A 69716-nucleotide genomic window follows, 5' to 3' on the forward strand; every position below is an offset into this window, starting at 1 on the left:
GCTTCAGTTCAGTTCAGTCGCTCAGTCGTGTCTGCCTCTTTGCAACCCCATGAACTGCAGCATGCCAGGCCTCCTTGTCCATCACCAACTCCCAGAGTTTACTCAAACTCATGTCCACTGAGCCGGTGATGCCATCCAACCATCTCATCCTCTGTTGTCCCCTTCTCCTCCCACCTTCAATCTTTCCCAGCATCAGGGTCTTTTCAAATGAGTCAGTTCTTCACATCAGGTGGCCAAAGTATTGGAGTTTCAGCTTCAGCATCAGTCCTTCCAATGAATATTCAGGACTGATTTCCTTTGGGATGGACTGGTTGGATCTCCTTGCAGTCCAATGGACTCTCAAGAGTCTTCTCCAACACCACAGTTCAAAAGCATCAATTCTTCGGTGCTCAGCTTTCTTTATAGTCCAACTCTCACATCCATACATGACTACTGGAAAAACATAGCTTTGACTAGTCGGACCTGACGGACCTTTGTTGGCAAAGGCCATTCCAGCTTAGCTCCTGAATTATTTCTAACCTGGATGTTCCCACCCCCCACCCCACCCTTTTATGTGGCAAATACCTGACAAAGAGAAGTGACAGAGAGGTTCCTGATCTGTTACCATGCTGGGGACAGCTCAAAATAATCCGTGCATTCCTGTTCCCAAGGATAGGCCTGAAAAGGGGGAGCTGAGCTCTTAGCCACTGTGCTTTAGATTGGCCTCATTCCTCTGTGCTCGAAACTGGGACCAAGTATCTACTCCATCCATTAATGAGGAATAAGAATGAAACTGACCAAAATATTTCTAGGAAGATGAAAACTGAAACAGGATAAAAGGGGAACAGACTGGGAGTCGTGGTTTTAAGCACAGGCTATGGAGCCCTGTGCTGTGCTCAGTCGTGTCTGACTCGTTGTGACCCCTTGTACTGTACCAGGCTCCTCTGTCCATGGGATTTCCCAGGCAAGGATACCGGAGCAGGTGACCATTTCCTGCTCCATGGGATCTTCCCCCAGGGATTTAGAACTCATGTCTCTTGGGTCTCCTTCACTGCAGACGGATTCTTTACTGCTGAGCCACCCTGGCTTTAAATTCTTGCTCCATCACATAGTTGGACAAGTCTCTTCACCTTTCTATGTCTCAGTTTCTGTACCTGTAAAATGGATGTGAAAATGGCATTTCCTCACAGGATTATTTCGAGGATTAAAAGAGTTAATACATGCAAAGCACTTAGAACAGTGACAGGCACATAATAAGCTCTATGGAAGATTAGAGCGTACTTCCTATAATTTTAGAAATTTGTGGAAGAAAGCAGTTGCCTCTGTTTCTCAGGAGCGATTACAATCTAAACAGCTAATGTTTACTGAGCATCTCCAGAGTGCCTGAGCCCTGCACTTAGCATTTTTTATGAATTATCTCACAGGAGGTAGGGATTAATTATTCCTACCTAATAGGCAAAGAAAGCAAGGATCAGAGAAATTGTTTACACAGCTGGCTAGACACCAGAGCTAGGTTTACAACCCAAGAGGGCCTGGTTCCCAGGCCTGTGCTCCTAACTACTGCACTTGTTGCTGGCCACAAACTAGTTTCCTTGCTTGTAAAATAATGGGAAAGTTGCCTGCTGTACTTATTTCCCAGGATGGTTTGGATATCTCAGTACAATAGGAGAGGCAGAACTTCATATATTTGTACAGAGTGCTGGTCCCCTGACAGAGAAGCCTGAATGGGTCACAACTCTTCACAAACCCCACCACCCCCACTGCCCCGCTTCTGCCTCCTATATGCCCTTCCCCCTCTTCTCCGCCTGTTGAACTCATTTAAGACTCAGCTCAGATACCAGCACCTGCATTTCTAACAGTTCTAACAAAGGAGGGATTTAAGCTTAGATATCAGCACCGGGATTTCATTCTAACAAAGGGTGGCACAGCAGACCTGTGTGTTTCTTAAACATTTATTTATTTTAAACTGAAGGATAATTGCTTTACAATATTGTGTTGGTTTCCGTCAAACACTTTAACATGATCAGCCATAGGTATACATGTATCCCCTCCCGCTTGACTACCCGCCCTCTTCCCTCCCCATTCCACCCCTCTCAGACCTGCGTGTTGAAATGACCATGTGGGTCATAGGTTAGCGCTCTGGACTCTATAGTGATGACTGACTGGTGTGGGGGATGGAGCGTAGCAGGACCAGAGTACCAGAAAACCAGAGAGAATGGAGCCTAGCGAGGGTCGGTGGTGGAAACGGAGACGAACGGTGGATTGCAAAGATTATTTGGGAGAGAGAATCGACAGTTAATGGAGATGTATTTTAATGTGGGCAGCGAAGGACAGGGAGAAGGCAGGGATGATTCCTAGTTTCTGGTCTGCTCGTGGATGTTTGTTGAATGAAGGATCGAGTAACCCCACGGCAGAAGCATCTCTGACCGACGCCCTCCCCCGCCCCGAACAGGGAGGTTTCTGGATCTACATGCGGGCGCCGGGTGGAAGGGAGTGGGAGAATGAGAATGAACACAGAGCCTCAGTCCAGGAGGAGCTTCTGGCCCTGGTGTGAGCCACGAGGCACCGCGAGAGGGGCAAGCCTCTCCCTTCTGGGCCCACGGTTTCCGCCTCACTCCTCCACCCTCGCCGGGCTGGACGCGCAGCGCCCCTCTCGGCACTCTGGAGGACTTGGCTCCCCGCTGGCGTCTGGGGGCGCGGCGCAGCGGCCCACCCCTCCACCCCCGACCCGCCCTGTCCCGGCGCCCACCCCGCCCAGTGCTCTGGAAAGCTGGGCGGCGGCTCTGATCGTCCCGGAGCCAGGAACCGTGGGCTGCAGGGGTGAGTCCCAGGGGCAGGGAGCTCCCGCCGCTGTGCACCTGCCTTGATGCGCGGCCGCGGGTCCCCAGACCCTCTTCCCGCGCGAGCGCCTTCTCGAGGAGTGCGCGCCTCAAAGTGCGGAGCGTGGCCGAGGGTGCCGGGGAGTCAGTCCGGGTGCCGGCGCGCGGAGGTTGCGTCGGGGACTCCCGGGGGAGTCGGGGAGCAGGGGGGTGTGGGGGGCCGTGTCCCCGCGGGCCGGCGGGTGCAGCAAGCGTCCGGGATCGCGCGGAGTCGGGCGGAGCATCCAGGGGGTCCGGCGGGTGGCGGGGCGGCGGGACGCGTGCAGGGAACTTTTTGTCCGCGCTGGAACTACGAGCGCCCGCGCCCGCGGGGGTTCCCGGCGGCCGCCCGGCGCCCAGCAAGGAGCGCGTGTGCCCGCCGCCGCCCTTCCCCCACTTCCGCCCGCCGGCGCTTCCTCGTTCCCGGCTCCCGGGGCTCGTCCGTCCCGGGAGAGACCCGGCGGCGCAGCCCCACCCCGGCCGGCGCGGCCCGCTCCCACGCCCCCGCCGCCGCGCCGGAGCGGACAGCCTGAGTCAGCGGGGGCGCCGGGCGCAGCAGGTAGGGGCTCCGCGGGGCTGGCGCAGGTGCCGCGAGAGGCCAGGGGGCCGGGTAGGGGGAGGCGAGCGCGAGTGCAACCCCCGGGGCCCCCCTCCGTCTTCCCCGCTTGCTCCAGGGTCGCGGCGTGTCCCCTTTTAGGGAATTCTTTCGCTCGCACTGACTCCACTGCGGGTGGGGCAGGACCGAGAGGGAGCTCTCTGCACCACGGGCCGGGCCCCTGGCCGCCTCCGACCCCCGCCCCCCCCCCCGCCCCCCCCCCCCCCCCCCGCCCAAACCTTTTCAGCTCCCTCCACCCCTCTTCCCTGCACCTTCAGTTACATAAACAACCCCCTTCCCTTCTCCGGCGCTTAGCTCAGCTGCGCCCCGGGCGGGCAGCCCCTGCCAGTCTCCGGAGATTGAGGGGGCTAGGGGGAAACAGAGGGGGCGTCCCGGAGCCTGTGGTCCCCTCCAGCTCCCCAACCCTCTTGCTCGCCCTTCCCCGCCCCCGCCGCCCCCCACCCCCCACCTCCCACCTCGCCGGAGCAGACAGCCCCAGGGGCCCTGGGTATTTTTAGCGTTGTGACCTGGGCGGCAGCACTAAGAGCCTTTCCCAGGAATCAGCGTCAGCGTCTCCCTCCTCCGCTGCCAGCTCTGGCCACAAGGTCTCCCCACACTTCCTTGGCCCTGCCTGGCCCCTCTGGGGATTAGGATCGCTAGTGGCCCACCCTCAGCGCCCGGTGGACTGGCCAGGGCCTCGGATATGCCGAGTCCAGATGAGGCGGGGAAGGCAATCTGCGGAGGATGACGATCTGGTCCTCCAGCTAGATACTGCCTTGCCTCCGGTGATGGGCTCAGGAAGGGATGCGGAGCGAATCGGAGTGAAGGGGGTTCTGGAAAGCTCTCAGCACGGGGGGCCAGAGGGCCTGGGCTGAATCGCACCCTTCCAGTTGCTACTTGCTGACTAGTGGGGAGATCGGCCAGTGATATGTGTCAGAGGAGAGGAGCTCAAATAAAGAGCTGTGGGAGGCAGAGAAGAGATGATGTCCTCTAAATAGCTCGGGGACCGCAGCCTTCCTTTTTTACAGAACACCCTCAGGAGCTGTGCCTTGTGTTTAGAGGCAGGTAGGAGGACGATGCCATTTTCAGATGCGGAGACTGAGGCTAGAAAGATGTCTTCCTTAGGGACAGAGCCAAGTCTAGAAGTCAAGTCTGTGACTTAAGAGCAGGGTTTGGAGGGGATACCGGTGATAGTGTGTGTGTGTATAGAGAGAGAGTAGGAGAGGGGTGCTTTAGCTTTTGTCTGGGTTTTAAAGGATGGCGGGTGTGTGGGGGGGGGGCGGGCACCGGAGTTGCAGCAGTGGAGGAAGGGACCTTCCTCTCTGAGATCTCTATTCTGTCCTCTTCCCCCGCCTTTGGAGGAGAGGCTGGGTCCATTAAGTAGAAAAAATACCTCCCCCATTTGAGCTGAGCCAGTCCCTCCAGCCCCTCTCCGAAGGGCATGATCCTGAGACGTGGCCATTGGCTGTGTTCCCTGAATACAGAGGAGCCTCTTTTGCTGTGCCTGGAACTAACATCCCCTTTGTGGAGCTAGGGTCAGCCTTGCCTCTGCGTGAGACTTGAACTTTGTGGTAGTGGGACTTTGTTTCAGGGAAGGGAAAGAGGGAGTCGAGTCCAGGAGTGTCGAGGCTGCAGCCAGAGGCCCCACTGCTGGGATCCTGGCTGCAGGGGGGCTCCCCAAGCCCAGGTCCCCAACGGAGTCCCCTCTCCAATTCACAGCTCTCCTTGCTCTTCCAGGAGCTGACATGGACCCAAATCCTCGGGCAGCTTTGGAGCGCCAGCAGCTCCGGCTTCGGGAGCGGCAGAAATTCTTCGAGGACATTTTACAGCCTGAGACGGAGTTTGTCTTCCCCCTGTCCCACCTGCATCTTGAGTCGCACAGACGTGAGTTCTGAGTCCTGGGAAGAGGCACTGGGGTAGGGCAGGGAGGAAGTCCCATAGTCCTGGACCTTGGTCCCTCCCCGCTGGTTTTCTTGGCCCTTTAAACATCTATCTCCGTACCTGACAGATGTCTCTGACCATCCAATCAGTGTTGGCCTGGCTCCTCCCAACTTGCCCCCTTCTTGATATGCAGCCCCCATAGGTAGTATCTCATCCATGGAGGTGAATGTGGACACACTTGAGCAAGTGGAGCTTATTGACCTGGGGGATCAAGATGGAGCGGATGTGTTCTTGCCTTGTGAAGACCCTCCACCAACTCCCCAGACGTCTGGTATGCCCCTCTGCTTTGGGCCCATGGGCACTGGTCGGTCAGAGCTGAATGTCAAAGCTGGGCTGGGGAAGTCTGCATGGAGGGGCTGGGCATGAGCTTTTCCACCCACGAAGCACCTGCTTGTTCTGATTTTAGGGAAGTTGACCTTGGGGAAAGCTGGGCTACAGATTCCTAATCCAAATCTCTCAGAAGGCCCAACTGCCTTAGTCTTCAATTTTTTATTTTTGAAATCAATGTAATTAGTTAACATAATAAATAATGTAAAAATATGATCTTTAGATTAGACAACTGAAGCAGTTTTAGTCATTTAATATTTATTTAGCACTTTATTAGGTTTCTAATACCATGCTTAAGAAATCTACATGTATTATCTCAATCCTTACTATGTCCTATTAGGGCAGTTGGGGTTATTCCCATCTTATAAAGAAAGACATTAGAGGGACTTCCCCTGGTGATCCAGTGGTTAAGATTCTGTGTGTTCCACTGCAGGGGGAATGGGTTCGAACCCTGGTTGGGGAACTAAGATCTCGTATGTCATGCTATATATATATATATATATATATATATATATATATATATATATATATATAAATAGTCACAAAGCTGAAAAGTGGAAAAGCTGGATTCAAACCATGGCTGTCTTGACTCCAAAGCCCACATGCTTAACCTATCAGATATTAATGGATACTGCTGCTGCTAAGTCGCTTCAGTCGTGTCCGACTCTGTGCGACCCCATAGATGACAGCCCACCAGGCTCCCCGTCCCTGGGATTCTCCAGGCAAGAACACTGGAGTGGGTTGCCATTTCCTTCTCCAATGCATGAAAGTGAGAAGTGAAAGTGAAGTCGCTCAGTCGTGTCCGACTCCTAGCGACCCCATGGACTGCAGCCCACCAGGCTCCTCCGTCCATGGGATTTTCCAGGCAAGAGGACTAGAGTGGGGTGCCATTGCCTTCTCCGATGAATGGATACTATCTTACTTTAAAAGTGCTGCTATTATTGATGGCATATTATGTGCCAGACATTTTATAAACATTCTCAGATTTTGTCTTGAGAACCCCTCTGGAATGTCAGTACCCCCTTTTTACAGAAGAGGAGCAGAGTCCTTGAGAGGGGAAGTGACTTGCCCAAAGCTCCTCAGTAGCAAGGAAGTGAAGTGATGTAGCTAGAACTTGGCAACTTGATTGATTCGACTCTAGAGCTTAGTGAAGTGAGGGGTACTGGGAGCCAGGAGACTGGCAGGGTGACTGGCCAAGTCCCTGGGCCTCAGTGTCTCCCAGCCACATCCTCTCCAAGAGTCCTCTGAACCCCTGTTTGTGGCCATGACTGGCTCTTCTCTCTGGGCAGGGGTGGATGACCGTCCCGAGGAGCCGAGCCTGCCAGTGCCCACGCCAGACAGAACGACATCTCGTACTTCCTCCTCGTCCTCCGACTCCTCCACCAACCCACACAGCGCCGATGCCAGTGACGGCGGAGCAGACACGCCCCTGGCACAGTCTGACGAGGAGGAGGATGGAGGCCATGACGGCGGGGCAGAGCCCGGAGCCTGCAGCTAGCAGTGGGCCCCCACCTACAGACTGTGTGAGCTGCGTCGTCTCCACTGGAGACCCCAGGCCTGGCCAGAGCCCTTCGGAGAAGACCAGACTCTTTAGTGCAGTAGGCACCAGGGGGAGGAAAGGAGGATGGGATGGTGTGCCTTCCTGGGAATTAACCCGCTCCTGCTTTACTGCTAACCTTCCCCTGCTGCATCCTTCTGCTATTCGTTAGAATATTTGGAATTAGCTGGGCATTTGGAATATAGTTTTGAACAAGATAGGCGCCCTGCTTTCAAGGGGGAGAAAAAATCAAGAAAATACCATGGTTTTGGCTTACTGCTGAAGTAGGGCCCACAAGTGAGGAGATGGAAGATGAGCTAGGACGAGACGCCACTGCTTTTCTTAGTGCTCTTCCCTCCTCCAGACTTCCTGAGTCTCCTAAACCAGTGTCTCTAGGCGGCCGTGAACTCCTTAACCCTCCCAGGGAGATGGCCCTGCAGCCATCCTGCTTCCTTCCGTCCTTTCTGGAACAGGGCACGGCGTGAATAATAAACAGATAACAACATACCAACCATTCCCATTCATCTTTCACATCGGACAGATACCAAACCAATATATTTCTTTAGCTCTCTGGTAGTGGTGTAGTCGCTAAGTCTTGTCTGACTCTTTGCGACCCCATGGACTGTAGCCCAGCAGGCTCCCCTGTCCATGGGACTTTCCAGGCCAGAATACAGGAGCGGGTTGCCATTCCCTTCTCCAGCGGACCTTCCCGACCCAGGGATTGAACCAGGTCCCCTGCACTGGCAGGCAGATTCTTTACAGACTGAGCCACCAGGGAAGCCCATATTCCCATCATTCACTTGCTTTGTTTATTCCAGAAGGAGTTATTTGAAATTAGCTGGACATTTGGAATAGTTTCGAACATGATAGGCTTCCTGCCTTCAGGGAGGAGAAAATCAAGAAAATACCACAGTTCTGAGCGTAATGAGTAGCATGATGAGGAGCTCTTCTGTTACCAGAAAAGAGGGGCATCTTTGTCTAGCTCATGTGGTCACTGGAGAGCTGGTTTTCAGGCTGGGATCCAAAGGATAAGAAGAAGTTAGCTGGAGGGGGTGTGTGTGGTGCAGGGGGCGCTGTACTCCAGGCAGAAAGAGCAGCTTGGAAGAACTTTAAATGGAGAGAAATAGTCTTGAGGAACTGAAAACCATTCAGCATAGCTGAATTGTTGAATTTGAGCAGGAGATTAGGGAGGATTAAGATCGACAAAGGTCAGATGAGGAAATACTTTAAAGCCTGTATCAAGCTTCAGTTTAATTGCTAGTAAAATATCAGTGACTTAAGATATAAATTTTGTTTCCTCACATAAAAGAAGTCCAAAGTTTTATAGTTATTGGACACCAAGGTCCTTTTTGGCTCTTTTTACTCAGCCATCTAAGGCACATGGCTGGAATTCTCATTGATACCTCATGTCTAGAATGGCTGTTGAGTCTCCGGTCCTTGAAACTGGTGGAGAGCAGGAGAAGGAATTAGGGATGGGCAAAAGAGGCACGGGTCGCTGTCTGTTCCCACTTTGAGAACCTTTTTTGGAAGTTCTAACCAGTAGCGTCCATTTTCATCTCATTGGCAGAACTTGGTAACATGAGTAATATTTCATTTACAGGTATTTTATAGGGACACAGCATTAGAAGAAAGGAAATCCTGGCCTTCAGAAAGATAATAACCCTTCAAGTTTTAATTACCAACGTGTCTGATTTCTGTACTTCCTGTCAAACCTCTCAGAAGCCCCCTTTAGTAAGGCCCCCTGCTGTCTTGATAAAATCAGGGTTATGTTACTAAGAAACAAGAGGACTGTAGTCATTGGGTAGATAACTAGTAGTTTACACGTTACAAATTTGAACTTTACTGGGAGTAATGAAGGATTACAAGTGATTGACATTTCTTGTTAAAAAGATAATTCTGGCTGCAGTGTAGAAAACAAACTGGAAGAGGGCGTGCTCCAGACAGACAGACAGACAGACATAACACAATAATCCATGCAAGCGATAACAGTGGCCCAAAAGATAGCGGTGATGATTAGTTTAACTGGGTTGAGGCTGAGTATAAACAAATGACATTCATTCAATAAGTATTAAATGTCTGCATTTAACATGTGTAAGACACAGAGTTTGGTCTTGGGGGTGTGGTAGTACCACACACAGACACACACACAAAAGACCCAGTCTTGCCCTTAGGGAGTTCAGGCTCTCCTGGGGCCCAAAGGTTAGACTGCAACTAGGACTTGAGGAAGGAGTTAATATCCTGTTAAGAAAGGTCACGAGGTATTTGCCTGGAGGAAGTGGTTCTGAGCTGAGATCTGAAGGCGGAGTAGGAATAGTTTAGGGGAAGAATGGCTGGAAGGACTCCTTGTAGAGATGTACTGATTGGAGGGGACCGGAGTGGATGTCTGGAAACCAGGAGATGGTTGCAACTATCCAGATAAAAATGGGATAGGGTGGAGGTGCGGGATGTAGAAAAGTGGAAGGAATAAAGAGATGTTGGGGAGGCAAAATTCAAAATATTTATAGATAGGTGGGTGTGAGAGAAGACTGGTGCAGCAGGATGATTCAGAGGGTTCTTCATCCACATGGAGAATTTAGGAGAGGGCCAGATTTGGGAAGTCGGTCATAAATTGGGTTTTGGACATGCTGAGTTTGAGGTGCTTTGGAGACCAAGAGGACATTTTGAGTAAGCATTTGGACCTGTGAGTGTGGGATTTAGAAGAAACGATTAGATTGGAAGATCAATACATGAATTATCAGTGTGTAGGTGATGAGCGTGCCATGGGTGCCAGTGAACTTACCCAGGGAAAGATGGAATGAAAGGAGGGTTATAGGACCTAGCCTTAAGGAACATTAGGTCATTTTTCATATTAGGAAAAATAATTCATCCCACCTCCCTTCATACATCAAACCATCCATGGGATCAGTGACCTTCAGCCTAAATCTCAAAGCTCTCTGTGCAGTTCAGGCTGAGTGACAGGGCTGCAGGCTTCCCAATAGCTCCATTTTGCTTCCATCCCTGCAGGGGGCTGTTGTAAGTGACAGTTCTTAAGTGCTTTTCCTAGCACTGCTGAAAAACTGGTGGGAGTTCTGTGCCTCTTTTGTCTAAAAGTCTGTGTCCCAGTTGAGATCATCCACTAAGCTGGGCCAGGGCCCAGCCTCATGTTAAATTTTGTGGCTTTTCTGTATTGCCAATGACTTCACTGTACACAGAAGACACGGTCTTCTCAACCTCCTGACTTCAGCGGCTGAGCCTTCTCCTGGGCTGTACCGCATGGTATCTGCAGCTCAGCTCTGCAGGGTTTCTCAGTTCCTGGGATCCCCCCACTCCCCATCCAGGGTGAATGGTGGGAAGCTAGCCTGGCCTGTTTGCTGTCAACATGTCAACAACCCTGGGCATACAGTGCTAATGGGGGCAGGGAGCCTGGCTGGGGAGAGAGATCTACAGAACTCTGGAGAGGTGGAATTGTTCATGAGCCTACGGGGAGCCTTCAGTTCAGCTGCTATGAGCCCCAGCCCGCCTGGGAAAATCTAGGGTCAGCTGAGACCCCAGGACCACTTCCTGTTTGGACAATGATCTCTTCTTCTGCCAAACCACAGGGCCTTGGCTGGCCCTCAGAGCCAGCATCTCCAGCCGACTGTTTTTTTGTGGCCACAGAGGGCCCTTAGAGATGGGGGTGATGACTTGGTGCCAACTCCGAGGCAAGCAACCCAGCTTTCAGCCTCTAAACCACAGTGTGGCATCTTCTGTCTGTGGCACAGGCTTGTCATAGACCCTGAAGCAGAGGGAAGAAGACAGCCTCCTCCTATAGAATCCTGTGCTGTGGAGGGGCCACATCTCAGTGGAAGATTCCCTGGACGGCTCACACTGCAGCTGTCCCCAGGAGTGCACAAGACTTGATACTGTGAATAGCACAGCAATATGGGGACAACGTGGAATGATGTTATGATGTTGTCAAGTTTGTTTGTTCATCTGGACATTACTGAGCCCCCACTCTGTGCTAGCTTCCTTGCTTAGGCAACAGAAATACTAATGTGGCCAAGAGTTCTTCCAGGAAGGGACAATGTCACAGATAATGGAAATATAAAGTGGGCTGTAGCACCAGAGGGAGAAGGTAAGTCTTCTCTGGGGGTGGCTGGATCTTGAGTGATGGGGACAGACAATTTCAAAAGAAAACAAAGCATAGAAGTACAAAGTAATCATCATAATTGCAACTACCTTAACATTTTCTTTGAAGTTGGTGGTGTGGACTCGAGTTCTGACTCATTGTGATCTTAGGCAGTTATCTCGGTTTATGTACCTCAGTTTACTCATCTGTAAAATGGAGATAATAGTACCTTCTTCATAGAGTGGGCTTCCTCGGTAGCTCAGGGGTAGAGAATCTGCCTACAATGCAGGAACTGCAGGAGATGCAGGTTCAGTCCCTGGGTCAGGAAGATCCCCTGGAGGAGGGCATGGCAACCCACTCCAGTGTTTTTGCCTGGAGAATCCCATGGACAGAGGAGCCTGGCAGGTTATAGTCCATAGCATTGCAAAGAGTCAGACATGACTGAAGTGACTTAGCACGCATGCAGAGGTATGCACCTCATAGAGTTATTTTGAGTAAAGCTTTGCAGGAGTAACTAAGCACTTACTCCATTCCAGATTCTACATGCACCTAATTTCTGATCCTTACAATAACCCTGAAAGTAGGTTCATCCATTTATAGAGCAGGAAGTGTGGCGCTCAGATTGCTCATGCTCATATGGACTAAAGGCTGGGGGTGGGGATTTGAACCCACGTCTGTCTCACGTCTAAGCTCAAAGCCTTCCTTCTGTTCCATGTCTAGTGGGTCAGGAACACTTGATGTAGGTAGAATGAGGGTATACTGAGATGAAGACATCTTTTTGACTCTTCCTCTCTGGTTGCTCAAGGGTATATCTAGACCTGGTGGACACCAAATTTGGCTCTTCAGAGCCAAAATGGTTGTGAGTTTTACCAAGAGACTACAAAGCCCATCATGAATGTGTACCTGATTAGGCAGGTGGAAAAACCAAAGCAAGAATTGTTTGGAACTCCTCCAACTCAAGCCAGCACAGAAGGGGAGAGGTAGAAAAAGATTTTAACAGATCCTTTGCAAAAGAAAATATACGAATGACCAACAAATACATGAAAAGATGTTCAACATCACTAGGTACTAAGGAAATGCAAATTAAAACCACAGTGAGATACCACTACATACACACCTACGTGGTAAAAACTAAAAAGACCCCCAAATTAAATGTTCACCAGGATATGGAGCAATAGGAATTCTCATACATTGTTGATACAAGTATGAAATGATAACTTCTGGAGAAAGATCTAGCAGTTTCTTATAAAATTAAACATATGTTCTCTTTCACCATTAGTAAATATTTATCCAAAAGAAATGTTAAGCTTATTCCTACAAAGTAACGTGTATAGCAGCCTAGCTCATAAGAACTAAAAACTTGAAAGAGCTCAGGTGTACATGGACAGAACAGATAAACTATGGTATATTCAGACAATGTATGAATGCTATACAGTAATGAAAGAAACAAACTGCTGATACATGCAAGAATATGAATGATTCAACAGAACATTATTCCCATGAAAGAAGTCTTTTACAAAAGACTGTACATAGTATATGATGATTTCATTTATTCGGAGCTCTAGAACAGATTAATCCATTTTGTGGAGAAAAATCACAACAGTGGTTGCACCTGGAAGGCAGTGGGCACAGGGGTTGACTAGCAAGGGGCATTAGCCAACTTTCAGGGGTTTAAAGAACATATCTTGATAGAATATGCGTATCCATTTGTTGGATTCAATGGACGTGCACTTCGCAGTTGAACATTCCTGTTTGTAAATTTTACACCAAAAGAAAAATGTTAACAGGTATTGAACTCTAGTTAATGATGTGCATGCTAAACTATTTAAAGAGAAGTGTCCTTATGTCTGAAATCTCTTTGAAATGCATCAAAACATAAGATGAATTGTGGGAGTTAGACTGATAATAAGAGAAGTATAGTAAAATGATAACGGTGTAATCTAGGTGATGGGGAAACAGGTGTTCATTGTAACAGGAGTTCATCCTTTCATCTTTGTTGTATGTTTGAAATTTTTCATAATAAACAGGAGGGTTATTTGAGGGTTTTGCGGGGAAGTTTTGCACCATAAGAGCTGGCTAGGCTTAGGACAGAGCAAATAGAGACAAGAAGCTACTGGAGGCAGGGGCCCGGCTGTGGGACCTTGCAGAAGAAATAACCATTTTCAGTCTGCTTCTTCAACTCTCACGGAGGCACAATAGCAGTCATGGCTAAGCACTTTATCGTAGGGAAAGGGGTCCACAATCCAGACCCCAATCGGTTGTGCCCCGTCAGCTCCCCTTAACACACACACCGTCTTGAAGGGCCTATCCAGGCTGTCGTTCCGATAGCCGCACCCCGACTTCCGGGATAGCACCGGAAGTCACTTATCTTCCGCTCTTCCTATTGGAGGCTGGCCTTTCGCAGGGGTGGGGCCACTGGGAGGTGGAAGCAGCCGTAGGCATGGAGGCGGCCGTAAGGATTTTCCTGCTGGTGCTGCTGCTTCTGGGACCTGGCGGCTGGGGCCAGGCGGAGCCCCCACGCGACAGCCTGCGAGAGGAGCTAGTCATCACCCCACTGCCTTCGGGGGACGTAGCCGCCACATTCCAGTTCCGCACGCGCTGGGATTCGGAGCTGCAGCGGGAAGGAGGTGAGGAGAGGAGACTGACGGTAGAACCCTGTGGCACCTGCTGGGAGTGGGGTGGAGGACAGCCTTGGGGGCACCACTGACCCCACGGTGAGGTTCTGATCCCGGGGCTTGGGTCCTTGGCGGAAGGGTGGGGCAGTTTTTGAGGAATCACATTGTACCAGTGAAGAAACTGGGGCCCCGGGAGGGCTGACTTCTAGCGCGGTGGTCTCTCCGCAGCGCCATGCTACCACTGGTAAACCTTTAGTTAGCACCTTCCGTGGACAGCATTGATAAGGATGCTGTTGACGATTACCGTCTATCCTGGGTGCTGGGCATCGTGCTGAGTTGAGTGAACGGTTACAGGGAAGAAATTGGAGACAGAGAGAGATAAAGGCACCGGTCCAAGATCACATTGCTTAGTCAGTGACTGACTGGTCAGGAATTTAGATTCCTCTGACCCCAGAGTTGGGGTGTTTTTATTGTTTCTTTGGGGTGGCTGAGAGCCCTCCCTCCAGGATCATCAGTCACCTGCTGTCTCTTCTCCAGTGTCTCACTATAGGCTCTTCCCCAAAGCCTTGGGGCAGTTGATCTCCAAGTATTCTCTCCGGGAACTGCACCTGTCCTTAACCCAAGGCTTCTGGAGGACTCGATACTGGGGGACACCCTTCTTGCAGGCCCCATCGGGGGCAGAGCTGTGGGCCTGGTTCCAAGACACCGTCACCGAGTGAGTGCCCACCTTGAGGCCTGTGGCAGGCCATGGCGGGAACGTGGCATGGCAAATGTTGTCATCCTACCACTGCTCTTTGGGGGAAGCAGTTCCATGGGGGTAAAGCTGCACTGGAAGTAAGAAGTATTATGGCCTAGTGGCATTCTTGACTTTGCTTAATGTTTCCTTCCCTTGATACATCCAGACCTGTGGTTGCATGTATCTACGGAGATAGATAGCAGTTATCTGAAGCCTACTTGGATGTAAAGCACTAGAAAGCTGTGGCAAACCAGACAACCTTTTAAAGACATTCATTCACACAATAATAAAATGCCACAAAGGCCAAATAAAATATATGTGGGCTAGAATTGGCCTGCAAGACAGCATATCTCTGTATTCGAGAAATTACTGCTTTTTAGGAGAAGGCAATGGCACCCCACTCCAGTACTCTTGCCTGAAAAATCCCATGGACAGAGGAGCCTGGTAGACTGCAGTCCCTGGGGTCGTGAAGAGTCGGACACGACTGAGCGACTTCAGTTTCACTTCACTTTCATGCATTGGAGAAGGAAATGGCACCCCACTCCAGTGTTCTTGCCTGGAGAATCCCAGGGACGGGGGAGCCTGGTGGGGCTGCCATCTATGGGGTTGCACAGAGTCGGACATGACTGAAGCGACTTAGCAGCAGCAGCAGCAGCAGCAGGGGATGGACGGGTTAGGTACTGTGACTGGACCAGGTGCCTGTGCGCTGAGTCACTCAGTTGTATCGGACTCTGCAACCCCATGGACTGTAGCCTGCCAGGCTCCTCTGCCCATGGTGTTTTCCAGGCAAGAATACTGGAATGGGTTGTCGTTTCCTACTCCAGGAGATCTTCCTGACCCAGGGATGGAACCTGCATGTCTTGCATCTCCTGAATTGGCAGGTGGATTCTTTACCATTGCCCCACCTGGGAAGCCCAAATTCTCTTAATCTGACTATGGGAAATCAGCACGTATGTATAATTAAAAAAAATTTAGGGGGACTTCCCTGGTGGTCCAGTGGGTAAGACTTCATCTTCCAATGCAAGGGGTACGGGTTCCATCCCTAGTCGGGGAGCTAAGAACCCACATGCTTCATGGCTAAAAAAAAACACACATAAAACAGAAGCAATACTGTAACAAATTCAATAAAGGCTTTAAAAGTGGTCCATATTAAAAAAAAACAAAAAACCTTTAAAGAAGATTTAGGGCCTTACTTGGGAGTGGTGGGGACTGTGGCAGGCTGGAGAGCTTGGGAGGACAGCTGCCACTCAGCCTCGATGGATTGTTGTCATGTGGGAACAGAGACTTACTGTTGTCAAATACTCTAATTTTTTCCAGAAATCTGGATTTTAATGTGAAAATTGGTAAGCTTAAGTATCAGCAAGTGACTTAAAAATTTAAGAAATGCCTGTGGGTTAATGTTGTGTACAGCAAATGGAACATGGCTATGGTTTGCATAGCGTTTTCAGGCTTCCAGTTTGCAGTCTTTATTTGAGGCATAAGGATTGGAGCAGTTGGAAAGCTCTGAACCCAGGACTGTTGAAAAACCCCAGGCTAGCTCTACGGTGGTATCAAATGAAGAGCAGGCCCCTGCACTGGCCAGGGCTTTCTCTCTTGCCTGAACTTAGGCTTCCTTGCCTTTTATCCCAACTGCTCTGCTGCCACTGTCTCCCCTCATAATTGCCTGTAGTGTGGAGGTGATGTTCAGAAATCTACTTTTATTCTATTATTTCTATAAAGAGCAAATCTGTTCTGCTGTTTCTCTAAAGAAAAAAAAAACACCTAATTTAATTCGATGTTTCTCTGGGGTCCTAGGATGCTTATTTTCCCTTGTTCCATGAGCCTTTGTAGCTGTAAGACTTCCCATCCTGAGGGTAGAACCAGGACTCACCAGGGTGTTCACAGGGAAGTAGGTTGTTTTGCCCAGCGGAGCACAACTCAGGGTGGATCAGTGAGCTGATCTCGGCTCCTGGGGTGTGGGGCGCTTTGTATAGCGTGGGGTGTACGTGGGTGACCCAACCTTGCTCCCTGTCCTCTGGTTGCTCTCAGCCTGGTCGAGGAGAAAAGATGCTTACGACAAGGTACTATTGCCACCCAACCATTTCCCAGAAGGGCCCTGGTGAGAGGCAGGGACGGTCAGAATGGCAACAGTGCGGCAGGAAGCTGTGGTTGAGGAGGGCAGGAACGCTGCCTGGAGGAGGGAACACCCTGGAAGGGGAGCATAAGGCACTACGAGGTGCGAAGAGGAGCCACCTAAGCAGAGGCCGGCGGGGATGCAGGGATGTTCAGAGGAGAGGGAGGAGGAAGGGGCTGATAGGGGAGACCCAGGCTGCAGGCCCAGCGGGGGCAGTTGCGGCTCCAGCAGCTGGCCGGCCTCACGGCTTGGCAGCCAGCTGCAGGCTCTGAGCGAGGGGGCAGGCGCAGCCCCGGGACAGTGAGCGGGTTTGTGTCTCCATCCAGCGTGGATGAATCCTGGAAGGAGCTCAGTAACGTCCTCTCGGGGATCTTCTGCGCCTCTCTCAACTTCATCGACTCCACCAACACGGTCACGCCCACCGCCTCCTTCAAACCCCTGGGGCTGGCCAATGGTGAGACTGCCCCACGCCCCGTCCTTCTTCCTGTGCTGTCTCACTCTGGCCTTTGCCTCCTTTCCCCTCTGCTTCCTCCTCCCTCTGCGGGGCCAGGTCATAAATCCCCAGGGTGGGCAGGCCCTCCCCCCACCCCCCGCCCCCAGGAAGACGTCTCTGCGTTGCTTTCTCCTGAAGGGACGAAGGGACGAGGCTGTTCCACACTCCTCCCCCAGCCTAGACTGTGAGAGCGGTGGTGCTGGAGAGTGTGCGGGTCCTGAGGAGCAGGGCCCCAAGGCGCCCCCCCCCCCCCCCCCCCCCCAGCCAGGCTCCTGTCTCCCTCAGGCACGGACCACTCCTTCCTGCGCTACGCGGTGCTGCCGCGAGAGGTCGTCTGCACCGAGAACCTCACCCCATGGAAAAAGCTCTTGCCCTGCAGCTCCAAGGTGAGGCCCAAGGGGCCTGAATGTGGGTGGGAGCCCCAGAGAGTGGATGGTGTGGGCTGATGCCCCCTCCCTGCCTGACAGATAACCTCGGCCCCATGCCCAGGCGCATCACCGTGCAGGACACTGACCTTTCCTCTCACACCACCTCCTCCAGGCAGGCCTCTCGGTGCTGCTGAAGGCTGATCGCCTGTTCCACACCAGCTACCACTCCCAGGCAGTGCATATCCGCCCTGTTTGCAGAGTAAGTCTTGGGGAACGGGAGACAGGGGCCATCCCGGGGCTGTGAGAGAAGGTGCAGGTAAAGCACATCGCCCATTGTCTGTCGAGGGCTGAGCCAGTGGTCAGTGGGAGACGTGATGATGACGATCCAGGGATTTGGTCAGTCACCAAGGAAACCTAGTGGTTGCCTGTCAGGCCGTCACTTAATCTTTGTCGTGGAGCCTGGTGGTTATGAGCCGTAGCTGTGTGGGTACATCTGCTAGCTCAGCCACTTTCTGGCTGACTTGACCCTGAGTGGGTCACTTTATCTCCCTGGTTTTCTCATCCATTAAATGAGAATAATTGTAGTATCAGTTCATCCAGTTGTTGGCAACGGTGCATCCCACTGATGCGCAGGATGCTGCCGGCACGGCGTCAAGTGCTCAGTACGGAGTGGTAGCAGATTGATGGACGGGGAGATGCGGAAGAGAGGAGGGATTGCGTCCAGGTTGCAGTCCCTGGGGCTGTGAGGTTGGGGGGAGGTAGGTCGTCACTGCTGCTGTCTGGCCCTTGTAGAATGCACGCTGTACCAGCGTCTCCTGGGAGCTGAGGCAGACCCTTTCTGTTGTATTTGATGCCTTCGTCACTGGACAGGGGAAGAAGGGTAAGCTCCCTTGCTCTGGCATCTCCACCCACCCATCGCCAGCCCCGCCCCATCTGTGTGGAGCAGGCCTAGTCCTGCCCCAGCTCATCCCCGCCCTCTGCTCCCCAGACTGGTCCCTCTTCCGGATGTTCTCCCGAACTCTCACCGAGCCCTGCCCCTTGGCTTCGGAGAGCCGAGTCTATGTGGACATCACCAGCTACGGCCAGGTACTGAGGTCTCCAGCCACACATGTCAGCCCCTTCCCTCCAAGGCCAGCCTGCCCCTCTGCTCGCTTCTCAGCCCTGTCCTTGTGTCCCCAGGACAACGAGACATTGGAGGTGTACCCGCCCCCGCTTACCACATACCAAGACGTCATCCTGGGCGCCCGGAAGACCTATGCCGTCTACGACCTCCTGGATGCAGCTGTGGTCAGCAACTCGCGCAGCCTCAACATCCAGCTGAAGTGGAAGAGGCCCCCAGAGAATGGTGGGTGGAGGGTGGGCCGCCATGGCCACCATGGGCTACAGCAGTTTCATCTTGTGGGGAAGACTCACAGCCCCATCTCTTCAGGAGACAACAGGCTTGTGTTTAGATCCAGATAACTGGAGTCAGACATCCTGGTTCTAACACCACCTCTTCTAAGCTGTATGACCTTGAACGTTCCTAACTTCACTGTCTCATGCTGAAAACAGGGACAGTAATACCTAACAGGTTAGATGAGATAATTAACAGAAAACATGGAAGTCATTCATGCATTTGTTCATTTAATTAACAAAAATTTTTTTTGAAGACACAAATACCCCGATTTCGAGAAACATTAACATATAATAGTTGAAGCAGGCCTCAAACAATTAGTTAACAATCATGTTCAGTGTTACCAAGGAAAAGCGTGAAATATTGTGAGAGCACTTGGTTTGGGTTGCAACTGGCAGAAAGCTCAGGCCTTGTTAGTACTCACTAAATAACAGTAATTGTGTTGTCATTGCTGTGAGTTGGGGAAGACAGGGATGGTTCCAGAATGCAGGTTTCCCAGTTCTGGCAAAGCATCTCCCCGTCCCCTTCTGGCTTTGAGAGACTGAATCTGGCCCAGGGAGTGGATTTGGGGAGTGACCCCCCCTCCCTTTTTGTTTTTCTTTAAAGGAGTGGTTAACTGTTGCCTTTTCTCTGAGCAGAGGCCCCCCCGGTGCCCTTCCTGTACGCCCAGCGGTATGTGAGCGGCTATGGGCTGCAGAGCGGGGAGCTGAGCACGCTGCTGTATAACACCCACCCGTACCGGGCCTTCCCTGTGCTGCTGCTGGACACCGTGCCCTGGTACCTGCGGCTGTACGTGCACACACTCACCATCACATCCAAGGGCAAGGAGAACAAACCAAGTGAGCGCCGAGTCCCCAGCCAGCCCCTCACCCCATCCCCTCCCCCTCTCCCTCCACATCCCCCAACACCTCAGTTCTCAGGATAATTCCAGAAGTACCTCGCAGTCTGCACAGGCATCAGGGGTAGTTTGAGACATAGAGTGACCTCACCAATGCCAGATCTGCAAGTGTTCATAAAGTCAAAGTAGTTAAACCACATAGTCCTGGTGACTCTTCCTAGGACGTGATCAAGGCAGGAGTTTCCTTATCTTTTTCACTTGCTTCCTCCTCTTTCCTGGAGCTCTATTTTGTTTTGGATGATTCCTAGAGTCTTTCAGGTGGAGAAAGGGCTAGTCGGAAAAACAGTATTGGATACAAAGAGGGTGCTGGAGTAGGTGGTTTTTGCTTCCTTGGCTGGGGTAAAGAGGTGCAATTTTAAAAATTTGTTTGTTTTTTCTATTATTTTTCTAAGGAGGAGTTAATATTTACTGAGTGCTTTCTATGAGATGCCAGGCATAGCACAAAAGCACTTGTTTTCCTTCGGAGTGGAGGGAGACTAAGGAACACAGGAGACTCCTTCAGAAGACGTTACAGCACAACCCCAACAGTTAGACTTAAAATCTTTTCTAAACCTCTTTGTGGTTTCCCATATTTTCTAGCCCATGGTTACTAGTTTTACTCATTTTCAGCTCCACTATCTGTACCCTTTAAAAATCTCTTATTTCAAACCTCCCACCTGTATATTTCGTGGTGTTTTTATTTGTTTTTTATTTATTTTTATTTTTGGCTGCACTGAGTCATCGTTCCTGAGCACAGGCTTTCTTTAGTTGTGGTGAACGGGGGCTCATCTTGAGGTGCTCGGGCTTCGTGTTGCGGCTTCCCTGGCGCAGAGCACAAGCCCTAGGCGCGAGGGCTCAGTGGTTGCAGCGTGTGGGCTTCAGCAGCTGTGGGGCATGGGCTCTCGAGCGCTCAGGCTAAGTAGTTCTGGCGCACGGGCTTAGTTGTTCTGTAGCATGTGGAAGCTTCCCAGGCCAGATTGAACCTGTGTCCCCTATATTGCCAGGTGGATTCTTGACCACTGGACCACCAGGGAAGTTCCTGTTTTGTTTTGTCTTTGCTCTGGCAGATTTGAAATACATACCCAAATGGAACAGAGTAATGAACTCCCATGTATGCATTACCCAGCCTCAGCAGTCTCCAGCTTCATATTCCGTTTTTTGTTTGTTGTTGATTTTTTTTCTAGTTTCATTGAGATATGATTGACATATAGCACAAGATAAGTTCAAGGTGTTCAGCATGCTCATTCGACTTATATCTATCATGAAATGACTGCAGTAAGTTTAATGAACATCCATCATCTCATACAGATACAAAATTAAAGAAATAGTAAAAAGTTTTTTCCCTTGTGATGAGAACTCTAAGGATTTGCTCTCTTAACAGCTTTCATGTGTAATGTACAACATTAACATATTTATCATGTTCTACATCACATTTCCAAATCTTGTCTTAGAACTGGAAGATTGTACCTTTTGACCGCCTTCATCCAATTCCCTTTCCCCTACCCCTTACTTCTAGTAACAACAAATGTGATCTCTTTTTCTAAGAGTTTGTTTATTTTTGAAGTATAATTGACCTGTAACACTATGCTAGTTCCTGGTAATAGCAAAGTAAGTCAGTGTTTCTGTACTTTTCAAATGATCATCATGATAAGTCTAGTTACCATCTGTCACCATGCAAATATAAGACATAGCTGTTGACTGTATTCCCCACACTGTACCTTTTGTACCTGTGACTCATTTATTTTGCAACTGAAAGTTTGTTCCTCTTGCCCTCCCTCATCTATTTCTCTCTTCCTTCCATCCCTCTCTCCTCGGGCAGTCACCTGCTTATTCTTTGTGTCTATGACTACTTCTGTTTGGTTATGTTTATTCCTTTTTTTTTTTGATTCCCAGTATAAGTGATATCATACAGTATTTGTCTTTGACTTATCTCACTTAGCCTAATATTTTCTAGCTCATCCATGTTGTTGCAGATGTCAAAATTTCCTTCTTTTTTGTAGCTGAGTGATATTCCACGTCTTCTTTATCTGCTCATCCATCGATGGGCGCTTAGGTTGTTTTCTTAGCTGTTGTAAACAATGCTTCAGTGAACACTGGGGTGCCAATATCTTTTCAAATTAATGTTTTTGTTTTCTTTGAATAAATACCCAGGAGTGGAATTGCTGGATTGAATGGTAGTTCTGTTTGTAAATTCTGAGGAATCTTCCTGCAGGTGTTGATAGTGGCTGTGCCAATTTTCATCCCCAATGCAGTGCACAAAGGCGCCCTTCTCTCCGCGTGCTCACCAGCACTTGTTATTTGTTGTCTTTTTGATGATCCCGAGAGGTGTGAGGTGATATCTTATTGTGGTTTTGATTTGCCTTTCTGTGACGATTAGTGATGTTGAACTATTTTTTCATCTGCCAATCTGTATGTCTTCTCTAGAAAAATGTCTATTCAGATCCTCTGCCCGTTTTTTTAAACAATTCTTTCTTTTTTGACACTGAGTTGTATAAATACTTTTTATATTTTGCATATTAACCCCTTATCGCTATCATTTGCAAATACCTTCTCCCTTTCAATAGTCTGTCTTTTCATTTTTCTGGTCATTTCTTTCACTGTGCAAAAGCTTTTTAGTTTGATGTAACCCCATTTGTTTATTTTTACTTTTGTTTTTCTTGCCTGAGGAGACATATCCAACAAAACATTGCTAGGTCCAAAGGCATACTGCCTGTATGTTCTTCTGGAAGTTTCATCATTTCAGGTTTTACATTTAAGTCTTTAATCCGTTTTGAGTTTATTTTTGTATTTGGCATAAGAAAGTAATCCAATTTGATTCTTTTGCATATAGCTGTCTTGTTTTTCCAACACCATTTATTGAAAGGGCTCTCTTTTCCTCATTGTGTATTCTTGTCTCCTTTGACGTAGATTAATTGCCCATATAAGTGTGGGTTCATTTCTAGGCTCTGTTCTATTCCATAGCTTCCCATCATTTTTGTTTCATCTTTCCCTTTATTTATTTGATTTGGTTACTTTTTTTGCTGGAGTATCTTAAAACAAATCTTACATATCATATCGATTCACCTTTAAACATCTCTAATAGGTAAGGGGCTTAAAAATATGTATAACCTATTGTTATCACTCCTATTTCCCCCAGTGGTCTTGAAAATAACTTTATAATTGATTTGAATTGGGTAAAAATAAGGTGCTCACATTATATTTGCTTGATATGCTCTTAAGTTTCTCTCTCTCTCTTTTTAGATTAATAGACTTACTTTTTAAAGAGCAGTTTTAAGTTTACAGAAAAGTTGAACAGAAAGTACGGGGTTCCCATATACACTTCCCTTCACTCCCATTTCCCCTGTTATTCCTGCCTTGATTGGTGTGGTCCTCTTACATCTCTTTTAATCTGTAAAACAGTTCCCAGTGGTTTTTTTAAAATTGACTTGTTGGCAAAACTGGGTCATTTGTTGGATAGGATGTTCTACATTCTGGTTGGCCCATGTTTAACATGTTCCTCAATCCTCTGTGTATTCTTGAGTATCAGTGGTTAGTTTTAGAAACTTGATTAGATTCAGGTCTCATATTTTTGGCAAGAAATCTTCCCAGGTGGTTCTCTGGACTCCCTGTTGCATCACAGGAGACACTGGACGTCTGGTGGCCCAGTTTTCATGATGTGAAGATGGAAGAGGTTGAGCATATCCTGGAACAGCTGCCCTGGAAACACCTTTTCCCTTCCCTGCCCTCTTCCTCCCCCTCCGGGGGCCTGCCTGACTTCGTGATCCAGATTCCTCCTCCTCGGCTCCCCAGTCCCAGCCCCAAGGCCTGGACAGGTAGGGACAAGCGGTGCAGGTGGGCTGAGCCCTGGAAAGAGCTCTGGGTGCCCTGTCGGTCCCCAGGTTACATCCACTACCAGCCTGCCCAGGACCGGATGCAGCCCCACCTCCTGGAGATGCTGATTCAGCTGCCGGCCAACTCCATTACCAAGGTCTCCATCCAGTTTGAGCGGGCGCTGCTTAAGTGGACCGAGTACACCCCGGACCCCAACCATGGCTTCTATGTCAGGTGGGCTCCCCTCACCTGCCGCCCCCGCCCTCCTGGCCCACCCTCTCCACCATTCTCCCTGGTGAAGGAGTGTGAGGAACACAGCTCACGGAGTATCTGTCTGCTTCTCTGCAGCCCATCTGTCCTCAGCGCCCTCGTGCCCAGTGTGGTGGCAGCCAAACCCGGGGACTGGGAAGAGAGCCCCCTTTTCAACAGCCTGTAAGTGTGAGCCCGGCCGCTGCCGTCTGGGTGGCACCTGCACAGTGGATCAGGCTCCTGCGGGCTGGCCTGGGGCTAGAGGTTGTGTTTGCAAAGTAATGAGTAGATTGGCCCTGCCCTCATTCAAACCCCAGTGGTCTGTACTGTTAGTATAGTCTTTATGAAATGATCCTAGGGAGCTGCAGAAGGTGAGAAGGGCAGGACGTTTACTCATCGGTTCTCTTACAAATATGGAACTGAGCACTTATCAGATGCTGGGTACTTCAGAGAGCTCCACGTGGACAGCAATGGACAAAATGGACTTGCCCCTCCCTGCTCGTGGGCACAGTCTAGAGAGGAACTGCTGGGGAGTAATCTGTTGGGTAATCCAGGAAGGCTGCTTGGGGGAGATGACCTGTAGGCCGAGACCAGACGGCTCAGGAAGAGGCAGCCCAGTGAAGGCAGGGTCCCTTTCCTCTCCCTCAGTGTAGCTCTCCTTTGATCAGATAATCTGTATTGAGCTTTAAAAGGCTATGAGGCTAAGAAAGCTTTGAAAATGCTTCCCACTGACGTTGGCCCATGTGGCCAGAGAGAGGGGATGGGTTGGGTGGGGTGAGACGTGGGGAAGCAGCCAGTCCCGCCTCACCGCCCGCTCCCGACCCCCAGCTTCCCAGTCTCTGACAGCTCCAGCTACTTCGTGCGGCTCTACACGGAGCCGCTGCTGGTGAGCCTGCCCACGCCGGACTTCAGCATGCCCTACAACGTCGTTTGCCTCACGTGCACCGTGGTGGCCGTGTGCTACGGCTCGTTCTACAACCTCCTCACCCGCACCTTCCAGATCGAGGAGCCCAGGAAGGGCGGCCTGGTGAAGCGGCTGGCCAACCTCATCCGGCGTGCCCGCGGTGTCCCCCCACTCTGAGGCGAGTCCTGCTCACAGTTGGGTTGCAATTTCTTTTGAGAGGGGTGTGGTGGCTGACCCCCCCCCACCCCACGCCCCCAAGGCCCTTCCTGCCACTTGCCCTCCCCCGAGGAGGCTTTTGAACCAAACTGTCTCTTGGATTGGGCCAGGGCCTAGAGCTGCAGTGTTCAGGACAGTAGCCATGAGTCAAATGTGGCTTTTGAATTTAATTTAAATTGAAAATGCATTTCCTTATCCATACTGAGTGCATTTCAAGTGCTCAGTAACCAGAGGTGATTAGTGGCTGCTGTACCGGGCATGATGGGGACAAATGTTCCCGCCACTGCAGAAAGTTCTGTTGGACGGTGCCCGCCTGGATAATAGGATGTGCTCAAATATTCGTACCACTGTGTGGTAGGTGGAGATTACTGGTAGTGGAATATAAAGTATCTAATTCCTTGGTTGGTTGTCTCCTGTCCTTGAGGCCTGGGGAGAGCTGGGGTCAGGGAGTGTTTGGCAGGTACCGGAACTGGATCTCCTGTCTGATACCCTCCCCAGCCAAAAAAACAACCAACCAACCAACCAAAGGCCCCTGCCTCCTCCCACCCCTGCCAGAAATTCCTTCTCATCTCCTGCTTCCCTCCGCCCCCGGCATCCTCTTCTGACTGGTTCCCAGAACTCCCTGGGTTTGACGGGGAGTGTTTATGTCAACATCTCCATGGCCATGAAAGTGAATCATCCTGTACCTTTTAGGAGCCCTGAGAGCCAGCCCCCTACCACCAGGGGTCGCGCTGGAGAGCCCCTGGAGACACCCAAGAGCTTTGGGTGACCATTTTCCAACCATACTGTGCATTGCAGCCTTTTGGGGCTCTTGTGAAATAATGCAGGTTCCTGGGATCCAGACCCGTGAATTCAGTCAGTTTGGGTGGAGCCCAGCTTTTCAGTTTTTATCTGGCTCCTCAGGAGTTTGTGTTCTGGGTGGTCCTCAGACCACCCACAGGCTTTGAAGCCCTTGGGTTGAAGCCTGCGCCTGCCACGTCCTGGCTGTGTAACCCCAGATTCCTGTGAAACAAGTCCTCTGGCAAGTGTCTGCCCTGCCCCCACTTTCGTTCTCTTCCTCTGACGCATTTGTCAAGTGTATACATTACTGGTCTGCCCCTCCCTCTCCCAGTTCTCCCATCTGTCTTTTGGTCGATTGCCCGTCAAACAGAATACCCTGCTCTGCTAACCACTGTGTCCCCCTCAATTGCCAGGTTCACTCTGACAAAACCAGGTGAGATGTTGTTTCCTCCAGGAAGTCTTCCCTGACACACTGAGCTGCTGTGGGTGCCCTCCCTGGACAGCTTTCATATTCCTTATCTCCCTGGTTGTTACTGTCCTTTAACTTCCAGTAGACTAGGAACTTGGAGGCACAAGGCTGTCCTCCACTTGAATGCGTCTGCACTCAGGACAAGCTATCAGTGCTCAGTCAACAAACGTGATTGTATGAATGGGCTGGGCTACTGTGGCTTGGGGTCTGGAGGCTAGAGGTAGGGATGGGTAAGGTGAGGGGCTCTCTAGAAACCCCAGCAGTGTGAGTGCAGGGTCTTTAATACAGTACATGTGTCGGGTGTACAGCTAACAGAGACGGGGCTGTTCAGGTTCCCTCTGAAGGTTTTCCCAGAGCTTCTAGAATGTACAGGCAATGTGTGTGCATGTGTAGGACAAGAGGTGGTGTGAGTGAGCTAGTCCAGACCATGGGCAAAAGCAACTGGGTCAAGATGCTTTTACTCAAGTTTACTTCAAGCAGTAAACACACCAGGTGTGACATAAGAATGCAGCTGAGTATGGGATTTCCCTGGTGGTCCAGTGGCTAAGACTCCAGGCTCTCAGTGCAGGGGGCTCAGATACGATCCCTGGTTAGGCAACTAGACCCCGCATGCTGGAACCAGCGGTCCTGCAGGATGCAACGAAGAATGACGATCCCATGTACTGCGCCTAAGGCCTTGTGCAGTCAAATAAATAAAAATAAATATTAAAAAAAGGTGGGTAGCTTATCTGAAGCTAAGTGGTCCTGGCAGCCTGCATGTAGTGGGGTGTTTGCCAAGTCAGAACAGTAGAGTTTATACCTGCAGCCAAGTCAGCACCTAGAAATGCCGTCTACTGCCATGTCTTGTATAATTTATATAAAGATGATACCCCATATCTTAGGTCTCCTCCTCCCTGAATTCCATGCTCATTTACCCAGCTGCCTACTTGCCATCTCCACTTGGATGTTAAAGGCATCTCAAATTCAATTACCTCCCAAACTTCTGATCATCTCCACCCTGACCCTAAACATACTCACCCATCGTCAGCTCATCTCTGCAAATGACGGCTCTCATCTCCCCAGCTGCCCAGGCCTAAAACCTTGGACTCATTTTTGATCCTTCTCCTTATTCTCCAGTATGTCCTGTCAGAAAAGCTGTTTGTTCTACCTTCAACCTAACTGAAGAATCCAACTCTTCTTCACCACCTTCACCATCAAGTTATCAAGAGGTCTCCCTGGCTACCCTGGTTATAAATTGCTTCTCCAGCTTCCAGCTCACCACTTGCCTGCCTTGTTTTTCTCGGTAGCCCTCACCACCATCTAATGTACTGTGTAGCTTCCATATCCTGCTCATTAATAATTAAGATCCATATGGACCAGAATTTTGTAGCTGCAGTGTCTGGAACAGTGCCCGGTTAAGGCGACCCTCACTGTCTTCCAGAGCTCAGTCTCCGAGTAGCTGTTCAGAACATGAAAGGGAGTAGAGACTTCCCTGCTGTGTGGTTAAGACTCTGTGATTCCCCTGCAGGGGGCGCAGGTTCCATTCCATGCCATGCGGTGGGCCAAAAAAAAAGAAAAAAATTCTCTTTCTCTTAACTACATACTTATTCATGTATGCTGAAGCATTTTTGGCTTTGGATAAAGCGCAAGGGTCCATTCGGCTTTGGGTCCCCACCTGGAGCGTCAGGCCAGGCTGGCTTCCCAGTGTGTCCTTGCTGATGTGATATCACACGGCGTAGGTTGGCTCCCAGGCAATAGGACATGTGAAAGGGGTGGAGTGGGAAGGGCACACCATTGTCCCCATGACATCGCCAGGACAGGGACCTGGTCTGGGAACCCCAGGTTCTGGCTTCTAGTATTGCTGCTTGACTTTGGGCCAGCAGTTTCCCTTCCAGCAGGAGGAAGTGGTTAGATCAGATGCAGGACATGAGGAGAGAGTTATTGCGGGTGGCAGGCAGGTTGGTCAATATCCAAAATGTATCTAACAGTGGTATATTATTTAGTCTTAAAAAGGAAGGAGATTTTGGGACTTCCCTGGTGGTCCAGTGACTAGGACCCCGAGCTTCCTTTGCAAGGGGGCACGGGTTTGATCCCTGGTCAGGGAACTAAGATCCCAGAGCAGCCAAAACAAACAAAAAAAACGGACAGAAATTTTGATACAGGCTACAACATGGATAAACCTTGAGGACGTGGCACTAAGTGAAACAAACCAGTTATGAAAGGAAAAACACTGTGATTCTACTCTTATGAGGTTCCTGAAGTATTAAATTCTTAGAGACAGAAGTTAGAGTAGTGGTGCCCAGGGCAGGGAGAAAAAGGAGTTAATTTTTAATGGTACAAAGTTTCAGTTTGGGAAGATGAAAAAGTTCAGGAGGTGGGTGGTGATCATGGTGTATATATACATACAACAATGTATGTATATGTAATACCACTAAATAGCACATTTAGAAATGGTTAAAATGGTAAATTGCATGTTGTATATATTTTACCACAATTAAAAAAATTTGTAAAAATCTTTTTCCAGTATTCCTCTTGGTGGAGAGAGAGGGCAGTCACCCTAGCTGGCCAAGATTCCCTGAATTTCTACCCCCTTCACACTCCTCCAGGCCATGGTTCCTGCTGGACAGGAAGAACATTCTGGCTTGTCATGCAGCCCTGGGTAAGAAAGAGCAGCAGGCCAGGATCCAGGGACGGACATCCAAGGTCCCCAAATTTCCATTCAGTTTGGCTTCCTTGAGGACCCCTGGTGAAAGGGGAACTTGTCCTTTGTCCTGTCTTCATTCTGGGAACACAGGACAGTGAGGGCCTGGAGGGCTGGGTGTGGGGTGATGCAGGTTTGATCACCCCTGTGACTGTGAACGATTTTTGAGGACAAGCCCAGGGCCCTTGTAGGAAGGCTTCAGGCCACGTCAACTTGGAACCCTTGATTGACCCAGCCCTGGAGGGATAGAGGATGGGCTCAGAACAGGGCCTCCAGCGGGAAGGGCAGCCGAGGCAGCGTTTGGCCGGAGCCTGGGAACGTGCAGGTGTCACCGTCAGCTCTTGGCCTCGGTCTCTGTGATGGAGATGGCAGTCAGCTCCCTCCTTGGCTGGCCTGTTGGCATCCTAGAGCCAGAGCCATCCAACTGGACTCCTTACCCAACCCCTTCAACATCCACCAGCCCGGGGACCTCCTCATATCTACCACCTCCCACCAAGACCACTGCCACAACGGCATCCCTCGGCTCTGTCAGCAGGGTCACCCTGCAAGGTCGCAGGGCTGTCTTCGCCCCTGCCAGCGCTACCGTGTGCTTTATTTATTTATTTGACGGCACTGGATCTTAGGTGTGCCCCAGGAGATCTTTCACTTGTGGCGTGTGGGCTCTAGTTCCCTGACCAGGGATCACACTCCAGGCCCCTGAATTGGGAGGGTGGAATCTTAGCCACTGGGCCACCAGGGAAGACCCTCGCCCCCTGCAACCATCATGTGTTTTAAAAGGGCCTGCTACAGCGATCAGCCCACCTCTCATCTTTATCAGTGGCACCATCCACCGCTGCCTTGCTGTCTACACTGCCAGTGCCCTCATTGCCGCCCCTCCCAGGCATCAGTGACCAGGTATCTCACTCCCCTTATTCTCATCACCACTAACTCCCATATTAACAACGTCATCCGCATCACCGCCAGCATCCTCACCAACACCCTGTCCCTTCACACCCAGCATCCCGTCACCTCCGTTCCTCTTCCTGGGTCTATCAGAGGACTCACCAGGGGGTTGGCAGATCCTCAGACACATCTCTGTGGTCTCAAAATTGTTGTCATTGCCCTGACAACCACCATAGGAAAAGGGCTCACAAGCATTGGATGTAGAGTTATAGAAGTATCGGAGCAAAGCAGCTTTGCAGGGGCCCCTTGCTTGGGGGAGCTGGCACAGGTCAGGGGGCGTTTGGAACAAGTCCTGGGAAGCCTCTTGTTTGAGATTGTCTGCAAAGGTAAGAAAGAACAGAATGGTTACTGATGTGTCCTCTTAATGAACTGATTTTTTTCCCAGCACCTACTGTACACCAAGCGCCCTCCTAGGTGTTCACTATTCTTGCCGTTACTTAAATAAATCAAATGGGAAGAGTGTAACTGTCCCCGCTTCACAAATGGAGAAACTGAGGCTTGGAGAGGTTTGCTAATTTTCTCAAAATCATAAAGCCTGTAAGTTGAGAGCGGCTTGAGATTTAAACCCAAATCCAATTTCAAATCCCAAGTGCTGAATCTTACAACCTCTCATAACTTGACATCAAGATGTTGGCTGGAGCTTTGTTTATGAAGGCAAAAAATTATAATTTGGAAAAACTGTAAACGTTCACTAACGGGATCAGTGGACCAACACTACAGCAGAGTGTTGAGGATATATATCAGCATGAAGACAGGCTCATAACTTTTGCTGAATATAAAATGAAATTACAAAATAGGAGGTCTGGTGTGATTCTGTGGATATTATATATACATATAAGCCCATAGAATGTTGACATGAAGGTTATTCTTCCATATGTTTGAGCAGTTATCTCTGGGTGGTGGAATTTCAGGTGATTTTTTTCCTGAAAATCCTTTTTAGTATCATTTGAGTGCCAGTGAACAAGTATCATATTTTTTATATCTAGGAAAAAGATATTTAGATATTTACATTGAGTAATGTTTAATATCCATGGGTAATCAGCAAATAAAGAAACTGGCCTCCTTTACTGAAACACTTGTTATTTTACCTCCTTTCACATCTGGCTCTGGATATCACACAAAATGATTTATCAAACATGCACACAGACACACTCACACACACACACCCTCCCTCAACCATTTGCCTCGGACATTCAGGACCTCAGTGTCTCTTTTTATGGGATGTAGCACTTTGAGACCCTCTCCAGGGTTCTTGCCTGGAGAATCCCAGGGACAGGGGAGCCTGGTGGCCTGCCGTCTCAGGGGTCGCACAGAGCCGGACACGACTGAAGCGACTTAGCAGCAGCAGCAGCACTTTGAGAATGACACTTTCCCTAATAAGGACAGCATCCCTCAAACAAATAAGCACATGAGTCAACTCCGCTCCACGGAACCCTTATGTAAATCCTCAATGTGTGTGACCTTGACTGTTCGATTTACTGGGAGAAGCTTAAACCCAGAATAGGAAAGAGGCCATTCTAGGAAGAAATTTGAGACCTATTTGGGCAGCAAATTCTCAATCTTGGTTAGAATATTAGAACCTCTTGGGGAACTTAGGAAAAAAAAAAAAGTCCCGATGCCCAGGCTTCGTCCCAGATCCATTAAATCAGAATTTCTGAGTGAGAGAACCAGAGTGACCTCGGGGGAATTCCGTGTGCAGCCAAGTTTGAAAATCTGGCCTCCTGTTCAAAGCACTGTCAACGTTTCTTTTCTTGCTTAAGAATTCTAGGGAGTAGGAATCTGGAGAGCAGGATTGTTGGGGCTGTGTGAAATAGGGGACCAGTTTTTTAAACTTCACACGTTTACATATAGTTTGTCTTTTTAAAACAAATATATGTATTTCTTTTTAAGAAAAATTAAAATTTGACGATGATATCAAAGAGACATTTGGGAGTTCTGGCCCCAGATTTTCCTGAGACTGGATGCTTACCACAGGGGAACCTCTTCCTGTGTCTAGGTCCTTGTTTCCTCCTGAGGTGGAAGTGACCAGATGGCATGTTGGATCCATCATCCCCCCTCCCCATAGGTGACGATCTCAGGGCCCCTGTTCCCAGCCCCTCAGCTCACCTGAGGTCTCTCCTGAGCTTGCCAAGCCCACCAGGCAGAGGGTGAGGCAAAGGGCAAGTAGGCAGCTGAGCTTCATGGTGTGAGTAGCTGTGTGTTCTGAGCTGAGGCCGGGAGGCTGGAACTTAAAGCTGCATCTGAGGGAGAAGGGGTCCTATTCCCCAGGGCTGAAGGAAGTATCCTGATTCTCATTACTTGGAATAGGAAGCACCTTGGGCCAGGGGTGTGGGCTGCAAGAACTGGAGGCCATGCCAATTGGCCTTGGGTGAGTTCTTCAAGGCCTTTGGGCAAGTCCCCTAAGATGGTGCTTCTCTAGCATTTGGATTATAGTCTCAGCCCCAACTACTGCAGACTTGAGTTCCTGTGACCTGGACTGAGAAGGAACCTTTGGGGACCTCTATTTCCCTATCTGTAAAACAGGTGGGCTGGACCATGTGGTCCCTGAAAGCCCAGCACAGCTCTTCTCCATTCTATTATTATTGGTTCCCATCCAGAGCCTCCCAGCTAGTGTCTCAGCATTCCAGGAGAGAGAACACAGCTCTTTGTTCATTAGCTCTTTTATTGAATTTTGGGATAATGAGTTTATTGTTTTATATAAATCATCATATTTCTTTTTAAAGATCAAGCTATAGTTAATAGCATAAACAAAAGGCAAAATCAGTTCCCCCAAATTCTACCCTAGTGTTATGAAGTAGAAATATAATGCAAACCACAAAGAGATTTTTAAATTTTTCTAGTATTTTTTTTTGTGGCTGTGGGGCACATGAAATCTTAGTTCCTCATCCAGTGATGGAAACTGGGTCCCTCCTAGCAGTGAAAGCACCAAGAGTCTTAACCATTGGACTGCCAGGAAATTTGCAGAATTTTTTTTTTTTTAAGTAGCATTTTTTAAAGAGGAAAAAGAAAGAAGTAAAACTAGTTTTATTAATAGTTTATTTAACTCAATAGATCCAAAATAGTATAATTTCAACATATAATCAACATGTAGTAAAAAGTAATATGATAGTTTACTTTTCTTCGTACTGTCTTTGGGATCTCACTTAAGGCAGAGTCATACTTCCTGTGCTCAGTAGTCGGACGTGGCTGATGGCTAGCGTAGTGGACACTGAAATTCCACCATGTGAAGTAAATGTCTTTACAAGGTATCCTCATAAACATTTTGTTGGATAATTCTACAAAAATAAGGGGCTTATATGTTTTATTTCCCCGGAGTTTTTGCATATTGCCTTTAACTTCAAGGACAATTTCATGGGATAAAAAACTCTGGATCAGACTTTCTCTCCCAAGAACAACTGTGGAGCTGGTTCCACGGAATTCTGCCATGGAGTGTCCTCATTAAGTGTCCTGAATGTTTTCCTGCCTTAGAGATGACTTTACTTCCTACCTGAAAGCCTGAAGACCTCGTTTTTTATCCTTTAGATGGAACATGAAATGCTTTTTAATTTACATATTTTTAAAGGGAAATTTTCTTGAAGTGGATTGGCCTGAAAGTTTGTTTGGCTTTCTCCATAACATAACGTGGAAAAACCCGAATGAACTTTCTGGCCAATCCAATATTATGATGAAATAAATTTTCTTTTCCATTTGTTGAGTTTTCTATGTAAGACATCAGTGGTGTTAGATTATCTTTACTTGTGCTTCAGTAGTTGTTAAAAGCCTCATCACTGGAGATAGAGGAATTTAAATTCCAGCTTACTGGAGAAGGAAATGGCAACCCACTCCAGTACCCTTGCCTGGAAAATCCCATGGACGGAGGAGCCTTGTATGCTACAGTCCATGGGGTTGCAAAGAGTTGGACACGACTGAGTGACTTCACTTTCCTTTTGCTATTCCCTATCTGTGTGACCTCAGACAAGTTATCTACCTTCTGTGGATGTACTTTCTACTTGGGGATAATAATAGATACTGTTGCTGAAAACCTGGCTTCTGTTCACCTGTACCAAACAGAAAATGCAGAGCTTTGCAGGAGTAGAAAGGAGTGGCTTTATTACCTTGCCAGGCAAAGGGTACCACAGTAGGTTAACGCTTGCAAGATTGTGCCTCACTTCCTGGAAGTTAGGAAGGGGTCATACAGTTTCAGGCTAGAAAATGGGGCTGTAGATAAGGATGGAGCTGAGGTAGTCTTGCATTCTTCCTCCCTCCTGGAGACACGGAGATGGTTAAGACTGGCGTCAGGTGGTTCTGAAACAGGTTCTGGTTGTGCTCAAGGTTATCACTCTGAGACCTTCTTTCTGGATGGAGAATGCTCACAGAGGGGAGGAGTGTTAGGGGGTGTTGTCCCGGAGAAGTAAACATCAGGTGCCTAGTATAACCTTAGCTAGAAGGCAATCATTTTCAGCATGCAATTAAGCAAGAAAGAGAGGGTGGGAGGTAAAAGCCGTCTGTAGGAGCCCTGTTGAATGAGTGGAAGGAGTAACGACTGAATAGGGGCTAACACAATGCGGGGACGTCGATTAGTTTCTGCTGCAGCACAGCTACTTGTGTTTGGAGTCCTGAAGGCCACACTGTAGGCTTAAGAAATATTCACAGTCTAAGAGTTGAGAGTTAAGTTCTTCAGTGGGAATTTTTAGGACTCAATCCCAAGAGAGCCTCTCAAGTAACCCTGAGATAACTGCTGCGAGGAGGTGAGGGCGCAGCCAGGTTATATAGAAGTATAATTTTCCTGCAACAAAGGGCAGGTAGTATGAACATAGGGCTTCCCTGGTGGCTCAGTGGTAAAGAATCTGCCTGCAGTGCAGGAGACCTGGGTTTGATCCTTGGGTTGAGAAGATCCCCTGGAGTAGGGCATGGCAACCCACTCCAGGATTTTTGCCTGGAGAATCCCTTGAACAGAAGAGCCTGGTGGGCTACATAGTCCATAGGGTTGCAAAGAGATGGACACGACTGAAGCAACTGAGCACACGTGCATACATGCATGCAGTCTGAATGTCAAAAGATTATTGTTAATTAAAGTCAGATATGGCGGATTCATGTTAATATATGATAAAAATCAACACAATATTGTAAAGCAATCGTCCTCCAATTAAAAATTAAAAAAATAGAAACATTCAAGAGGTCCATGACAAAGATCCCTTGCTGCTGCTGCTGCTAAGTTGCTTCAGTCATGTCCGACTCTGTGCGGCCCCAGAGATGGCAGCCCACCAGGCTCCACCGTTCCTGGGATTCTCCAGGCAAGAACACTGGAGTGGGTTGTCATTTCCTTCTCCAATCCATGAAAGTGAAAAGTGAAAGTGAAGTCGCTCAGTTGTGTCTGACTCCTAGCGACCCCATGGACTGCAGCCCACCAGGCTCCTCCATCCATGGGATTTTCCAGGCAAGAGTGCTGGAGTGGGGTGCCATTGCCTTCTCTGAATGATCCCTTAGAGGAGCATATTCAAAAATTCTGGTTTAGTGGTAGGCCTGTCATTCTCTGAAGTTGACAGAGAAACAGGGTCAAGCAACTAATCACTCTACCCTCATTTTTATCCACTTTTATTGAGATACAGTTGCTGTCAACATTGTATTAGTTTAAGGTGTACGTAATGATTTGACATAGGTATGTATTATAAAATGATTATACCACCCCTCATTTTTTATGAGCATCTCAGGATCATGGTGAGGAGTTATTCAATTATTGTTTCAAGCAGTACACAGAAAAAAAAGATATTTCTTAAAACATAAAGGTTTTATGAATTAAAAAAAAAAGAAAGCCAGATATTCCAAGTTAAAGAGTTGAGTACTTTTCTATGTATGAGAAGATGCAAAGTTTGGGTTCTGAAACCTTTTGACATCTTTCGTATCAAATAGTGAGTTTTATATTGAGATATCTAATTCATGACTAAGTTTAGTAAATGAAGCTAGATCTCTTGTCATGTCTGAGTATATGTACGTCTCAGTTTGTGTCTTTCTCTGTCTTTGGATAGTATTGCTGAGGTTAGCTTATAAATGAGCTCTAATTTAATTGGCCTAAACTAAAGCAACGGAGAAGGCAATGGCACCCCACTCCAGTACTTTTGCCTGGAAAATCCCATGGACGGAGGAGCCTGGTGGGCTGCAGTCCATGGGGTCGCTAAGAGTCGGACACGACTGAGCGACTTCACTTTCACTTTTCCCTTTCATGCATTGGAGAAGGAAATGGCAACCCACTCCAGTGTTCTTGCCTGGAGAATCCCAGGACGGAGGAGCCTGGTGGGCTGCCGTCTATGGGGTCGCACAGAGTCGGACACGACTGAAGCGACTTAGCAGCAAACAAAAGCAAGCACTTACAAACCAAACAACTCCAAATACGAGACACTAAACTAGATGGATTTCAAGTTCATATGAATTGGGAAATATTCAATATTAAATTAGTACCTGGTATTAATGTTTAAATTTGTCGATCTAATTAATATAGATATGTCTTAGAGTCATCAGTAGAACAATCAGTATAATGCTTTCTTTGTGCCTAGGTTTCAGTTCAGTTTAGTCGCTCAGTCATGTCCGACTCTTTGAAACCCCATGAATCGCGCAGCATGCCAGGCCTCCCTGTCTATCATCAACTCCCAGAGTTCACTCAAACTCATGTCCATCGAGTTGGTGATGCCATCCAGCCATCTCATCCTCTGTCGTCCCCTTCTCCACCTGCTCCCAATCCCTCCCAGCATCAGGGTCTTATCCAATGAGTCAACTCTTCACATGAGGTGGCCAAAGTATTGGAGCTTCAGCTTTAGCATCAGTCCTTCCAAAGAACACCCAGGACCCATCTCCTTTAGGATGGATTGGTTGGATCTCCTTGCAGTCCAAGGGACTCTCAAGAGTTTTCTCCAACACCACAGTTCAAAAGCATCAATTCTTCAGTGCTCAGCTTTCTTCACAGTCCAACTGTCACATCCATACATGACTACTGGAAAAACCATAGCCTTGACTAGACGGACCTTTGTTGGCAAGGTAATATCTCTGCTTTTGAATATGCTATCTAGGTTGGTCATAACTTTCCTTCCAAGGAGTAAGCGTCTTAATTTCATGGCTGCATTCACCATCTGCAGTAATTTAGGAGCCCCCAAAAATAAAGTCTGACACCGTTTCCACTGTTTCCCCATCTATTTGCCATGAAGTGATGGGACCAGATGCCATGATCTTCGTTTTCTGAATGTTGAGCTTTAAGCCAACTTTTTCACTCTCCTCTTTCACTTTCATCAAGAGGCTTTTTAGTTACTCTTCACTTTCTGCCATAAGGGTGGTGTCATCTGCATATCTGAGGTTATTGACATTTCTCCCGGCAATCTTGACTCCAGCTTGTGCTTCTTCTAGCCCAGCGTTTCTCATGATGTACTCTGCATGTAAGTTAAATAAGCAGGGTGACAATATACAGCCTTGACGTACTCCTTTTCCTATTTGGAACCAGTCTCTTGTTCCATGTCCAGTTTTAACTGTTGCTTCCTGACCTGCATGTTTCTCAAGAGGCAGGTCAGGTGGTCTGGTATTCCCATCTCTTTCAGAATTTTAAGATCTTATTATATCTGTTGCAGATTTTTCAGCAAGGAAAGTGACTCAATGTGAAGAAACATTTAAGGATAGAAAATTTAAGTGAGATAAGAACTTTAGATTAACTCTTTTAAGAATGATTGTGCTTTGGAAATGTCTATTTTAGTCTCTCTAGATTTTGGTGAATTGAATTTCTAGGGTGGTGCTAAATTAAATGATTTAAGTTTATTGAACAGCTAGCTAGGTCACTCTCAAATAAAATCAAACACTGAAACATTAATTATGGAACACTGGCTTCCTCTTACAGAGAAACTCACGATATTTTGGACTACTAATGAGTATGTTTGGTGCCATCCTGAGATGTTCTCTATGAGAAAGGAAATGTTTTTAGAAATTATCCCTGGTATTTATGCTCACCAGTCTACAGATTGCTAATATAAAAGTCGATTCATGGTTGCTTAAGGAAAGTAGGGTGTGTGTATTCAGTAAAGAAGGCATGAGGAATGGAATTGAACTTATTAACAAAAAGGGGGGCTTCTTTGGTGGCTCAGTGGTAAAGAATCCACCTTCCAGTGCAGGAGACATGGGTTCTATCTCTGATCTGGGAAGATCCCACTTGCTGAGGAGCGGCTAAGCTCACGGGCCACAACCATTCAGCCTGTGCTCTAGAGCCCAGAAACCGCAACTACTGAGGCCTGCGTGCCCTACGGCCGTGCTCCACAAGAGAAGCCACCACAGTGAGACTCCTGTGCACCACAACTGGAGAGCCGCCGCAGCTTGCCACAACTAGAGAAAAGCTGGTGCAGCAATGAAGACCCCGCAGAACAAAAAATAAATTAAATAAACAAATATAAATAATAAAAAAATTAAAAGAAAAAGAAAGTAGGTCTTGACTTACAGGTAACTCTTTTTGGATGGGCAAATTAAGTGATGGCTACAGAAAGCTTTGTGGGAAACGGGCCTTGAGGAAAGAATTCTGTGCATAGTACAAGTTTTTTAAAAATGTTGAACTGCCTTTGATAACAGATTTTGAGTTCTTTACTTTAAAGTGATCTGCTCTGTATTTGCCTTTGAAATCTTTTATTTTCCCCAAAATTATTTATTTTTCAATTGAAGGATAATTGCTTTACAGACTTTTGTGGTTTTCTGTCAAACCTTAACATGAGTCAGCCATAGGTATGCATATATCCCCTCCCTTTTGAATTCTTTTATGGTTCCTTTGGTTAAGTGAATAACTATTGTTTCACAGTGATCTATGATCCTATCTGAGTGTTCTAAACCCTTTTGATATTCTTTGACAAAACTTCCTAAGTGAAATTCTAAGGAAGTCCTTTTGACTTTTATCTATTTGGGATGCTTCAAAGGGCCCCTGAAACATCACTAATATTAAACTAATTAGGTTCATTTTGTATGTTAAATTACATGGGAAGTATTGTCAAATGAGTAATTAATCTTTTCAGGTTATACTGTATCATAATTATTACTAATATAGACATTCTAAAATTTATATGGAGTTCCTAAAATTCTGACATGTCCCAGTCAAATGTTGTCAGTCGTAATTATAGTTATTATCTGCAAGTATTGTATGTCACAGCATAGCCAAGTTACTTTATCAATTGGATTATCAGATTTTAAATGTGACTTCTTTTGTCATTATAAACAGTTATGGTTTTCTTCTGATGACTTTGCAAAAATGCTTCCTCTTCAAAAAGATTAACAGAAAGAACTTTTGTATAAATGTTTCTGACTTTCAGGTCATTAATGCTAAGCTGGGTAAGAAATGAAAGAATCCTAATGAGAAACCTAGGGGCTTTCCTGGTGGATCAGTGGCAAAGAATCCACCTGCAATGTAGGGGATGCAGGAGTTGTGGATTCGATCCCTGGGTCAGGAAGATCCCCTGGAGGAGGGCATGGCAACCCACTGCAATATTCTTGCCTGGAGAATCCATGGACAGAGGAGCCTAGTAGGCTCCAGTCCATGGGGTCACAAAGAGTTGGACACGACTGAAGCAACTGAGCAAGCACACAGTGAGAAAACTGATGGCTTCATAAACTGTTAACAAAAGAGTTAGTTAACAAAAAGACTGAGTAAACTGGTGAAAATGGTTATAATTTTTATGGTTTCTGTCTGAAAAGTTACTGGGTTGGATCTATGTTTTACAGGTGTAAAACACAGATTCTCAATCTAATGATGATTTACAGTAATTTGGTAAATTATACTTTTGTATAAATCTTCCTTGAGAGATTGTGAACTCTTAGGTTTTCAGAAGCTTTATCATATACATTAGGAAAGCAACCTCATCAGCAGATACAGAAATTTCAAGGTATTTTGAGGACTTTATAAAGGGAGAAATTCACCTAGATCTGTAGGTGAAACATGTGATAAGCCCTTGGCGTGACCTTTCTAATCCTGAGAGTTTTTCTTTTCTTTTTTTTAATGTTCAGTCTGAGACTTCTTATAAAAAATTTCAGAAAAGCAAAAGACTATATGATCAATTATTGTTATATAAATTACCAGACCAGGGTTTTTTTGAGACCAGACATATTTTGCAACAAATTAGTCTTAATTTGGATACATTTGGTAGAAATGAGGGTAATTTTGGAGAGAAAAAGATTATGTTAATTCCCAGTTTTGTTAATGGAGGTCTATATTTACCGTGTTAGTCGCTTAGTTGTGTCCGACTCTTTGTGAACCCATGGACTGTAGCCCGCCAGGCTCCTCTCTCCATGGAATTCTCCATGACTCACTTCCCAGATAGTTCCTTGCTGTTACGCTATATTAAAGTTAATTGAATTATTAAAATAACATTCTAAGTTTTGTTTCTGAAGCTTATCTCAGTAATCTTCGGATGAAGGTCAGATGCCCCATGACCTGCAAATGGTATTATGTGTATTGGAAAAGGCATAGTTTAAAGGGCTATCTCCAATCTGGATGGAAGGACTTTTTATCAGGTACTCTTAATTAGCTCATGCACAGTGAAGGAAAATTAGCTCTTGGATTAATTCCCACTTCTAAAGGCCCCTCTGCTGGACTGGTCTATAGAGAAGACTGCTGACCTCAAACTCACCTTGAAATGATGATCAAACAGAGGAAACTACACCTACACCAGGATGAGAAGAAGATGATATAAGTAGACAGCTTATCCAAGATGCTGGACCTGATTCATATGACCACTTATAATGTTTTCTTGACTTATTAGACCTTTACAATTAAATCAATTGTTTTTCTATCATGGACACGAACCTATGCTAGTTTTAAAAATCAATCCAGTTGTTGGGTTGTGGTAATTATCTGTGTCAAGTACTTCTAGATTGCCTTGGTGGATTTCTCTACTCCAAGGCTCTAATTGGATGATCTTTAAATAGTTTTATTTTAGAAGAAAGAAAGTTCAGTCCTGTCCAGGTTACACTTGATATTACTAGGTGGAATCTTCTCACCTGACCAATTAATAATACCTCTGACCGTGGCCATAATATGAATTTTCCTCTAAACTACTCAAGCTCAATCAGAGCAACAAGCAAAAATTCAACCAAGCAATAAGACCTCTCACATGGATTATGGGTTATATGGTTAACACCAGACTATGGTCATTTAAGATTTAAGGACCCCCTTTATCATGGGAACAGTTAAGTTATACTAAGGATAACCAGCCTAGTAACACTAGGAAATTGGGCTGGGAGCCTTTACGGCAGTGCCAATATATAATTTTTCTCCTACCCCAACAAAAAAGATGGGTATAGAATAGACTAAGTCAGACAGCCTAAGAATATACAGGGCTATACCTAACAGAAGTTCTTGGCTTAATTCTTACTTATGACTTTAATAATGCTACTAGTTATGTTATTTGTACTTTGCCTGTTTTACAAGATTGCTGTTTCTTGCATTACCAAATGTGTGACTGAATCTCCAATGAAAATAATGATGATTAGGGGACTTGAATCAGTTGAGCAAATATATAATTCTCTATGTGGTCAATGATTATAATAGTATAACTCTAGATATGGGAAGATACAACAAGAGGGAATTTTTCCTGGACTATAATAGTTTAAGTAAGACAGGTTAGTCCAGAGCCCTTTCAATGTTGATAAGACCTAGTCCAGTAATAGCACACTGAGTGGCCTATCAGAAGTCTTCACGAGAACTAGGAATGAGCCTTTCTAGCAATGTGGGACAAAATGGTCATGAAATGGCTCCCAAATTATGGCTGAACTTATGACCATCATGAGGTGAAATTAAAAGATGCTTGCTCCTTGGAAGAAAAGCTATGACAAACCTAGTGTAAGTGTTAGTCGCACAGTCTTGCCCAGCTCTTTGCAACCCCATGGACTGCAGCCCACCAGGCTCCTCTGTCCATGAGATTTTCCAGGCAAGGATACTGGAGTGGGTTGCCATTTCATTTTCCAGGGGATCTTCCTGATCCAGGGATCAAACCCCGGTTTCCTGCACTGCAGGCAGAGTCTTTACAGACTGAGCTATAGGGGAAGCCCCAAGAGAATATTAAAAAGCAGAGACATCACTTTGCCGACAAAGGTCAATATAGTCAAAGCTATGGTTTTTCCAGTAGTCTGGTATGGATGTGAGAGTTGGACCATAAAAAAGGCTGAATGCTGAAGAACTGATGATTTTGGATTGTGGTGCTTGAGAAGACTCTCGAGAGTCCCTCAGACTGCAAGGAGTTCAAACCAGTCAGTCCCAAAGAAAATCAGTCCTGAATGTTCACTGGAAGGACTGATGCTGAAGCTGAAGCTCCAACATTTTGGCTACCTGATGCGAAGAGCTGACTCATTGGGAAAGACCCTGATGCTGGGAAAGATTGAGGGCAGGAAGAGAAGGGGGCGACAGAGGATGAGATGGTTGGATGGCATCACTGACTCAATGGACATGAGTTTGAGCCAACTCCAGGAGACAGGGAAGGACAGGGAAGCCTGGTGTGCTGCAGTCCACAGGGTCACAGAGTCAGATGTGACTTAACCACTGAACAACATGACCATGAGGGGGTGTTGTCAGCTACAAATTGGCAGTTGCCATGGGGGCTTGCAAACTTCCTCTGTAAGGATTAAATCGTGAGCTGTTGTAGCTGCTGACGTTCAACATTCCCTGAAGGAGTTCATTGAATGTTCAGTGAATGGAGAGCAGAAATGAGGCACTCTGTGCTCAGGAAAAAGGTGGCAGGGCAGGTATCCAGGTTAGATATTTCAGGAGCTGACTTGATGAGTCCAATTCTGTATCTCCTCATATCTAGAAAAGCATTAAAACCTTCATGGTGACAATTGTTTCTCAAGACTAGCAGAAGCTTCATGAGACTAGAAGAAACTTTCTACAAAAAATATGTGCTTGATTGCATGTGCTCTCCCTTTACCAAAATCACATATATACTGTCCTGCCCTATGTCTTTGGAGGAGTTCCTCAGAGTTATGTGAGATGCGTCTTCTGGGCTGTGATCCTCATTTTGCCCCCAGTAAAACTTAACTGGCAGCGCTCACATTGTGTGTTGTTTAAGTCAGCAGCTTGCTGAAATCATTCCTATGATATGCACCTCAGCTGTCTGGGACCAGTGTCCTGTGCTTTCACACCTGAGTTCCCTCGGGGCTCATCGTGGGGAGTGGCTGCAGTCTGATGGCTGCTAGATAACAGGTGTTCTTTCCTATCTGAGTTCCCTCAGGGCTCACCAGCTTACATTTCATGGTGGCTGCAATTGTGACTGTCCTATTTGTTTTTAACTGATAAGGCAGAAAGTATTCCGTTACTGGGACTCAAGGGACACAAAGTTATACTTAAGTTTATAGCAAATGCATGCAGAGTAGAACCAACAGAGGGAGAAAATGCATGTGGTAAAGCTGGAGAAACACAGGCACAAGCCTCTGCTTGGATCCCTCAACCCAACGTGTCCAGGGTGTTGCCAACTAGGGAAGCTCACTCCTATCTGGGAGTCTTGGGTTTTTACTGTGGTCAGGCACATGGGCATATACTTTCTGCACTGCTGACCTCAGAGATGCCTTAGACCCCAGAGGTAAAGAGGCAATACCCACATTAAAAATGACTAAAGATGGCAGTTTAGGGGACACAGACTTTACTTAACACTCCGTGAAGTGGGCAGTCTCCACCCCCAAGGCTCCAAAGGACTGTGGACCATTTATAAGAACACAGAATAAAATTTAAGGTTGTTAACACAGCCCCCCAGACATCTTGGGTCTAGATATTTATTTCAACACAGGCCTGGCATCTGATCCAGACATTCTTACTGGGAGTTGGGTGTCACAATGATGATTTTAAGAGGAGCCCTGAAATCTTGGAGCATTTACCATCCAGGGGCATAGAACTGAGCATTCTCTCTTCATTGGTCACATGTGTTCACAGCATCCTGAATAAATGAGGTTGATTTTTATAAACAGTCTCACTTTACAGATGAAGGCACTGAGGCCCCGGAACATTAAGTAATTTGCAAACCCAGGTCCTCCTACTGTTGTAGGGGAGGAAATATTTCCCTATTTCCCTTCTAGATTCCTTGGCTGATTTGGTAATAAAATCAACATAAGACAGATAAACAGGAGAAAAACAAGTTTGATCTGTACAGCATCACCAAAGACATGAGACCTGGAAACTGTCTGGCAATTGAGGCTTATATGCCATCCTGAGTGAAGGAGAAGAGAATGGGGGTCTCATCAGTCATTTCATCCTTGAGGGATGGAAGAAGACCCTTTATTTTTGCAAAGGAAGTTCAGTGACTTGTACTTGTCATATGCACTTATCATATAGCGTGTGACCATTCCAAAGAAGTAAGGTAGAGGTGGAGAATTAGGAAGAAGTGCAAGTTAGTGGGAGAGAATGTGGGGTTTTCTGAGTCAGCTCTTCCTGATCTTGGCTCCTCTTTCACTTTCCCAAGGTGCGTGGGGGAGGCAGCTTTTCTCTGCCTTAGACCCCAGAGGTAAAGAGGCAATACCCACATTAAAAATGATTACAGATGACGGTTTCTCCTCCAGCCCAGTGAGGGCTCCTCCAGGCTTGCTTTCAAAGCATGGTTTTATGGATCATTTAATCGGAGAGGAAATGGACTGGGACACACCTGTAACAGGGAGTCTGTTAGGAATGTTGCTTCTCAGGCCTCACCCAGACCTGGGGAATGAGAATGTGTTTTTATTTCCACAAGACCAACAGGCGGAGTCAAGTTTGAGAAGCGCTGTTACTGGGCATTTTCCCCAGCAGACATAAGCAGGAATTCTGGTTGTGTGGGAAGATTTCCCACTGGACAAGCCTGACCCCAGGTCCTCCCCTTCCTTACTCCCCTCCCTGTCGCCTGTACCCATCTCTCAGTAGGGGTGTGAGAAGCTCTGTCAGCCCCTCGCATCTGCAGAAGCCCTCCCGCAACCACAGGGTTGAACCAGCTCTGCCTTTCTGCAGCCCTTCTCATTGTCATCATGGGTACCCCAGTGGCCCACACCCAAGGGGGTGCAACCAGCAACCAGGCCCAGGATAAGTCCCAGTTCACCTCTCCTCTACAGGCGGGGGGCAGGGGGGTGGTGGGTGGGGGGAATGAAGGGATCAGTTGTCTGCTGGGGAAAAAAAGATGCAACCTTGAAGTTGAGAGTTGTTTTATTTGGCGGAAATTTTTAGGACTTCAAGCCTGGGAGACACCATCTCAGTTAACCCCGAGAGAACTGCTCTGAGGAGGCAAGTGGGTTGGGGAGAGGGAGCCAGGTTATACAGAAGTTTTGCAACAAATGGCAGGTAACCTGAATGTCAAAAGATTATTGAAAATTGAAGAAAACCAGATATCCCAAATTAAAGAATTTAGCACTTTTCTATTTGTGGGGAGATGGAAGAGTCTGGGCTCATTGAAATCATTCCTGTGGTATGCACCTCGGCTGTCTGGGCCGTTTTCACATCCTGAGTTTCCTCAGGGCTCACCAGCTCACATTACCTGATGGCTCCAATTGCTGAGACTGCGATACCCTTTGTTTACTGATCTGGCTGGAAATAGTCCATGATACTGGGCAAGAGTGAAGGCAGGAGGAGACGGGAGACAGAGGATGAGATGGTTGGATGGCATCACCGACTCGATGGACATGTGTTTGAGTAAACTCTGGGAGTTGGTGATAGACAGGGAATCCTGGCATGCTGCAGTCCATGGGGTCGCAAAGAGTCAGACACAACTGAGAGACTGAATTGATTCCATTTCTCATCATGGAAGGGACTGGGGAGCAGGGATGGGTTGGGTGCTGCTAACCATCTCTGGATTTTTTGGATAGTTGGGCAGTTTTAACTCAGGGATGTTTCTTAACTCTCAAAAGGAATCATTATGTGTTTAGCCAATACAATATTGTAATTAGCCTCCAATTAAAATAAATAAATTTATATTAAAAAAAAATCTCATCTCATTCTACCAGACCAGGGATCCCGTTTCTGAGACTGTTCTTGGTCACTGCCTTATTCCTGAACTGCACTGTAGTGGAATCAAAAGATCAGTTTTTGACTGTTGTCCTGATTCATGGAACAGCCTCTGGAAGCTCTTGAAATTTACTTTTATATGGCAATGAGATGACTATAAGAGAAGTCTGTACATAGCTTCAGGATCACACTGAAATCAGTTGATTATAAGTTTAGAATATTCAACTCTGCCGACCTCTGGGGAGGGAAAGGTGCTGAGATGGAATTCAGTCACCAATGACTGATAATTCAATTTCAGGACCTAGTGAAACCTCAATAAAAGCCCCTAAATACTGGGGTTTTGGAGAGCTTCCAGGGAAGTGAACACATCGAGGTGCTGTAAGGGTGGCATTTCCTGGGAGGGGATGGTACTCTGTACCCCGAAAGCCCCTCACTCTACACTTCTCCTCCATTGTTAGTCACTCAGCTGTGTCTCACTCTTTGCGATCCCTTGGTCTGTCCATGGAATTCTCTAGGCAAGAATACTGGAATGGATTGTCATTCCCTTCTCCAGGGGATCGTCCCAATCCAGGCTTTGAATCCAGGTCTCTTGCATTGGCAGGGGGATTCTTTACAGTCTGAGCTACTAGGGAAGCCCTCGTTCTATCTGTGATCAGCGTTTCCTAAACGTGTGAATGGATGAATCAATGTCTCCTCAACATCTTCCCATAAATAATCTCCAGGCACCTTGGACTCAACTTTGACCAAACTGAACTCATCCTCCCTTCCCTGGGACTCGCTTTTCTTGCCCTTCTCCCGTGAAACTGTGCATGTCTTGGTCTCTGGCTGCAGCTCCATTAGGCAGAGCAGAAGCTCTGCTCAGCTGTTCCAGGACTTTCTGATTAATTTTAATGATGTAGAAATAACATCAGTCTTTGACAGACAAATATTTTTACTAGGAGAATGATTGTTACATGGTAGAATAGAACCCCTGACTACATGCTGGGTCTGTCTCTTTTACTTTCACCCTTGTTTCTCATTGCTTCTGTTCACTAAAAGGATACTGTCTGTACATAATGGCCTGCCTTGGGGAACCCTGCCACTCTGTCTGAACGTTAAACCAAAGTGCCTTTGTTTGAGGCACTGAACACCTGACCCTGTCCACCTATGAATAGCCCCAAGAAAAAAGTAATGAACACATTCCCTCCCTGAGGCTGGTCATTCCAGGAGATACTTGTAAGACTTATGGTCTTTTTACTTTACTTCCTTACCACCGCCCATTCTCTTTTGTAATAAAGATCCTGGCATCCAGATGCCATAAGATGGTTAATTTGAGACAATAGCCTGCCATCTTCTTCTTGGTTTGCCTGATTTCTGCACACCTCATCTCCTGATTTATTGACCTGTTGTGCGGCGAATAGAGCGAGCTTAGACTTGGTAACAGAGATGGCAATGGCACCCCACTCCAGTACTCTTGCCTGGAAAATCCCATGGATGGAGGAGCCTGGTAGGCTGTAGTCTATGGGGTCGTGAAGAGTTCGGACACAACTGAGCGACTTCACTTTCACTTTTCACTTTCGTGCATTGGAGAAGGAAATGGCAACCTACTCGTGTTCTTGCCTGGAGAATCCCGGGGACATGGGAGTCTGGTGGGCTGCCATCTATGGGGTCGCACAGAGTCAAACAAGACTGAAGTGACTTAGCAGCAGCAGCAGCAGACTTGCTAACAATATCTTGGTGGAAATGGATATCTTGGCCATAAAATGTGTAAATAAACTCTTTCTATGATGATAGGTAATCCCTTCCCAGAACCTGCATGGTAGACGTCACTGTTTCCACACAGGAAAATTGCAGATTAGTGAGTGGCCCTCGGTCACTTAGTAGTGAGTGGTAAGTTCAAGTCAAGATATTATTCTGTCAAAATCCACTGGATAGAGTGCCTGACATCTGCAAGAACTGTTAAAATGCAGATATTGGGTAATAGTTTCTGGACGCACTTCCCCACACTCATCACTCTTCTGTCCCTAAGCCTCATCTCAGCCCCTGAAGCCCAGAGATGAGTGGCCCTGGGTTTTTCCCAGACACCAAATTCTTGGTGTTCCTACCAACACCAGCCAATTCTCCGACACCAACTGGCCATCTCCCAGTCAGTTCCGTTCTGACAAAATCTCCAGGGTTAGAGCAGACCTCACAGGTGGAAGATGCGGTCCTATAAGACTGCCCCACTTCAAAGGCCGGCCACCAACCCTCCCTGTCCTCTCAGCTCATTTCCCTGTTCTGAGCCCTCCTGACATTTGTCTGGGCATGTTCTTGGAGCTTCTAGACAGTGAGCCTGGCTTCCTTCTCCTTGACCCTGAAAGTGGAGCATGGGGTGTGTGTGTGTGTGTGTGTGTGTGTGTGTAATTGCCTAGAAGATTGGGCTCTGTCTTTGTTTTATTTTTACTGTGGTCTTGTTTTTACTGCTGATCAGCAGTTTGGTGTTGGCTGATGCCTTCACCTCTCTGTGCTTCATTTTTTCTGTCTCCGTGATAGGTGGCAAGGTGGAAATATCCCCTAGAGAGGAGAGATTTGATGTAAGCATTAAAGGGGATAAAGTTTTCACAAAGGGAATTGTGTGACATCTTGGCAGTGGTCGCTGTTAGTGTGTATGTGTGTGTCAGTGGGAGGATGCTTGTCTGTGTGTGGATGAGTAAGCGTGTATGGGAGAGCTTTGTTGCACACGGCTATAATGGGGAGTGAATAGATGGGAGGAGTGGAGGGGAGGGTGTGTAAACCCTCACCTGTGCACTACACTTTATTCCTTACAAAGCAGCAGAGTGCATGGTGCACAGACTGGATGCAGCCAGTTTCTTGGGTTCAAATCCTGTCTACCCAGTGGGACCTTAGTCAAATGCCGAATTTCTTATTGCCTCAAATTTCTCCTCTGTATTGTTAGAAAATATGAAGATTTCCTCACCCTCTCTTTTAGGATTATCCTGAGGATTAGATGACATAATGTACATCAAATGCTTAGAATAATGACTGCACACAAAAGGAGCTAAATGTTAACTGCTGTCATTACTCATCAGAGTTATTATTACAAAGGACTTTGACTTTTCCGGGAGAAGGAATGTCTGCCTGTTGCCTCCATTGCTTCCACAGCAACCTCGTGATGAGGGCATGACTCTTCTGACACCTGAAGACACGGGGCTCTGGGAGATTTCTGGCCCCAGGTCACAAAGTAAGAAGGAGGCAGAGCCGGGATTCAGACTGAGGTGCTCTGATTGCAAAACCACTGAGGAGAGAGTAGAGAGAAGAGATGGCTGCAAGCAGTCTTCCAAGTCCCCCACAAATCCACTCCAGCCTGTCCTGAGGTCCACTCAGACAGACAGATTTCCTGTGGCTAAAACCAGGTGAGGGATGGCAGGTGATCATGCTGCAGAGACATGTTCGGCTCCCTGCTTCCCTTCTGCCCCCTCCCCTTACTCCTTTCTGTCCCCAGAAAATGAGGATCTTTGCCCCCCGCGCCAGGCCCCCTAGGAGAACACTGCCTTCCCCCAGCTCAGCTACTGCCTGGGCCTCTGCAGGTAAACTGCAATTTCCATCTGCTTGAGATGTTACCACAATGGTTGCAGGAAGGTGCCTTTGTTACAGCTGCCTCCTGAGGTAGGTGAGGTGGGAGGGTGGGGAAAGGGCATTGATGCCCAGATGTGATAACACCTGCAGCAGGCTGAAATGGAGGACTGGAGCTCACACACTGCTGATGGCTTATCTGTCCTTTGAGCGGCTCTCATCCACTCACAGACGTCCATCAATGCCAGGCACTGCTCTAGGTGCTGGGGTGCTTCTTGAGTGACCATATTGGACACAGTTCCACCTGTCTGATTACAATCCTTGTTTCCATGAGACCCACAGGTATCATCATGTCTGAGAAGTGCTGTTATTGGGCATTTGGCCCCTGCACGCAGAAATGGGAACCCTGGTTAGGTGGGGAGATTAAGCAACAAACAGGACTGACCCAACTCCTCCCCTTGCCCACTTCCCTTCCTCATCACATGATCCCACCCCTCAGCCAGGATATCGAAAGCCCAGTCCAGCCCCAGCATCCTCAGGAGCCCTCCTGAAGGCCACAAAGATGAGCCGGCTCTGCCTCTCTGCGGCCGTTCTCCTTCTCCTGGGCACCTGATGACCAGCACCCCAGGGGTGACACCAGCCGCAAGGACAATGGTAAGTCCTGGCTCACCTCTCCTCTACAGATTGGGAGTGGATGATGAGGGGAGTCCATGAAAGGGGCTGGGGAACAGGGCTGGGGTGCACACTGCCAATCCTCTCTGGATTTCTCCTGAGAAATTGGGCAGTTTTAACTCCAGGGACGTTTGCTGATTCTCAGAAAGAAATCATCATGTTTCCAGCATAAAAAAAGTTTCCTGCCCAACTATATGACATCAGGGACCTGATCTCTGAGACTCTCTGTTCCTAGTCTCTGCTTTGTCCTCGAATCTCACTGTAGTGTAATGAAAAGATCCGTACTTGATCCTTGTTCTGGTTCCTGGCCCAGACATCCTGTTTGGGATTGACCGTCTTTTGTAAGGTAATGTAATGAGTCAAAGAAAGGGACCCAGAGTAGTTTCAGGATGGGGCTTGTTTCCAAAAAAATCTCATCAGGTGATCAGAGAATTAGAACTCTAAACCCCTAGTACTTCTGGGGAGAGGAGAGGGGAGGTACTGAGACTGAGTTCAATCACCAGTGATCAATGATTCAATCAATTTGCCTACCTATTGAAGCCTCAGTAAAATTGCCTAACACCGCAATTCAAGTGAACTGACTTGTGGGATGCCCGGTGGGCATTTCAGAACTGGTTGGTATAGGTAGGGACACCAAGTATTTGCTGTCAGGGACAAAACCCAGACTTGCTCTTGCCTGTGATTGGGTGACTGTGGCTCAGGAGCCAGGGGTGTTATTAGTGTGGGTCTGTGCTCCCAGCAGTGATTATCAATTATCTACTTTATAAGAATTCCTCAGCAGAATCAGGTCCTCTGTCAAATGGGATGTGACATGATTATATTATAGTGACTTTAGTAGTTACATGCTGTGTGTCCCGGGGCAAGTCATCTATGGTTTCCTCACTTGAATGGAGGGCGGGGTTACCTGTTAAACAGGTTCTTTTAACCGATGACCAGTCATGAATATTGAGAGTTTAATTACATTTCATGGCTTTCCAAGTGGTGTGAGAGGTAAAGAACCCACCTGCCAATCCAGGAAACATTAAAGATGCGGGTTTGATCCCTGGGTTAGGAAGATCCCCTGGAGGAGGTTATGGCAACCCACTCCAGTATTCTTGTCTGGAGAATCCCATGGACAGAGGAGCCTGGCAGAGAGTTGGACACGACTGAAGCGACTTAGCACGCACAATCACATTTCATAACCAGTGATGTACATTTTCCATCAACATGTCTTCATCTGGAAGATCTGGAAGACTTACTCTACCTACCTTTCCCTTCCCTGCTCCAAATATCTTGGTATCAAATAATGATTATTTCTATATCATTAAAATTAATTAGAAAGGCAGGGGTGGAGGCAGGCAGCTGAGTTTCTGCTCTGCCTGAGACAACTGCAGGGAGAGCCAGGTTCTCTCGTGGGGCCAAGGCTATTTTTTCCAGATTGGAGCAATGTTAGTCAAAACTCAAGGCCCTTCCTTTTGTCCCCTATGTCTATTATTTTATTATCTTCTCAAGATATAGAATGTTAGTGCTGGATTCATAGTTATGTTGACTTGCCTCATCATCAAACAGCAATTGAATGATATCCATTCTATTCAACAGCTGTGTTCTTGGCTTGAACATGGAATGGGAAGTTGATTCCTTTAACAAATACCTCTCAAGTCCCTAAAAGCATTGTTCTTGATGTAGGGAAACAGCTGTACACAAAATAGCAAAATAACTTCCCTCCTTGAAAGTGAAAGTTGCTCAGTCATGTCAGACTATTTGTAACCCCATGGACTATACAGTCCATGGAATTCTCCAGGCCAGAATACTGGAGTGGGTACCTTTTCCCTTCTCCAGGGCATCTTCCCAACCCAGGTCTCCTGCATTACAGGCAGATTCTTTACCAGCTAAGCCACAAGGGAAGCCCAACTTGCCTCCTTGGAGGGAGACAGATCATAGAGAAAGGGAAAAGTCCTCTGCCAGGTGGCAATGAGTGATGTGAAGAAAAAGAGTGAAGGGGATAAAGGAGGCTGTACTAATTCTATAGAGGGTCAGGGAAACCCTCTGTTATAAGGAGGCAGAGGCTGCCAAAAATGAGCTTGGTGAGTTTGTGCAGCAGCCAGGACCAGGGTGACTGGAGCTGAGTGGGTGAGGGGAGGGGAGTGGAAGGGGATGAGGCAGAGAGGCCACAGGGGCAGGTCGTGAGGAGCCTTGTAGGACTTTATAAGAATCCAAATTTGACTCTGAGAGAGCTGAGGAGTCACTGAGAGATTGGTCATGGGAGCCATGCAATAGGACTCAAGTTTTAAGAGGATCCCTGAGGCTGCAGAGCAGAGAGTACCTCTAGGAGATGAAGGGCAGAGACAGAGGTCTGGGGAGCAAGATGCTGCAGTGGCCCAGGTGAGCAGTGATGGAGCAGGTACCTGTATTGTTTGCTGGGTCCATCTCAGTTCTCTTGAAGGACATGAATGACTTGCTCTGTTGAGGGTTTGATGGAGGCTTCATTACCTAGTCATGATGCATTAAATCATTAGCCATTGGAGATTGTTCAACAGACAGCTCCTCTCCCCTCCCTAAGCTGGGCGGGGGAGGTCAAGGAAGAGGGGAGCAATGAAAGTTCCAACCCTCTCTTTGGTCAGGCAGTACCCAATCCTGGGTCACCTAGGGGCTCTCCAGTAGTTTCTCCCCTTCCCATAACAAAAGACAGCTTTAGAATTTCAGGGTTTTAGGAGCTCTTTGCCAGGAATGGCACAAAGAACAAATATTTCTTTATTATAAACTGCAATGTCAATATTCCATTATTCCAGTCTCTAGGAGGTGATCCCTGTTAATACACTGGTTATCTTCTTCCATGATTTCGCAGCATGATTCCTTCACACCTTCTTCTTCTCTTTTTGGTTACTTCTCCATTGTTTCTTTCCATTTATTTTTTCTTTTTAATTTATTTATTTTTTAGTTGAAGGATAATTGCTGTGCATAATTTTGTTGTTTTCTGTCAAACCTCAACATGAATCAGCCATAGGGATACAAATATCCCCTCCCTCTTGAACCTCCATCCCATTTCCCTCCGCATTCCACCCCTCTGGGTTGAATCAGAGCCCCTGTTTGAGTTTCCTGAGCCATAGAGCAAATTCCCATTGGCTATCTATTTTACATATGGTAATGTAAGTTTCGATGTTATTCTTTTCGTACATCTCACCCTCTCCTCCTCTCTCCCCTTGTCCATAAGTCTAGTCTCTATGTCTGTTTCTCCACTGCTGCCCTGCAAATAAATTCTTCAGTACCATTTTTATAGATTCCTTATATATGTGTTAGTACATGATATTTATCTTTCTCTTTTTGACTTACTTCACTCTGTATAATAGGTTCTAGGTTCATCTCCCTCATTAGAACAGACTCAAATGCATTCCTTTTTATGGCTGAGTAATATTCCATTGTGTATATGTACCACAACCTCTTTATCCACGTGTCTGTCAATGGACATCTAGGTTGCTTCCATGTTCTAGCTACTGTAAATAGTGCTGCAATGAACGATGGGATACATGCGTCTTTTCCAGTTTTGATTTTCTCAGAGTATATGCCTAGGAGTGGGATTGCTGGGTCATATGGTGGTTTTATTCTTAGTTTTTTAAGGAATCTGCGTATTGTCTTCCGTAGTGGCTGTATCAATTTACATCCCCACCAACAGTGCAAGAGCATTCCCTTTTCTCCACATCTCCTCCAGCATTTATTGTTTGTAGACTTTTTGATGATGGCCATTCTGACTGGTGCCTTCACACCTTCTTTTTTGGCTGCACACACAGAGATGTACAAGTACAAATACATGACACATACATGCTTTTGTGAGTGTGTGTGTGTATGTGTGTGATTTTAGTTCCCCAATCAGGGATTGAACCTGTGCCCCCTAACCAGGGGACCATCAGGGAATCCCCTTCACACACATTTTTTTTTTTTTAACAGTGGAAACTTTCAACCTTTCACTTAAGTACAGAGAATAGTATTATAAAATCCATTTATTCATTATTCAGCTTAAACAGTTACCGACATGAGAATATTATTGATGTAGGTCTTCTTGTTTTTCATGAATTGTTTTGAAGCTAATCTGAGGCATCGTGCCAATTGATCCATATATACTTCATGAAGGAGATATCAATTTTTACAGATTACCATATCACGGTCACGACACAACATCAACAGTAACGTGAATGGCCTTTTAATTCTTTACCACCCACGCCCCACCACTCTACTGCAGACAAGCTGATTGTTGCTGTTGACCTTGTACTCAAGCTATAATGAGTATCTGCATAACAGACCCAGGGCCCCTCCCATCCTTGCAGTCCTGCGGCCTCACTTCGGCCTGGAGCCTCCGTACAGAGGTCCCTGCAAGGGTGTGAACGTCAGGTACTTCTTCAACGCCAGCTCCACATTCTGGGAGCCCTTTGTATATGGTGGGTGTGACGCCAAGGAGAACAACCTCCTGAGGGCAGCGGACTTCAGGAGGACCTGCGGTGGCTCTCTTGGTCACTGAGGTAAGACAGGGGGCAGGCAGGGTGAGGGAAGGGCTGGGGTAAGAGCTCGGGGGCGCACACAGAACCTCAGAGTGACTTTTTCCCTCGCCGCCGCCCAGGAGAAGTGCCTGCAGTGTCTGGTGAAACTGTATACTGAGCACGTCTTCCAGGGGCCAGCTTGGTAGAGGGTCACTGCTACAAACCCCATCATGATAATCTGAGCCTACTCACATGCTCCCCTTTCTCAGATAGGAACACTGAGTCAGCACCTCATGGAGCAGGTCCGCAGTGCTAGGCTTTTCCAGCTAGGCTTGGAAAACTCACTTTCTTCTTGTTGGTCACCCCGGTCCTAGGGATTGCTCATCTCTGGGGTGGTCAAGCACATGTCGGGATGAATGGTGTCCAGGTCTGGGGCTTCAGAATTGTCAGTCAGCAAGTTCCTTTCTTTTTTGCAGAGAACCTGTGAACTGTGCTCCGCTGAGATGCTGACGTCCAAGGAGGACCCACACAGGGCTGTGTTCTGGATGCTTCTGAAACAATTCGGCCTTCTCCTCTTCCTTCTCAACCCTGCCCTCCTCAGCAGAAATCCATCTCTTTGCTTCCTCCCATAGCCCTACTTGCTTTGGTTCTGTCTCCTGCAGTCAGCCCTAAGGACCAGGAGAGTTAGTCTTTGTTGTGTGCCTAGCACTTAGCGTAGCTTCTGGCACAAAGCAGACAGTCCATCAATATCTGAAGTAAAAAAGAGGAATGCTGATGAGATAGAAGCAAGTATCTAGTCCTACCCCTTATCCTCACTGCATCCTTACCTTCACCCTCCTCCCCACCATAACTTTCCTTCTTGTGGGTGTTGGGATACTTTTGGGAATTTTCAGTTCAGTTTAGTTCAGTCGCTCAGTTGTGTCTGACTCTTTGCTATCCATAGACTGCAGCATGCCAGGCTTCCCTGTACATCACCAACTCCTGGAGTTTACTCAAACTCATGTCCATTGAGTTGGTGATGCCATCCAACCATCTCTTCCTCTGTCATCCCCTTCTTCTCCTGCCCCCAATCCCTCCCAGCATCAGGGTCTTTTCTAATGAGTCAGTTCTTCACATTAGGTGGCCAAAGTATTGGAGTTTCAGCTTCAGCATCAGTCCTTCCAATGAATATCCAGGACTGATTTCCTTTAGGATGGACTGGTTAGATCTCCTTGCTGTCCAAGGGACTCTCAAGAGTCTTCTCCAACACCACAGTTCAAAAGCATCACTTCTTTGGCGCTCAGCTTTCTTTATAGTCCAACTCTCACATTCATATGTGACTACTTGAAATTCATAGCTTTCACTAAATGGACCTTTGTTGGCAAAGTAATGTCTCTATGACTATTTTTTACTATTTTAATATGCTGCCTAGGTTGGTCATAGCTTTTCTTTCAAGGAGCAAGTGTCTTTTAACTTCATGGCTGCAGTCATCATCTGCAGTGATTTTGGAGGCCCCAAAAATAAAGTCTGTCACTGTTTCCATATCTATTTGCCATGAAGTGATGGGACCAGATGCCATGATCTTCGTTTTCTGAATGTTGAGCTTTAAGCCAGTTTTTCACTCTTCTCTTTCACTTTCATCAAGAGGTTCTTTAGTTCTTCTTCACTTTCTGCCATAAGGGTGGTGTCTTCTGCATATCTGAGGTTATTGATATCTCTCCCGGCAATCTTGATTCCAGTCTGTACTTCATCCAGCCCAGCATTTCACATGATGTACTCTGCATATAAGTTAAATAAGCAGGGTGACAATATATAGCCTTGACTTATTCCTTTCTCAATTTGGAACCAGTCTGTTATTCCATGAAGAGGCAGATGAGGTGCTCTGGTATTCCCATCTCTTTCAGAATTTTCCAGTTTGTTGTGATCCACACAGTCAAAGGATTTGGCACAGTCAATAAAGCAGAAATAGATGTTTTTCTGGAGCTCTCTTGATTTTTTGATGATCCAACAGATGTTGGCAATTTGATCTCTGGTTTCTCTGCCTTTTTAAAATCCAACTTGAACATCTGGAAGTTCACGGTTCATGTACTGTTGAAGCCTATGATTTTGAGCATTACTTTGCTAGCATGTGAGATGAGTGCAATTGTGTGGTAGTTTGAACATTCTTTTGTATTACCTTTCTTTTGTATTGGAATGAAAACTGACCTTTTCCAGTCCTGTGGCCACTGCTGAGTTTTCCAAATTTGCTGGCATATTGAGTGCAGCACTTTAACAGCATCACCGTTTAGGATTTGAAATAGCTCAACTAGAATTCCATCACCTCCACTAGCTTTGTTCATAGTGATGCTTCCTAAGGCCCACTTGACTTCACACTCCAGGATGTCTGGCTCTAGGTGAGTGATCACCCCATCATTGTAATCTGGGTCATGAAGATCTTTTTTGTACAGTTCTTCTGTATATTCTTGCCACCTCTTCTTAATATCTTCTGCTTCTGTCAGGTCCATACCATTTCTGTCCTTTATTGTGCCCATCTTTGCATGAAATGTCCCCTTGGTATCTCTAATTTTCTTGAAGCGACCTCTAGTCTTTCCCATTCTATTGTTTTCCTCTATTTCTTTGCATTGATCACTGAGGAAGACTTTCTTATCTCTCCTTGCTATTCTTTAAAACCCTGCATTCAAATGATTATAGCTTTCCTTTTCTCCTTTGCCTTTAGCTTCTCTTCTTTTCTCAGCTATTTGTAAGGTCTCCTCAGACAACCATTTTGCCTTTTTGCATTTCTTTTTCTTGGGGATGGTCTTGATCACTGCCTCCTGTATAATATCACAAACCTCTGTCCATATTTCTTCAGGTACTCTATCAGATCTAATCCCTTGAATCTATTTGCATTTATTGCATTTATTTAATCCCATAATCTAGTTGCATTTATTAAATCCCTGCAAAGTGGAGTTCTCAGTAGCCAAAATATGGCAAAATATCTTGCCTTCCTTGAGGGAGATAGATAATAGCAAAGAAGGGGGGAAACCCTATGGTAAGTTATGAGTTTTTTTTAAGGTAGAGAGTGATGGTGAGAAAGGATGTTGTGCTCTTTCTGTAAGGGTCAGAGAAACTCTTTGTGATAAGGAGAGGTTGGAGTAGAGGCTTTGGTCCAAGTGCCTGGTGTGTTTGAATAGCAGCCAGGACCATGGCTGTTGAAGCTGAGTGAGTGGAATGGAGGGGAGTGGAAGGGAATGAGGCAGAGAGGCCATGGTAACAAGTTATGCTTGTGAGACTTTAAGAGTCAGAATTTAACTCAGAACGATGGGGATTCATGAGGATTTGGTAAAGGGAGCCATGGGATACAACTGGGATCTTCGAGACTGGAGTTCAGAGACTGCCCTCTAGAGGGCGAAGGAGAGAGACAGAGGTCCAGTGAGCAGGCTGCTGTGGTCCAGGTGAGTCGTGATGGAGCCTGTACCTATATTGTTTTCTGGATCGATGTCAGTTCTTTGGAGACATGAATGTCTTCTCTTTGAGGTTTTTATGTAAGTGTCTTTACCCACTAATGATGCATTCAATCAGCTATTGGTGATTGTTCAATCTACAGAGTCAAAGTTTCATTAGCAAGATGAAGATTTTATTGTGCTGTATACTTTTATTTTTTAAATATCTCACTATTGGGATTTTACCAGAAAAAAAAATATGTATATGAAAGAAGTACCAAGGTTTAGGAACTCTTCCAGGAAAAGGATGAAAAACAAATACAATATTTCTTATTATAAATCACAGTATCAATATAGTGTACCCAGCTGAATAATTACTGACACGTGGTGAATGTTTTTTACCTGTGTCGTATTGTGTGTTTTTTGGTAGAGTGTTTTGAAACTAATCAAAGGAATCATACCAATTAACCTTAAAATACTTCGTGAAGGAGATGTAAATTTGTACACGATTGCCATATCATGGTCACAACTAGCAATATGAAAATAAGGTCCCAGGAAGCAGATTGTCAAGTGGCTTTTCAATTTGACCAGCCCCACCACCCTGACATTCTGTACTGCAAACCAACTGGTGGTTTCAGTTGTTGACCTTGTAGACCGAGCTGTGATGACCAACCCACTGCCTCTGCCATTCCAGAGGCTTCTCGGATGCTCTTCTGTCACGAGTCCCTGCAAGGACTGGAAGATCGGGTATTTCTGCAATGCCAAGAGCGGACACTGGAGACCTTTATATATGGTGGCTGTTTGGGGAATCAGAACAACTTCCACACATCACAGGACTGCGTGAAGTCCCACTGACATGTGTCCGGTCCCAGAAGTGAGGGAAACGACAGGGCAGTTTGAGAGGGGAAGGGCTGGGGAAGCAGGTGGAGCTCAGGGCACCACACACCATTCACACCTACATGGTGTCTTTCCTCCTTGCTGTGTCCCAGGAGAAGTGGCTGAATTGTCCTGTGAAACCACACACTAAGCATGTCCTTCAGGGGCCAGCTTGGCAGAAGGTTATCCGCTGGACTGTCCATCATGATAACTGGAGCCTACTCACATGCTCTCCCTTTCCAAGATGGGAACACTGAGTCAGCTACTCTAGGAAGCCTGTCTGTAGTGCTTCTGTGCACCCAGCCTAGGCTTGGAAAACTCACTTCCTTCTTGTTGGTCATCCCGGCCCCAGGAAGACTGTGCATGCACATTTCCAGGAAAGTTTAGGATCCGTCACGATGACAGGTGTCCAGGTCTGGGGCTTCAGTGGTGTCCATCAACAAGTTCCATTCTTTTGGCAGAGGACATGTGATCTGTGCTCTCTCCGACAAGGATCCATGCAGAGCTGGACTGTGGCTGCTTCTGAAACAGTCAGTTTCCTCCAAGTCTAACTCAAGGCTACACTCCTTAGCAGAACTTTGCCTCTTTCCTTCCACCTGTGGGACTATATACCTTGGTTCTTTCTCATTCACTTGGCTCCAAGCTCCATGAGAACAAGTCTTCACTTTATCCTAGCCCTTAGCACAGTTCCTGGCACAAAGAAGACTGTTCATAATTATTTGAGGAAGGAAGGGATGAATGCAGGGACACAACATTCAAACCTGAGAACTGTAGAGCCTACGGTTTTTGCCAGGATTTTTGTCTTTACCCCCATTCTCACTCCATCCTCACCTCATCCCCCTCCTCACCCTCACTTCTCTCCCTGTGGATGGCCAAGGTAGAATCTCTGGTATCTGGTTCTTGGCGTAAGTGTTGGGATAGACCTTTTCAGAAAAGAAGCCACCACCCCCCACAATGATATTGCATTTTCTTTTCTGTATTTTCAAACTGTCTAACTTATATTTTAATACATTCATATGCAAATTAAACTAACTGGAGTGGAGTCTGGTTGTTTGCAACCACAAACCGTAACCATCTGGGTCCATGGAAATGGTGGTCCTTCTCACTGTTCTGCAGAGCAGCGCGCACCTCCCCTGTTTTCTTGTCCTCAGGCGAGACCCTACCAGGTACAGAAAGGCAATCCATCACAGCACCATGGACGCTACACAAAAACTCAGGAGACAGAAAAATCTACATGAAGGCTTTCATTCCTCACTTCTTGGGCTAGGTCACATTTGGGTGCAAGGTGTCCTCCTGGACTCTCAGAAGGAGTAAAGACATGAGGCTCAGTTGTCCACTTTTCTGAGCACTCCCTCTCCTGAGGGCATGCGTGGGGATGGGGATTCTTACTTCAGGTAAAGAAAGGCAAGTACCTTTTTTGTATCCCAGGCTCTGCCCTAGCATTTTGCCTGCATTATTGTTTTCGTCATCCTAGGAATCCTTCAAGGGAGGAAATGGAGGCAGGGAGATGGCTCTTAGCTGCTGTATTTGCTTGCTAACATCGCAAGTCTCCACTGCCCCAAGCAGAGGGACTTTGATGATGCTTTTCTGCTCCTGCCTCTGGGAGGATGTAGGATGGAGACAACTTTGGAGGTCAGAGAGTATCTGTTTCATGACAGATGAATAAAGTGAGGCACGGGGACCACAGCAAGCACAGTATTTCAATAAACAAGAGCACTGATGAGGCCGGTACTGGTACTCACTTCCTTGTAGACTTGGGCAAATTTCTCAACATCTCAGAGCATTAATTTCTTTAGTTATAAAGTAAGGACAATGCTTCTGCTTGTTAATGTTTCTAGCCAGAGACTACTAGAACCACTTCTATTCCTAGTTGAACTAGTTGGGTTTATTATTCACAGCAGGAAGGAACAGGAGTCATCTTGGAAAGCAATATGATCTCTCATTAAGAGAATGTTAGAACTTACAGGATGTGGGCTTGTGTTAGGTGATTTTGGGGAGAGTTCCCGGAAGCTAGCTCTGCTCTGGATGGATGGTGTTAGGAACAGGGCAGTTCTCTGATTGGGTATCTTAATCTTAAGAAGGGAAGACTAGATGGAGTTTAGAGTTGTACTTGGTAAGTCAGCATCTGTCATTCACATGGAGCAGGAGAGGGGGGCTTTTGGTCATTTTTGGTGGCTTTTATAATTTAGCCATTTGTGTTTAAACATGAGTGTAGAGTACCCTATTTTTGTCACGATATATCATGATCACAGAATACCCTTATTTGATGTTGATGTTTTGTGAAATATTTACATTCAGCAGGAGAACTAAAGGCCAGTGGTGGTGCCAGGGCTGCTCCTGGAATCAGAGGTTGCATTTCTCTTTTTCTGTGAAACTCAGAGCATTATGATGAGAAGTAAGAGGATATGATGATATTTGTAAAATGCTTTGCACAAGTATTGAAACTAAGCCCTCAATGAATGACTGGTCTGATAACGTTGCTGCTAAGTCACTTCAGTCGTGTCCGACTCTGTGTGACCCCGTAGACGGCATCCCACCAGGCTCCTGTCCCTGGGATTCTCCAGGCACCAATACTGGAGTGGGTTGCCATTTTCTTCTCCAGTGCATGAAAGTGAAAGTGAAGTCGCTCAGTCGTGTCCGACTCTTTGCGACTCCATGGACTGTAGCCTACCAGGCTCCTCTGTCCATGGGATTTCCCAGGCAAGAGTACTGGAGTGGGGTGCCATTGCCTTCTCCACTGATAACATTAATCGGAGCAAATAAAGTACAAATTATTACTAATAATTTGTTTAATTAATAATAATTAATATGTAATACTTAAAAATATTAACTATTATTTTATAACAGTTTAATGTTACAGATTCATTACTAATTAAAAGAGTTTGGCTTTGAGTAGGTTTTGATGTTGCTGTGTGATCTTGGGCAAGTCCTTTCACCTCTCTGAGCCAAAGTTTCTTTTTTTGCAAAATAAGGTGCTGGTATCTGTTTTAAGAAAAACAAGGACTCTGCTCTTTTGAGAGTTACATTGATTTTGGTGTAAAGTTCTTCGAACTCCTCAGACCAACACACTTTTAAAAGAACACGGAGTATTAGTTTCCTTCGTTCCCAGTTCTTTAAATGTGCAGTCCAGTGCATTTTAAAAAGGGACAAATAAGCATTTTTTTTGGGGGGGGGATGTCATATTTCATATCCCCTTCAGAAAGCTCTCCACTATCCAGTGTCACTGTTTCCTGAAACGGTCCCTCTCTTCCTCAGAGGTAACCTAAAGCACCTTTCCTTCCGTGACAGGCCTCACTCAGTCTGAGTCCCTCGCCCACTCCATGCTGCCCTTTATTTGATCTGCTGGTGTCTCAAAAATGTAGGTGGGTTTGGGGATTTCTGTTGGTTCTCTTTGGGATCAAGTCACCTGTTCCTTGGGGCTTTCAAGGTGGCTCAGTTGTAAAGAATCCGTGTGCCAATGCACAAGATGCAGGAGACTAGGATCAATTCCTGGGTCGGGAAGATCCCCTGGAGAAGAAAATGACAGCCCACTCCAGTATTCTTGCCTAGAGAATCCCATGGACAGAGGAGCCTGGAGGGCTCTAGTCTATAGGGGCGGCAGAGTCCGACACGACTGAACACAAACACCCCAACCTGTTCCTCAGCCGTCAGAAACAGCTCTATACGGCCCTCTGGTGGCCGCCTGAGGAAGTGCGATCTGCGGCTGAAGCTGCGCACACTTTCTCCCTGTTCGGCCGGAGTACTGAAGTCTTTTGGTAGTTGCCTTTAAAGGTGAAGGTTCTACGACTTGGGATCGATTCCAATTGAGGATCCACAAGCGACTCATTGACCTGCACAGTCCTTCTGAAATTGTCAAGCAGATCACTTCCATCAGTATTGAGCCGGGAGTCGAGGTGAAGTCACTATTGCCGATGCCTAAATCAACCTTTTTAATAAATCGATAATCAGTTGTTAAAAAAAAAATTAAAGGTTGTAGTTGTTGTTGCTAGCTTCTGGCTTGGGGGCTGTCTGTGTGCCAGAAGAAAGCTGTGAACTGCAGTGCACGAGGCTGAAGGTTCAGTTGGCAGCTGGGTTGCTGTTGTTCAGTCGCTCAGTCGTGTCGGACTCTTTGCGACCCCATGGAGTGCAGCTCGCCAGGTTTCCCTGTCCATCACCAGCTCCCGGAGCTTGCTCAAACTCATATCCATAGAGTCGGTGGTGTCATCCAACCATCTCTTCCTCTGTCGTCCTCTTTTCCTCCTGCCTTCAGTCTTTCCCAGCATCAGGGTCTTTTCCAGTGAGTTGGCTCTTTGCATCAAATGGCCAAAGTATTGGAACTTCAGCTTTAGCATCAGTCCTTCCAATGAATATTCAGGGTTGATTTCCTTTAGGATTGACTGGTTTGATCTCCTTGCTGCCCAAGGGCCTCTCAAGAATCCTCTCCAACACCACAGTCTGAAAGCATCAATTTGTTGGCACCCAGCCTTCTTTATGGTCCAACTCTCACATCCATACATGACTACTGGAAAAACCATAGCTTTCACTAGCCGGACTTTTGTTGGCAAAGTAATGTCTCTGCTTTTTAATATGCTGTCTAGGTTTGTCGTAGTTTTTCTTCCAAGGAGCAAGTGTTTTTTAATTTCATGGCTGCAGTCACCATCTGCAGTGATTTTGAAGCCCAAGAAAATAAAGTCTGTCACTGTTTCCATTGTTTCCCCATCTGTTTGCCATGAAGTGATGGGACTGGATGCGATGATCTTCGTTTTCTGAATGTTGAGTTTTAAACCAACTTTTTCACTCTCCTCTTTCACTTTTATCAAGAGGCTCCTTAGTTCCTCTTCACTTTCTTCCATAAGTGTGGTGTCATCTGCATATCTGAGGTATTGATATTTCTTCCAACAATCTTGATTCCAGCTTGAGGTCCATCCAGCCCAGCATTTCTCACGATGAACTCTGCATATAAGTTAAATAAGCAGGGAGACAATATACAGCCTTGACATATTCCTTTCCCAATTCAGAACCAGTCTGTTGTTCCATGTCTGGTTCTAACTGTTGCTTCTTGACCTCCATATAGGTTTTGTAGGAGGCAGGTCAGGTGGTCTGGTATTCCCATCTCTTTAAGAATTTTCCACAGTTTGTTGTGATCCACATAGTCAAAGGGTTTAGTGTAGTCAATGGAGCAGAAGTAAATGTTTCTCTGGAATTCTCTTGCTTTTTTTATGATCCAGTGGATGTTAGCAATTTGATCCCTGGTTCCTCTGCCTTTCTAAATCCAGCTTGAACATCTGGAAGTTCTTGGTTCATGTACTGTTGAAGCCTGGCTTGACGGATTTTGAGCATTAGCTTGCTAGTATGTGAAATGAGTGCAGTTGGCCGCAAAGTTTGAATGTTCTTTGGTATTGCCCTTCTTTGGGACTGGAATGAAAACTGACCTTTTCCAGTCCTGTAGCCACTGCTGAAATGTGGAATTTTCCAAATTTGTGGAACATATTGAGTGCAACACTTTAACAGCATCATCTTTTAGGATTTGAAAAAGCTCACCTGGAATTCCATTACCTCCACTAGCTTTGCTCGTAGTGATGCTTCCTAAGGGCCAATACTGACTTCACGCTCCAGGATGTCTGGCTCTAGGTGAGTGATCACACTATTGTGATTATCTGGTCATTAATATCTTTTTTTGTATAGTTCTTCTGTGTATTCTTGCCACCTCTTCTTAATATCTTCTGCTTGTGTTAGGTCTATACCATTTCCATCCTTTATTGTACCCATCGTTGCATGAAATATTTCCTTGGTATCTCTAACTTAATACTGCCATAAATTAATAATTATTGATAAAACTTAAAGAATTTTTATATTTGCAGTATTACTATTACTCTTATCTATCTAACATTCATTAAAAGGTTACTCTGTCAGTACTTGGACAGACCAAGCATTTAACAAATACAACTCTTTTATTCTCATCATGACTCTATGAGATTGATATAGAAAGAGAAAAGCAACTTCTGAGTTCCAAGACCTGAGCTGGTACCCAATGGTCCTTCTGTTTTTCTGCTCAACATAAACATTTTACAGAACTTCAACATCAAATGAGGCCATTCTGTGTTTGTGAAAGATCTAGAAAAAAATAATACACTGGATAATCATATTTGAGCATTGACAAAAGGAGCTAAATTACAGAAAGCACCAATATGATCAAAGCACCTTCCTATCTTGAATGACTGCTACTTCTTGACCAAGTACCGCTCTCAGAGCCTCGATCAAGCCTTTCCTTCTTAGATTTAAGATTATGATACTCAGTCAGAGAACTACCCCACTTCTTCACAGCCCTCATCCAGAGAAAAGACAGCTTCCTGAAACCCTCCACCAAATCACCTAATACCACCCACATCCTATAAGTTCTTTCTAACATTTTCTTAATAAGACAGCATATTGTTTTCCAAGATGATTCCCGTTCCTTGCTGCAGTGAGCAATAAGCCCAATGAGTTCAACTAGGAATGGAAGTTCATCTAGGAACAGGGGTGTTTCTACTGGTCTCTGGCTAGAAGTATTAACAAGTAAGATTGTTATCCTTATTTTATAACTGAATAAAGGAAAACTCAGAGATGCTGAGAAATTTGCCCAAGACTCTGAGGAAGTGAGTAACAGCACCAGCACCATCTGTGTTCTCATTTATTTCATTACGGTGCTTGCTGTGGTCCCCATGCCTCACTTTACTGATCCATCGTGAAACAGATACTCTCTGTTTTCCCAAGGTGCCTCCATTCTACATCTTAGAGGCAGAGCTGGAAAACACCATCAAAGTGGATCTACTTGGGAGGCTGGGAAGTTGCTGTGTTAGGAAATGAATGCAGCAGCCAAGTGTCATCTCCATGCCTCCATTTCTTTCCTTGAAGGATTCTTAGGAAGATTATAGAAAAATGCAGGGAAAATGCTAACACAGAGCCTGAGGCACTAAAAGGTAGTTGTGTTTCTGTAACTGAACTAAGAAGCCCCCTCCCCACATGTGACATCAGGGAATCGAATTTCTTAGAAAAGTGGACAACTGAGCCTCATGCCCATTCTCCTTCTGCGAGTTCAGGAGGACAACCTGCTCCCAAACTTGACTGAACTTAGAAGAATGAAATAAAAGCTGTCATGTTGAGGTGTGTGTCTAGCATGTTTCTGTGTAGCTTGGTGTGGCTACTAAGAGGTCAGTGAGGCTATAATGGGTTTGCTTCTTGTACCTTGGCACAGTCTCTGGACAGGGAATTGGGAGGTGCCCACTGCTCTGCAGAACAGTGAGAAGGACCACTATTTCCATGGACCTTATTGGTTAAGGTTTGTAGTTGCAAACAACAGGCTCCACTCCAGTCAGTTTAATTTTAATATGCATTTATTTAAATATAACTCACAGTGTTTGAAGTTACAGAAAGGAAAATGCAGCATCATTCTGGGGTTTAGGGGCTTCTTTATCCCAAACTCTTCTCTCAGTATGGATGCTGAGAACTGGATGCTGGAAATACCACCTTGGCCACCCACGAGGAGAGCAGTGATGGTGGGCAGGGGGATGAAGGTGAGGATGCCGTGAGGATGGGGGTGAAAATGAAAATCCTGTGATAAAGCGCAGGCTCTGCAGTCACTCTGGTCATGGGGAGTGTGCTTCTACATCCCTTCCTTCCTTCCTCAAGTAGAACTGTCTCTTTGGTGTCAGGAACTGTGCTAAGTGTTTGGGATAAAGGGAGGACATGTTCTCATGGTGCTGAGAGCCAACTGGATGAGACAGAAAAGGCATGTAGACTGTGGAAGAGAGGAAATAGGCTGGCTCTGCTGTGGAGGGTAGGGGAGAGAAGAACTGCGAGGAGACCTAACGGTTTAGAAGCAGCCATGGCCTAGCTCTGCAGGGGTCCTCCTCGGACTTCACATTTTCTGGGAGATACTCTTCACATGTCCTCTGCAAAAAGAAAGGAACTTGCTAAGTGCCATCATTTGTAGCCCCAGACCTGGACACTGGTCATCTTGACAGATCCTAGATTTTCCAAAAACATAGAACCAGAGTCCTCATGACCCGAACGGCCTACAAGAAAGAAGTGAATTTTCCAAGCCTAGGTGGGGCACTCAGGAGCACTGCAGACCTGCCCTGGAGGGTGGCTGAAGCAGTGTTCCCATCTAAGAAAGAAGAGCATGTGATCAGGCTGAGATGACCACAAAGAGGCCTCTGGGGTTGACCTTCTGCCATCCTCTCCCTGGAGAACTCGCTCAGTGTGGGTTTCACAGGACACTGCAGCCTCTCCTCCTGGCAGCAGCGAGGAGGAAGACACCGTGCAGGGTGAATGGTGTGTGGCCCCCTGAGCTCCGGCCCTTTCCCCAGCCCTTCCCTCCCCCTGTGCCCTGGCCCCTGTCTTACCACAGGGAACCAGCCCCTTGACTGCAGGTCTTCATGCAGTCCTCTAACGTTAGGAAGTTGTTTTTGTTCCCTCCGAGGCTGCCATATGTAAACAGCTGACAGTGACCGGTCTTGGCATTGTAGAAGTACCTGGGCATCTTAGTAGTGCCGTGACCTACTACATTAGGCTCCAGGCAGAAGGCAGGCCTAGAATCTGCTGGAATGAGAGGGGCAGTTGTCAGTTATGTGGACGGTCATCACTGCTCCATACAAAGCCAACAACTAGAACCACCAGTTTGTTTGGAATAGAGAATGTTAGGGTTGTGGAGGTCAAATTGAAAAGCCTATTTGAAAATCTCCTTTTTTGGATGAATTATGAATGTTGCTGGGGGTGACATGATGTAGTAATCATATGCAAATGTATGTCTCTTCATGAAGCCTTGTAAGAAAATCTGGCATAACGCCTTTGAAAAGCCTTAAAACTTCTATAGGACTTCCCTGGTGATCCCGTGGTTAAGACTCTACCGTGCAATGCCTGAGTCCAAGGTTCAATCCCTTGTCAGGGAACTAAAGTCCCAAATGCTGTAGACACTAAGTCGACAGGCTATAACTACTGAGCCCGGGACACACAACTAATAACCAGCCCACCCAAATAAATACATAAATGCTCAAAAAAGAAAAAAAAAAACCTCCACAAGTGTACAGCAACAACAGGACAAAGGTAAAAAATATTCCCTGTATGTCGATAATTACTGGGTCTGGATACCTGAGTTTTATAATACTATTAATATCCTCTGTGTTATGTGTGTGGTAAAAGCTTTCCATCGTTAATAAAAATTGTGAAGGAATCGTGCTATAATGGAAAAAGGCATGAAGAAAACATAACACTGTGTTTGCTTCAGTTATTTCATGGGGATTCTATGAATGAATATTGATACTATATATTGTGTATATAAGGAGAAATATACATATTTGTTTTTTCATCGTTTTCCTGACACTGATCCTAAAAATCTTGGTATTTCTTTTGTGATGAGAGCAATAAAAATGTCCTTTGATATGTGAACTGGTTGAGTTTGGAAAGACTCTAATGAGCCCAGAATGGGCTCTGATTGCACAGGAAAGGTCTGCCTACCGGGGGGTGGGCACTTTCATTCCACCCTTCCCCTGGTCTTCTATCCACTGCTCGTCTCCTTCGCTCAACCTCAGGGAGGGTAATGGAGCTGTCTGTTGAACAACCTCCAATGGCTAATGATTTAATGCATCATGACTAGGTAATGACGCCTCCATAGAAACTTCAACAGAGCAAGACATTCATGTTATTCAAGAGACCTGGGATCCACCCAGGGAATGACACTGCTCACTGGGGCTTTGTCTCTGCTCTTTACCCCCTCGAGGCCACTCTCTGAACTGCAGCCTGAAGGATTCTGTTATTATTCTGTCCTTTCGCATGGCTCCATCACGACCAATCCCTCAGTGAGTCCCTTTTTCTCTGAGAGCCAAATTCTGATTCTTAAGAAGTCCTACAAGTGTTCTCTCGACCTGCTGCCATGGCCTTGATGCCTCATCCCCTTCTACTCGTCTCCCCTCATATAAACCCTCTCATATCCAGCTACCCTGGTCCCTTCTGTTGCTCAGACACAACCAGGCATGTTATTTCTGCAGCTCTGCTCAGTGCCTCCTTATCACAGAGGGTTTCCTTGACCCTGTAGAGAAAAAGGACAGCATTCTTTCTCTGCCTCGCTCTCTATCTTCAAGAAACTGATAACCTACCATAGGATTTCTCCCCTTTGCTATTTTTATGTCATCCTCCAAGAAGGCAAATTACCTTGCCATGTTTTTTTTTATTGCTGTGTCCCCATCCCCAAGAACAGTGCTTTAAAGGGACTTCCTAACTCCCATTTTCATTCTCTCCACAGGTGCAAGGTCATCAAATAGAATGGGTATAATTGATTTCCTTTTAGTACAAAATCACCTTGATGATGCGGCACATCAACACAATGGTCAATCTCCCTCTAACATTCAGTCTCCTGAGAGGATAATAAAATAGTCTGTCCTGGTAATCGTTAACCCTGAAGCCTCTGAACCCAAATATTTATGGATTTTTATGGAGGTTTTCAATAGAGAGCCACTTTGATTGAATTAGTGGCCATTGCTCATTGATCTTGATCTCAGAGCCTGCCCCTCTCCCCAGAGGGGCTGGCAAGAAAGTGGTGAAATTTCCAACCTCGAAATGGGTGTTTAAGTTTTTGGCAGACAACCCAGAACCTGAAGTTTTTCCCTGAGTGGTCTCATGATCTATCAAAGAAAGTAAGTTCCAAGAGTTTCAGGATGCCTGGACCATGAACCAGGACAAGGATCAAATATAGGTCAAATATATGAACAATAAAATAATAGTCAAAAGAGGACAAATGAAAGGGCCTGGAGACTTTACTCATATTTTCCCAGCCTCGGTCCCACGAGACAAACCACACAAGGGCTGTTTTTGTGCTCCTGAAGTTGATCTGCTCAGTGGTCCCACGTCTTTCTGCTTATTTTTAATAATAGAG

General features: G+C 46.7%; 4 protein-coding genes across 7 annotated transcripts in view; 2 read left to right on the forward strand and 2 right to left on the reverse strand.

Annotated features, from left to right (window-relative positions):
• The first annotated feature begins 2651 nt into the window (after positions 1-2651).
• DBNDD2 (dysbindin domain containing 2) lies at positions 2652-10644 on the forward strand. Of its 2 annotated transcripts, none has more exons than XM_055545114.1 (4): positions 2652-2799; positions 5170-5316; positions 5507-5644; positions 6990-10644. In XM_055545114.1, the coding sequence occupies exons 2-4, from the start codon at positions 5178-5180 to the stop codon at positions 7196-7198; spliced, it is 486 nt and encodes a 161-aa protein (XP_055401089.1). In that variant the 5' UTR covers positions 2652-2799; positions 5170-5177; the 3' UTR covers positions 7199-10644. The 2 variants fall into 2 exon arrangements, with proteins under 2 accessions (XP_055401089.1, XP_055401088.1); XM_055545113.1 differs by lacking the exon at positions 2652-2799 and adding an exon at positions 3248-3396.
• Positions 10645-13708: 3064 nt separating this feature from the next.
• Positions 13709-27601, forward strand: PIGT (phosphatidylinositol glycan anchor biosynthesis class T). Of its 2 annotated transcripts, XM_055545110.1 has the most exons (13): positions 13709-13951; positions 14477-14654; positions 17115-17242; positions 17567-17667; positions 17822-17908; positions 18442-18529; positions 18638-18735; positions 18829-18994; positions 19681-19881; positions 23798-23963; positions 24078-24161; positions 24807-25060; positions 27464-27601. In XM_055545110.1, exons 1-12 carry the CDS (start codon positions 13765-13767, stop codon positions 25057-25059), a joined length of 1737 nt encoding a protein of 578 aa, XP_055401085.1. In that variant the 5' UTR covers positions 13709-13764; the 3' UTR covers position 25060; positions 27464-27601. The 2 variants fall into 2 exon arrangements, with proteins under 2 accessions (XP_055401085.1, XP_055401087.1); XM_055545112.1 differs by lacking the exon at positions 27464-27601 and having other exon boundaries at positions 24807-25496.
• SPINT3 (serine peptidase inhibitor, Kunitz type 3) lies at positions 26884-32199 on the reverse strand. 2 transcript variants are annotated; one of them, XM_055545115.1, is made up of 3 exons: positions 32076-32199; positions 30072-30287; positions 26884-27022 (listed from the first exon to the last, which is right to left on the reverse strand). In XM_055545115.1, the coding sequence occupies exons 1-3, from the start codon at positions 32149-32151 to the stop codon at positions 26946-26948; spliced, it is 369 nt and encodes a 122-aa protein (XP_055401090.1). In that variant the 5' UTR covers positions 32152-32199; the 3' UTR covers positions 26884-26945. The 2 variants fall into 2 exon arrangements, with proteins under 2 accessions (XP_055401090.1, XP_055401091.1); XM_055545116.1 differs by lacking the exon at positions 26884-27022 and adding an exon at positions 29244-29381.
• A 34000-nt stretch (positions 32200-66199) lies between these two features.
• The window catches only part of LOC129626006 (trophoblast Kunitz domain protein 1-like), a 9640-nt gene continuing 6123 nt past the window's right edge, over positions 66200-69716 (reverse strand). The window contains exon 5 of the mRNA XM_055545121.1: positions 66200-66738. Coding sequence (XP_055401096.1) covers positions 66728-66738 — 11 coding nt within the window. The 3' untranslated portion in view covers positions 66200-66727. The remainder of the gene's footprint in view (positions 66739-69716) is intronic.

The sequence above is a fragment of the Bubalus kerabau genome, chromosome 13 (assembly GCF_029407905.1).
Source record: "Bubalus kerabau isolate K-KA32 ecotype Philippines breed swamp buffalo chromosome 13, PCC_UOA_SB_1v2, whole genome shotgun sequence".
NCBI classification, from domain to species: Eukaryota; Metazoa; Chordata; class Mammalia; order Artiodactyla; family Bovidae; genus Bubalus; species Bubalus kerabau.

Bases quoted from the DNA above. Each gene is read 5' to 3' on its own strand.
- DBNDD2 (XM_055545114.1), top strand. From the start codon at position 5,178: ATGGACCCAAATCCTCGGGCAGCTTTGGAGCGCCAGCAGCTCCGGCTT. The intron at 5,317-5,506 runs GTGAGTTCTGAG...CTTGATATGCAG, and splicing joins GCATCTTGAGTCGCACAGAC to CCCCCATAGGTAGTATCTCA. The intron at 5,645-6,989 runs GTATGCCCCTCT...CTCTCTGGGCAG, and splicing joins ACCAACTCCCCAGACGTCTG to GGGTGGATGACCGTCCCGAG.
- PIGT (XM_055545110.1), top strand. From the start codon at position 13,765: ATGGAGGCGGCCGTAAGGATTTTCCTGCTGGTGCTGCTGCTTCTGGGA. The intron at 18,736-18,828 runs GTACTGAGGTCT...TTGTGTCCCCAG, and splicing joins ACATCACCAGCTACGGCCAG to GACAACGAGACATTGGAGGT. The intron at 19,882-23,797 runs GTGAGCGCCGAG...GTCGGTCCCCAG, and splicing joins GGGCAAGGAGAACAAACCAA to GTTACATCCACTACCAGCCT.
- SPINT3 (XM_055545115.1), bottom strand. From the start codon at position 32,151: ATGAAGCTCAGCTGCCTACTTGCCCTTTGCCTCACCCTCTGCCTGGTG. The intron at 30,288-32,075 runs GTGAGCTGAGGG...TTACCTTTGCAG, and splicing joins AAGCTCAGGAGAGACCTCAG to ACAATCTCAAACAAGAGGCT. The intron at 27,023-30,071 runs GTGAGTCCTCTG...TGACTGCACAAG, and splicing joins GAGGATCTGCCAACCCCCTG to GCCTTAGGCGCAGTACATGG.